We start from the raw sequence: 60,963 nt of genomic DNA on the forward strand, positions 1-60,963 counted from the left end.
ACCACTGCCACCACCTCCTCTTGTGTGACCGAGTCGTCGAGGTCGGTCACCTCAAGAATCACACATTTGACGGCTCTCACGACCTTAGCCGTATCCGAGATAGCCTCTCGGAGCTTCGTCGCGAAGAGGTCCGCCTTGGTGCCGCGTTGGGCCCCCGAGAACTCGAAGATTCGGGCCCCTGTTTGGGTTTTCCGACACGTGACCCTGCCAGCTCCGAGTTCCGCAGGGTCGACGTTTGTACGAGCCCGCCGCAGCACGGACTCATAAGTCTCCCCTCGTTCCGCTGCCTCTGGGGTCAATGTCACTAACACGGCTGCAGTTCTTGGAGGAGGAGCGAGCTTCGACTTGCTATATTCCAATCCTGTGTCGTGGCTACTTTGCAGAGGAATCACGGAATGGGGAATTTAGCGGACCGAACCTGCAGTGGTCGCCCAACTGTTTTGACTGCTGCCCAAAAGCGCTATATTGGATTGCAGCCCGTGATCCAACAATCAATGCCACTAAAATAAAAGCTGAAGTCCCTGACTTCAGCTTCTGGGCTTGAAGTTAGCAGGCAGACCGTTCACAATTGCTTGCACCAGGCTGGATTACGAGCACGGAGGTCTTGGCGAGCTCCGCTCAATTTCCGGCAACGTCAACAACGAAGATTGCAGTGGGCTAGACTTCGGCAAAATGAAGAAGGTGAGGACGAAAACATTAGGCAAAACTGTCTGTTCGTTAACAAATCCCGAATCAGCACTCATCCAGATAACCGACGTGTCCGTTATCTGGAGAAGACCAGGCAACCGTGAAATACAAAGACCTGCCACTGGAACAGTTCAGCAAGGCGGAAAATCGGTGTACTTTTGGGGTGGCATTATGACTGGAGCTAGAACGCCTTTGATCCCTTATCGGGGCTTCATGACAGCAGACATGTACAAAGCAGTTGCTATTGATGATATCGTCAGACCATTCCGAGTAAACCATGGACACCAATTTGTACTGGTCGATGATAATGCGCCCGCACATCGAGCTCAACGAGCTGGGATGTTCTAACGAGCAGTATGGAACCGTGAGACACGTCCCCAGACAGTTCCAGAGCTCAGGGCAGCCGCTGTTAAAGAATGGGATAGGTTACCCCAGGAAATTCTGGATAACTTGATCCTCAGCTCCTCAGCATGCCCATGAGGATCTTCGCATGTGTTCAAGCCAGGGGCGGAGTTATTTTAAGTATATTGAATTTACACCTTTTAATAATAAATTGTTGTTTAAGTTTAATTAAACAGTCTTTTTCTTACTTTGAAATTTCTGTCACAATTACATTATGATTAATGGCTCAATTTTTAAAATAAATAATAAAAAATAGTTTTATATTTTAATTTCTAACACGGTATTCCTATTTAAAGAAAGCATACAACATAGACTTTTTCTTGATAAAGTCAAAGAAGATGGATCAAAATTGCCCCACGTCCTATAACAATGTGACGTATCTCAAAAATAGGATAAAAATGTTTAAAAAAATATGGCATACTCTCTAATTTCTTTTTTTCACACCTTCATACGAAAAAATTGCTTTAAAGATTGTTCAGGCGCTGTTATGAATACATCGTTCATGGGACTATTTATGGACTATTTTATTAAATTATTTTTTTGTTTGATAGGGTATACCTCACAGGTGGTCCCATAATCATCAGGTCAGGATCTGATGATGGAAACCCTGAGAAATTCAGGGCAACTTTTGAAAGTTGTAGGCATGCGCAGGATAAAAACTTGACTATAAGGTGTATGTCTTATAACAATATGTATAATAACAAGGTGTATGTCTCTTGACTCAATGACATTTATTTTATTTTGATTTATTATTTAATTATTATTTTTTAATGTTTTTACATTATTGACAAGATACATTCTTTGTATTAATTTTCTGTTTTGGATTTTAGTAAATAATACTACTTAGCGGGAACTGATAATTTAATCTTGATATTGAGTTGTGTAGCAGTGAGTACGTCATGCTCCCTTAGACGGCACTGCTTGCGGTAGCGTCGGCGGTCGGGTTGCCTCCCTCCCTCAAAAATGTGCGAGGGGGGCGATGGCTGATCCTCGCGTTATGCTCGTGAACGGGTGCTGCTTGTGGTGCCAGGTCGTCTTACTGACTATCTATTAGTTTTTTTGTTTTTATTTGTAAACTCTTTTTATTTTACATATGTTCTGGCTGAGCGGTCTAATTTACTAGTTTACAAAAGAATAGCACATGTAGGTGGGCACTCCCTGATATTCTATTAAGTGTAAATATTTGGAGGCTATAATTTTCTGTTCATCAAACATATTCAATGCTTGAGTTAGTTAAGGTATGTAGGGTGAGTGCTAGCTAGCATGTGGTGTATACATTATTTTTACTGTATTGTCCTCTTTTGTAATATACAAATTAAATTGTATACAAATGTACATATCAAACAATGTTTAAGGTTCTTCTAACCGAACAGACAGACATGTGTTGCTGGGGAGTTTGTTGCGCCACTTCTTCTTCCCAGCAAAAACACATAGGAAGTGGTGAAGGGTGGGCGTTTTGGGGGCTGTCTTTTGTAAATTTTTTTTTTGACGTTCGAAAAGTGCTGTTTTGCAGCCAAGTTTGAATAAATGACTTTTGATTTTGATTTTTTGATTTTGAAACACTATGCAACAGTGAAGGTTTGGAGCTGACCTGATGATGGAGACGAAAGAAGGTCGAGGGAACTCGACAACCGAATATGTAAACAACCTCGTGTTTAGGCTTATATTATTTGTATTGCATAGACCTGTGCAACAGTGAAGGTTTGAAGCTGACTTGATCATGGAGACCAGAGAAGTGCGAGGGAAATCGACAGCTGAATATGTGAAAAAGCCAAAAAAAAAAAAACAATAAAAAAATAGGTGCATCGGCCTAGAAGTCGGTGTCTAATGGATGTCCCTATTTTGCCACCGACTTCTAGGCCGATGCACCTAAAATTGTTTTTTTTTTTGGCTTTTTAGTGTTTTTTGAAGTCGGTTTTATTTTTTTGTAAAAAGTTTTCTTATTTTCAGCTTTTCAGTGATATGAATGTAGTTACTATCTGCATAACTGGAAAGTTCTCATCAATACAAATAATATAAGCCCAAACACAAGGTAGTTTACATATTCGGTTGTCGAGTTCCCTCGACCTTCTCTGGTCTCCATCATCAGGTCAGCTCCAAACCTTCACTATTGTAAAGGTCTCATCAATACGAATAATATTAGTCCAAACACGAGAAAGTTTACATATTCAGTTGTCGAGTTCCCTCGACCTTCCCTGGTATCCATCATCAGGTCAGCTCAAAACCTTCACTGTTGAATAGTGCTATTCAGCACTACACTTGAGTGTCAAGTTTTCACCCTATGTATTCCTACAACTTTCGAAAGTTGACCTCGATTTCTCAGGGTTTCATCATCAGATCCTGACCTGATAATGGACTACCTCGGAAGAATATACGCTATCAAACAAAAAAAGAATCATCAAAATCGATCAATTAATGGCTGAGTAATGGCGTTACAAACATACAAAAAAAAAATACGGTCGAATTGAGAACCTCCGCTTTTTGGGAAGTTGGTTAAAAATCTAAAAAAAAAGTAATTAGGTATATACCTGGAGCTAAAAAAAACAAAACACAATAGCAAATTATTTAAAGAATATTTACGAAATGAGAATATTTACACAGACACGATATTTAGTATATTATCATCATCTCCCGAGCCTTTTCCGAACTACGTTGGGGTCGGCTAACAGTCTCACCGGATGCAGCTGACTACAAGGAGCCTATATACCAAGGGGAATCGGGTTGCCCGGGTAACTGGGTTGAAGAGGTCAGAAAGGCAGTCGCTCCCCGTAGAATACGGGAAGCCGACCCCCACATAGTTAGGTAAAGGCTAGATGAGTTATTTTTTACGGAAGATAAAAAATAAGGTCGGGCATTATCGTCAGTCATCTTTTCGTGTCTGAGCAAACGAAAATAACTAACTTACTTTCCGAAGAAGAAGGTTTAGTTTCATTTCCAGCATCAGAATCTGAAATGACATACAATAAATCCAATCATTTTTTTTTAAGAATACTTTATAATCTCTCTATATATAACTAGGCCGATGCACCTAAAAATAGTTTTTTTTTTTTGCTTTTTAGTGTTTTGGGAAGTCGGTTTAATTTTTTTGTAAAAAAGTTTTTTATTTAAAGCTTTTCAGTGATACGAATAGTTGTCACTATCCATACAAGTGAGAAGTTCTCATCAATACAAAGAATATAAGTCCAAATACGAGGTATTTTACATATTCAGTTGTCGAGTTCCCTCGACTTACTTTCTCTGGTCTCCATCATCAGGTCAGCTCCAAACCTTCACTGTTGCAAAGGTCTTGTCAATACAAATAATTTAAGCCCAAACACGAGGTAGTTTACATATTCAGTTGTCGAGTTCCCTCGACCCTCTCTGGTTTCCATCATCAGATCAGCTCCAAATCTTCACAGTTGAATAATGCTTTTAGGCGTACACCTGAGTGTCAAGTTTTTACCCTGTGTATGCCTACAACTTTCGAAGGTTGCCCTCGATTTCTCAGGGTTTCCATCATCAGATCCTGACCTGATGACTATGGGACCAACTGGCAGCTATTCCGAGTCGAACAAAAAAAGAATCACGTAAATCGGTCTATAAACCTCGGAGTAATCGATGTACATACATAGAAAAAAAAAAAAAAAACATACCGACCGAATTGATAACCTCCTCCTTTTTGGGAAGTCGGTTAAAAATGAATTGCTGTTCGTTAGTCTCGCTAAAACTCGAGAACGGCTGGGCCGATTGAGCTGATTTTGGTTTTAAAATGTTTGTAGAGGTCCAGGGAAGGTTTAAAAGGTGAGAAAAATTCTAATAATTGCCGGGAAAATCTTCAAAACAGCATTTTTCTATTTCCCATACAAACGTTTTCTGAATAAAATGGAGAGTCAATTTGTAATTTATTACCGCTGCATAAAGTTCAAATTCGCGTGCGCGTTGGAGGATCTAATATCGCGTTCTGAAACTCAACAAACGTGACAAAATTGCATAGTCTCAAAATACATAGTACATAAATAGTGGTCGGCTTCGAGAAACTCAATTTTAACTAACTTCAGTTGTTAATCTGTCCGATAATTTTTTTAATAAGACTATATAGAAATCGAAAGATAAATCTTAAGTATTGTCAGAAATTAAATTATAAATCTTAAGTTAAATTTCTGAACGCAATCATAATATTTGACATTAGATTTGACAACCAACTAATATGTCAATCCATCCTGTCGCATCATTTCAGAGCACGTGTTACGAGTTACGATATCTATGAGTGCATCCTTCTATCTTTGTGGCTACGTGCGCGAGAACTTTCTTTACTTTGGTGATCCTTTGTGATAGTGACATTCCATAGGCTATATAAAATTCTATATTGCCCACGCAGACGAAGTCGCGGGCAACAGCTAGTATATTATAATAACATATTTACAATAAATAAATAAACTATCCTAATAAGAAAAAAATACTAAGACTAAAAGGCATCAAAACATTCATCCCGCTCGCTGTCGGCTGGGAGCGTGCCCAAGAGGCTGGCAGCATTACCTCGTTGGATCGCCATACTGATCCTTTGTCCGAGGTATTAGCCAGCCTTTTGATCACGAGAAGCGCCAACAACATAGGCATGTATATGTATACTAGCTGAACCGGCAAACATTGTATTAAAAAACCGGCCAAGTGCGAGTCCGACTCGCGCACGAAGGGTTTCAAACCAGCAAAAATCGCGTTTGTTGTATGAGAGCCCCCCAAAATATTTATTTTATTCCAGTTTTCAGTATTCGTTGTTATAGAAAGCAGCAGAAATACATCAACTGTGAAAATTTTAACTCTCTAACTATCACGGTTCATGAGATACAGCCTGGTAACAGACGGACGGACGGACAGAGGAGCGAAAACAATAGGGTCCCGTTTTACCCTTTTAGGTACGGAACCCAAAAAATTTGTTAAAATCAGTAAAACCGTTTCGGGGCAGTAAAGTAACTTACACTGTGTCACGAGAATATCATTACATATCCTACTAATATCCTAATATTATACATATTTATATACTAGCTTCTGCCCGCGACTTCGTACGCGGATCCTGTCCCTTATGCCAGCGACTATGGGGTCGCAAATCAAAGATCTGAATAGTCGCAATAGACGTGACCATAGGGATAAAAGTAGTGATTCTAATTAGTCCGTATTTAAGATGTGTGTGGCAAAAATATTACACGTATTATTACGTAAAAAAACATTAAATAGATGACAAAGTCGTGGTGACTTAGTGGAATTCGTGGTGGTTTAGTGGGTAGAGAACCAATCTCTCAAGTATGAGCGTGCGTCTTTGATTCCAGGTCTGGCAAGTGCCTGCCAATGCAACTTTTCTAAGTTCGTATGTACTTTCTACGTATATTTTGGATACCAATGACCGTTATTTGGAGGGGATGTTAAACTGTAGGTTTCAACTGTCATTGAACATTCTTGGCAGTCGTTATGGGTAGTCAGAAGCTAGTAAGTCTTACCAAGGGGTGTTGGGTTGAGCGGGTAACCGGGTTGTGGAGGTCAGATAGGCAGTCGCTCCTTGTAAAATACTGGTACTCAGTTGCATCGTGACTGGAAGTCGACCCTAACATAATTGGGACAAAGGCTCTTGAGATAATAACGACAATAATAATGAGATATAGGCACCGCAGGACATCTGAGGCTGATGACGGGGAGTAGCGACCCCGCGGGGCTATATATACTGAGTTCTCCAGGGAGAGTATACTGCCCCCATCTCCGGCCGGTCGGAGTGAACCATGACGGGGGTAGGTCTCACGCCTCTGGTTTGGCTTGGCCGTCCAGAGTGGAGTCGCTAGAGCACTATTAGTAGCCCTGCTCGGAGGGTGGGTGCCTCATGGTAAGCACAGGGAGCGCGTAATCTGCGTTTAAAGTCCGCCGAGGTATCCTCACCCTTCAGCCGCTCATGTCCCTGTTGCCCTCTTGTTGCTATTCAGTGACTGGTTCCCGGGGGCCCAGTAAGTGAGGTGGCGAGTCTCCACCTGCTGTTTTTACATGTACCTAATACATTGTCATCCACTAACATCTCATCACAATAGCCCAAGTAGTTTTCCTCCATAATTAGCAATAGTTTAGCACAGAACCGGGGATTGTCTTTTTTTTAACGACATCCACCGGGGAGTGTCCTTGGGTTCATTTCTATAGTGTATACAGGGATAATCGTCGGTTTTGTGTCACCATTTCATTAAAGTTGTCTTAAAAGGGCTTCAGCGTGTTGACTTCGGCCTCACGTTTGCCTCCCAAAAATTCGGAACCTTGTAGTCCCGAGGTCTGGAAGAGACATACAAAATAATAATGAGATATAACGCAACAAAGTTAGAGAGTGGGGGCTCGTGACGCCACGTCTAGGTATCTAAAATTTGTACTAAGCAGTGACTTAACACAAAATTCAAGCGTTGTTGTATCTTCGTTATTATTTGTATGTGAGAGAGAGAAAAGAAAAATGCGTGTCCATAATTTTAGGGTTATCTAAAAGACGGACTAATTACTTTTTTTGATTCACCATACCTATTTCATAACATTCATTTCTATACATTTCAAGTGTAGTATTGCTCTTGAAGTTCCACATCAGGTGTTCCAGATATAGTATGTTTATACGTCAATAGAGAGTGCTTATCAGATTGAACCACTTTTGCTAAAACGTCATATCTTCATTATGCTTCATATAGTCTAGCAGGGCTCCTGGAGTTCCACATCAGGTGTTTTACATCTTCAATTTTTATAAGTCAACAGAGAGTGCTTATCAGATTGAACAACTTTTGCTAAAACGTCATACCTCTATATGCTATAGTCTAGCTGGGCCCCTGGAGTTCCACATCAGGTGTTTTAGATCTTCAATTTGTATAAGTCAATAGAAAGTGCTTATCAAATTGAACAACTTTTGCTAAAACGGCATACCTGTATATGATACAGAGAAGCTGGGCTCTTGGGGTTCCACATCAGGTGTTCCAGATCTTAAAATTTATTATCTCAACTGAAAATGCTCATCAAATGAAACAATTTTTGCCACGGCACCATATTTGTATCTCTTATAGTTTTATTGGTCTGTTGGAGTTCTGCATCAGGTCTTCAAGTTTCGAAGATAAATTATAGCCTATATGTTGACCAGGCCTAATACTGATACAACAAAGAAAAAAACATTGAAATCCGTTCAGTAGTTCGGAAGATTAGCGTGTACAAACAAACAGACATACAGACAGAATTTTTTTTTTGGATTTGTGCTCCATTACTGTTTCTAAACCCCACCCAATTATTATCTATACATATAATAAATCTGTAAAAAAACTGTGTCTGTACATTGAATATATTAAAAAAATAATAATTGGGTGGGGTTTAGAAACAGTAATGGAGCACAAATCCAAAAAAAAATTCTGTCTGTATGTCTGTATGTCTGTATGTCTGTTTGTTTGTACACGCTAATCTTCGGAACTACTGGACGGATTTCAATGATTTTTTGTTTGTTGTATCGGTATAAAATCTGGACAACACATAGGCTATAATTTATCTTCGAAACTTGAAGACCTGATGCAGAACTGCAACAGACCAACAAAACGATAAGAGATACAAAAATGGTGCCATGGCAAAAATTGTTCCACGTGATGAGCATTTTCTGCTGAGATAATAAATTTGAAGATCTGGAACACCTTATGTGAAACCCCAAGAGCCCAGCTACTCTGTACCATATAAAGGTACGACGTTTGAGCAAAAGTTGTTCAATCTGATAAGCACTTTCTATTGAATTATAAAAATTGAAGATCTAAAACACCTGATGTGGAACTTCAGGAGCCCAGCTAGACTATAGCATATAAAGGTATGACGTCTTAGCAAAAGTTGTTCAATCTGATAAGCACTCTCTAATGACTTATAAAAATTGAAGATCTAAAACACCTGATGTGGAACTCCAGGAGCCCAGGTAGACAATAGCATATAATGGTATGACGTTTTAGCAAAAAGCGTTCAATCTGATAAGCACACTCTATTGACGTATAAAAATCGAAGATCTGGAACACCTGATGTAGAACTTCAAGAGCCCTACTACACTTGAAATGTATAGAAATGAATGTTACAAAATAGGTATGGTGAATCAAAAAAGTAATTAGTCCGTCTTTGGTTTAAAAAAAATACGCGTCCATTATTTTAGGGTTATCTAACCCTAAAATAATGGACGCGTATTTTTTTTTCTCTCTCTCACAAACAAATAATAACGAAGATATAACACGCTTGAATTTTGTGTTAAGTCACTGCTTAGTACAAATTTTACATACCTAGACGTGGTGTCACGAGCATCCACTCTCCGACTTTGTTGCGTTATATCTCATTATTATTTTGTATGTCTCTTTCAGACCTCGGGACTACAGCGTCCCGAATTTTTGGGGGGAAACGTGGGGCCGAAGCCAACATGCTGAAGCCCTTTTGAGACAACTTTAATGAAATGGTACACAAAACCGACGATTATCCCTTTACACACTATAGAAATGAACCCAAGGACAATCCCCGGTGGACGTCGTTAAAAAAAAAGATAATCAACGGTTCTGTGCTAAACTATTGTTAACTATGGAGGAAAACTACTTGGGCTATTGTGATGGGATGTAAGTGGATTAGGACATAGGGAACTATGACATTTCCCGGTGACAATGTATTAGATACATGTAAAAATGGCAGGTGGATACTCGCCACCTCACTTACTGGCCCCCCGGAAATCAGTCGGAGTCAGAGCGGCTGAAGAGCGAGGATACCTCGACGGACTTTAAACGCAGATCACGCGCTCCCTGTGGATCCCAGCATCACCGGCCCAGTCGCCACTTACCACGAGGCACCTGCCCTCCGAGAAGGGCTACTAACCCTGCTCTAGCAACTCCACTCTGGACGGCCAATGAAGGCAAGGCAGAGGCGTGAGCCCTACCCCCGTCATGGTTCACTCCAGCCGGCCGGAGACGGGGGACAGTATACTCTCCCTGGAGCACTCGGTATATATAGCCCCGCGGGGTCGCTACTCCCCGTCATCAGCCTCAGATGTCCTGCGGAGCTTATATCCCATTATTATTGTCGTTATTATCTCAAGAGCCTTTGTCCCAATTATGTTAGGGTCGGCGTCCAGTCACGATGCAACTGAGTACCAGTGTTTTACAAGGAGCGACTGCCTATCTGACCTCCACAACTCGGTTACCCGCGCAACCCAACACCCCTTGGTAAAACTGGTCAGACTTACTGGCTTCCGACTACCCATAACTGTCAAGAATGTTCAATGACCACCGGAACCTACAGTTTAACGTCCCCTCCAAATAACCGTCATTGGTATCCGAAATATACATAGAAAGTACATACGAACTTAAAAAAGTTGCATTGGCTTGCCAGACCTGGAATCAAAGTCACACGCTCACACTGGAGAGATTGGTTCTCTACCCACTAAACAACCACTACTTCCACTTGGTCACCACGACTTTGTTTTTTTTACGTGCAATATTTTTGCCACACACAGCTTAATATGGTCATACCTATTGCGCTTCAGTTCTCAGCGTTTAGTTTAGTCTTCTGTGCTTTTGTCGTTGACGTACAAAAATTAAATATATGGAACGTTTCTAATGGTTATGCGTATTCCGTTGTCTTCCCGTCAACGGTCTTTGAAGGGGGATCTTTGATTTTGCTGACCCCGTAGTCGCTGGCATAAGGGACAGGATCCGCGTACGAAGTCGCGGGCAGAAGCTAGTTTTTTAAATATATTCAATGTACAGACACAGTTTTTTTACGGATTTATTATATGTATAATTTTTTATATATTCAATGTACAGACACAATTTTTTTACAGATTTATTATATGTATATAGATATAGATAATACTAGCTTTCCGCCCGCGATTTCACCCGCGTCCCGAGATAACTGCTTCCCGTAGCCGGATGGTGACAAAAACTATCCTATGTCCTTCTCCTGGCTCTTTCAGCTACATCGGTTCAGCCGTTCTTGAGTTATAAGTGGAGTAACTAACACGACTTTCTTTTATATATATAGATTATATAGATTATAAAGATTATAATATAATGCATATACCGACTAAAGTCGAGAAGATCAAAACTACCAAATAAGATATTGTTATATAGCTGCCAGTGGTTACATAAAGGGCAGCAGAGACGAGCGACTATCGACACCCCACCATTCAGTCGTGTATCTCTGCTTGGAGGATTCCATTTTCGAACGTCATTGTGACAAGACGTGTTATAGTTTGACGGGAATACGATTTTGCCGCGCTTTTGAATACTTTTGTTCAATCATAGTTGATTTTCATGTTAAAACTATTTCTTGTTATTTCCTTGTTAAATAAACCTGCTTCTGGTTCTTAAAAATATATATATTAACATTCATATACATACTCCAAACTAGCAGCCATACATTCATCAATCATACTCAGCAAAGTATTAGGCATAGATATAATATTACTAAACAAGATTGCGCACGCTCAAAATATATATTTACGAAAATGAACTCTATTCTAACGCAATAAGGTACTAAATTGGTTGCATAATACACAGAGGCAAATCCGAGCCGAGAGGGATAGTTCGAACGGAGGCTGTTTGTCTCTTTCTAACACCTTGCCAGCATAAAAAAATGTTGTGATCAAAAGTTTTGTCTTCCCAAAAACAATTGAATCACTTATATTTTTATCTTATTTTAACACTTGTAAGTCAACAAATTAATAACAATCGCATTAATTTATTCGTATTTATTATTAAAACATAAACAACATAAATTTTTATTTTGCTTTTTTTTATTTTCTAGCGGTAACCCTGAACATTCTTGGCGCGTAATCAGCATTTAAAATTTTGTTTATATTTTTTTGTATTAAAGCAATTTAAACTATTAAAATGGTGAAAAAGTGTTGCGTTTCTACTTGCAAAAGTGAATCCTATGGTGGTTGCAATATATCGTTCCACAGGTTAGCTACTAATAACATTTTCGTAAACCAAACAACTAGGGTGCCCATGAATTCTTGTAACGAGTCAAAATATGGGTGATGGATTTTAAAACTGTTGTACTATTGTTATAGCTTCCCAAAAAATGAAGAAAGGCGACATAAATGGCTCAGCAGTCTATATATGAAGTAGAAATACAAAAAAAACAGTCTTCACTTCGAATCTTCCTGCTTTTATACTGCTAATTTCCGCTAATTATTAAAAGCCTTTATTAGTATCTTAAGGTCACAAACTGCGTAAGTTAAAACTTCAATACTAATCTGTGTTTAATAATCTTAGCAAATTCGGATTTGTCTCACATAGCTTAATCTCATAGTCACCCTATTAGAAAGGGACAGACAGCCTCCGTACTAACTGTTTCACTCGGCTCGTTTTTTGGGTTTATATGCGCAGTCCTGTTTACTAATATTATGTCTATGGTATTAGGAGACACAGTTTTCGTATGAACAGTAGAAGAACAACACTCACACACTGACACACAAACACCAGACGCTCAGAACACGCATCCATCACCAAGCACGCAAGCGGGACCAGCCATCCAGGAACAGAACACACAGCAATCATCAAACATCGAACATTCGTCATCATCACAACCTAGAAGAGGAAGAAGGATAAGGACAACGTAAACAAACACATCAACTACATAATACATACACATTATATAATAAATAATACATACAAAATACTTATATAAAATCTAAATAAAGAGACTAGGGGGGACATAGGTCTGTATCCTTTTTCCGCGTGCTGCGGAATGGGATACCTATTATATATTATACTAGCTGGTGCCCGCGACTTCGTCTGCGCAGGTTTAGTATTTCGAACAATATGTTTACAAATTGTAGCCTATGTGTTATTCTGATGTATAAGCTATATTATTGTAAAGTTTCATTAAAATCCATTCAGTAGTTTTTGCGTGAAAGAGTAACAAACATCCATACATCCATACATACAAACTTTCGCGTTTATAATACTAGCTGTTGCCCGCAACTTCGTCTGCGTGGGCAATATAGAATCGTCAAAATACTACTTATCCCGTAGGTGCATTCTTTCACGTGACAGTATAATTAGGATTAGCACTTAGCAGTCGCATAGATTCATTGATCAAGGTTGTGTTGTGGATGTGACCATTTATCTAAATAAAAGAAGTAAAGTTTGTGACGTTGTTCAGCCAATTCGGAAAATTATTACGTACTAGCTTCCGCCAGCGGCTTCGCCCGCGTGGTGTGTTGATAAAAAGTAGCCTATGTGTTAATCCAGGGTATCACCTATCTACATACCAAATTTCAATCAAATCGGTCCAGCCGTTTTTGCGTGATTGAATAACAAACATACATCCATACATTCTCACAAACTTTCACATTTATAAAATAAATTTCTTAAAATAAATAATAAAAAATAGTTTTATATTTTAATTTCTAACACGGTATTCCTATTTAAAGAAAGCATACAACATAGAATTTTTCTTGATAAAGTCAAAGAAGATGGATCAAAATTGCCCCACGTCCTATAACAATGTGACGTATCTCAAAAATAGGATAAAAATGTTTAAAAAAATATGGCATACTCTCTAATTTCTTTTTTTCACACCTTCATACGAAAAAATTGCTTTAAAGATTGTTCAGGCGCTGTTATGAATACATCGTTCATGGGACTATTTATGGACTATTTTATTAAATTATTTTTTTGTTTGATAGGGTATACCTCACAGGTGGTCCCATAATCATCAGGTCAGGATCTGATGATGGAAACCCTGAGAAATGCATGCGCAGGATAAAAACTTGACTATAAGGTGTATGTCTTATAACACTATGCAACAGTGAAGGTTTGGAGCTGACCTGATGATGGAGACAATACAAATAATATAAGCCCAAACACAAGGTAGTTTACATATTCGGTTGTCGAGTTCCCTCGACCTTCTCTGGTCTCCATCATCAGGTCAGCTCCAAACCTTCACTATTGTAAAGGTCTCATCAATACGAATAATATTAGTCCAAACACGAGAAAGTTTACATATTCAGTTGTCGAGTTCCCTCGACCTTCCCTGGTATCCATCATCAGGTCAGCTCAAAACCTTCACTGTTGAATAGTGCTATTCAGCACTACACTTGAGTGTCAAGTTTTCACCCTATGTATTCCTACAACTTTCGAAAGTTGACCTCGATTTCTCAGGGTTTCCATCATCAGATCCTGACCTGATAATGGACTACCTCGGAAGAATATACGCTATCAAACAAAAAAAGAATCATCAAAATCGATCAATTAATGGCTGAGTAATGGCGTTACAAACATACAAAAAAAAATACGGTCGAATTGAGAACCTCCGCTTTTTGGGAAGTTGGTTAAAAATCTAAAAAAAAAGTAATTAGGTATATACCTGGAGCTAAAAAAAACAAAACACAATAGCAAATTATTTAAAGAATATTTACGAAATGAGAATATTTACACAGACACGATATTTAGTATATTATCATCATCTCCCGAGCCTTTTCCGAACTACGTTGGGGTCGGCTAACAGTCTCACCGGATGCAGCTGACTACAAGGAGCCTATATACCAAGGGGAATCGGGTTGCCCGGGTAACTGGGTTGAAGAGGTCAGAAAGGCAGTCGCTCCCCGTAGAATACGGGAAGCCGACCCCCACATAGTTAGGTAAAGGCTAGATGAGTTATTTTTTACGGAAGATAAAAAATAAGGTCGGGCATTATCGTCAGTCATCTTTTCGTGTCTGAGCAAACGAAAATAACTAACTTACTTTCCGAAGAAGAAGGTTTAGTTTCATTTCCAGCATCAGAATCTGAAATGACATACAATAAATCCAATCAGTTTTTTTTTTTAAGAATACTTTATAATCTCTATATATATAAAAATGAATTGCTGTTCGTTAGTCTCGCTAAAACTCGAGAACGGCTGGGCCGATTGAGCTGATTTTGGTTTTAAAATGTTTGTAGAGGTCCAGGGAAGGTTTAAAAGGTGAGAAAAATTCTAATAATTGCCGGGAAAATCTTCAAAACAGCATTTTTCTATTTCCCATACAAACGTTTTCTGAATAAAATGGAGAGTCAATTTGTAATTTATTACCGCTGCATAAAGTTCAAATTCGCGTGCGCGTTGGAGGATCTAATATCGCGTTCTGAAACTCAACAAACGTGACAAAATTGCATAGTCTCAAAATACATAGTACATAAATAGTGGTCGGCTTCGAGAAACTCAATTTTAACTAACTTCAGTTGTTAATCTGTCCGATAATTTTTTTAATAAGACTATATAGAAATCGAAAGATAAATCTTAAGTATTGTCAGAAATTAAATTATAAATCTTAAGTTAAATTTCTGAACGCAATCATAATATTTGACATTAGATTTGACAACCAACTAATATGTCAATCCATCCTGTCGCATCATTTCAGAGCACGTGTTACGAGTTACGATATCTATGAGTGCATCCTTCTATCTTTGTGGCTACGTGCGCGAGAACTTTCTTTACTTTGGTGATCCTTTGTGATAGTGACATTCCATAGGCTATATAAAATTCTATATTGCCCACGCAGACGAAGTCGCGGGCAACAGCTAGTATATTATAATAACATATTTACAATAAATAAATAAACTATCCTAATAAGAAAAAAATACTAAGACTAAAAGGCATCAAAACATTCATCCCGCTCGCTGTCGGCTGGGAGCGTGCCCAAGAGGCTGGCAGCATTACCTCGTTGGATCGCCATACTGATCCTTTGTCCGAGGTATTAGCCAGCCTTTTGATCACGAGAAGCGCCAACAACATAGGCATGTATATGTATACTAGCTGAACCGGCAAACATTGTATTAAAAAACCGGCCAAGTGCGAGTCCGACTCGCGCACGAAGGGTTTCAAACCAGCAAAAATCGCGTTTGTTGTATGAGAGCCCCCCAAAATATTCATTTTATTCCAGTTTTCAGTATTCGTTGTTATAGAAAGCAGCAGAAATACATCAACTGTGAAAATTTTAACTCTCTAACTATCACGGTTCATGAGATACAGCCTGGTAACAGACGGACGGACGGACAGAGGAGCGAAAACAATAGGGTCCCGTTTTACCCTTTTAGGTACGGAACCCAAAAAATTTGTTAAAATCAGTAAAACCGTTTCGGGGCAGTAAAGTAACTTACACTGTGTCACGAGAATATCATTACATATCCTACTAATATCCTAATATTATACATATTTATATACTAGCTTCTGCCCGCGACTTCGTACGCGGATCCTGTCCCTTATGCCAGCGACTATGGGGTCGCAAATCAAAGATCTGAATAGTCGCAATAGACGTGACCATAGGGATAAAAGTAGTGATTCTAATTAGTCCGTATTTAAGATGTGTGTGGCAAAAATATTACACGTATTATTACGTAAAAAAACATTAAATAGATGACAAAGTCGTGGTGACTTAGTGGAATTCGTGGTGGTTTAGTGGGTAGAGAACCAATCTCTCAAGTATGAGCGTGCGTCTTTGATTCCAGGTCTGGCAAGTGCCTGCCAATGCAACTTTTCTAAGTTCGTATGTACTTTCTACGTATATTTTGGATACCAATGACCGTTATTTGGAGGGGATGTTAAACTGTAGGTTTCAACTGTCATTGAACATTCTTGGCAGTCGTTATGGGTAGTCAGAAGCTAGTAAGTCTTACCAAGGGGTGTTGGGTTGAGCGGGTAACCGGGTTGTGGAGGTCAGATAGGCAGTCGCTCCTTGTAAAATACTGGTACTCAGTTGCATCGTGACTGAAAGTCGACCCTAACATAATTGGGACAAAGGCTCTTGAGATAATAACGACAATAATAATGAGATATAGGCACCGCAGGACATCTGAGGCTGAAAAAAACATTAAATAGATGACAAAGTCGTGGTGACTTAGTGGAATTCGTGGTGGTTTAGTGGGTAGAGAACCAATCTCTCAAGTATGAGCGTGCGTCTTTGATTCCAGGTCTGGCAAGTGCCTGCCAATGCAACTTTTCTAAGTTCGTATGTACTTTCTACGTATATTTTGGATACCAATGACCGTTATTTGGAGGGGATGTTAAACTGTAGGTTTCAACTGTCATTGAACATTCTTGGCAGTCGTTATGGGTAGTCAGAAGCTAGTAAGTCTTACCAAGGGGTGTTGGGTTGAGCGGGTAACCGGGTTGTGGAGGTCAGATAGGCAGTCGCTCCTTGTAAAATACTGGTACTCAGTTGCATCGTGACTGAAAGTCGACCCTAACATAATTGGGACAAAGGCTCTTGAGATAATAACGACAATAATAATGAGATATAGGCACCGCAGGACATCTGAGGCTGAAAAAAACATTAAATAGATGACAAAGTCGTGGTGACTTAGTGGAATTCGTGGTGGTTTAGTGGGTAGAGAACCAATCTCTCAAGTATGAGCGTGCGTCTTTGATTCCAGGTCTGGCAAGTGCCTGCCAATGCAACTTTTCTAAGTTCGTATGTACTTTCTACGTATATTTTGGATACCAATGACCGTTATTTGGAGGGGATGTTAAACTGTAGGTTTCAACTGTCATTGAACATTCTTGACAGTTATGGGTAGTCGGAAGCCAGTAAGTCTGACCAGTTTTACCAAGGGGTGTTGGGTTGCGCGGGTAACCGAGTTGTGGAGGTCAGATAGGCAGTCGCTCCTTGTAAAATACTGGTACTCAGTTGCATCGTGACTGAAAGTCGACCCTAACATAATTGGGACAAAGGCTCTTGAGATAATAACGACAATAATAATGAGATATAGGCACCGCAGGACATCTGAGGCTGATGACGGGGAGTAGCGACCCCGCGGGGCTATATGTACTCAGTTCTCCAGGGAGAGTATACTGCCCCCATCTCCGGCCGGTCGGAGTGAACCATGACGGGGGTAGGTCTCACGCCTCTGGTTTGGCTTGGCCGTCCAGAGTGGAGTCGCTAGAGCACTATTAGTAGCCCTGCTCGGAGGGTGGGTGCCTCATGGTAAGCACAGGGAGCGCGTAATCTGCGTTTAAAGTCCGCCGAGGTATCCTCACCCTTCAGCCGCTCATGTCCCTGTTGCCCTCTTGTTGCTATTCAGTGACTGGTTCCCGGGGGCCCAGTAAGTGAGGTGGCGAGTCTCCACCTGCTGTTTTTACATGTACCTAATACATTGTCATCCACTAACATCTCATCACAATAGCCCAAGTAGTTTTCCTCCATAATTAGCAATAGTTTAGCACAGAACCGGGGATTGTCTTTTTTTTAACGATATCCACCGGGGATTGTCCTTGGGTTCATTTCTATAGTGTATACAGGGATAATCGTCGGTTTTGTGTCACCATTTCATTAAAGTTGTCTTAAAAGGGCTTCAGCGTGTTGACTTCGGCCTCACGTTTGCCTCCCAAAAATTCGGAACCTTGTAGTCCCGAGGTCTGGAAGAGACATACAAAATAATAATGAGATATAACGCAACAAAGTTAGAGAGTGGGGGCTCGTGACGCCACGTCTAGGTATCTAAAATTTGTACTAAACAGTGACTTAACACAAAATTCAAGCGTTGTTGTATCTTCGTTATTATTTGTATGTGAGAGAGAGAAAAGAAAAATGCGTGTCCATAATTTTAGGGTTATCTAAAAGACGGACTAATTACTTTTTTGATTCACCATACCTATTTCATAACAAGCTCTTGAAGTTCCACATCAGGTGTTCCAGATATAGTCCGTCTTACCACAAAAACTTTTAAACGTCAGTTTATGCCTTGTCTAAAAAAATGTCAAATTATGACGTTGACATATGGTTCATTTTGCAGCCAAAATTTTATTAGACAAGTGTAAAACAGGGTTTAAAGTTTTTGTAGTAAGGCCCAATATGTTTATACGTCAATAGAGAGTGCTTATCAGATTGAACCACTTTTGCTAAAACGTCATATCTTCATTATGCTTCATATAGTCTAGCAGGGCTCCTGGAGTTCCACATCAGGTGTTTTACATCTTCAATTTTTATAAGTCAACAGAGAGTGCTTATCAGATTGAACAACTTTTGCTAAAACGTCATACCTCTATATGCTATAGTCTAGCTGGGCCCCTGGAGTTCCACATCAGGTGTTTTAGATCTTCAATTTGTATAAGTCAATAGAAAGTGCTTATCAAATTGAACAACTTTTGCTAAAACGGCATACCTGTATATGATACAGAGAAGCTGGGCTCTTGGGGTTCCACATCAGGTGTTCCAGATCTTAAAATTTATTATCTCAACTGAAAATGCTCATCAAATGAAACAATTTTTGCCACGGCACCATATTTGTATCTCTTATAGTTTTATTGGTCTGTTGGAGTTCTGCATCAGGTCTTCAAGTTTCGAAGATAAATTATAGCCTATATGTTGACCAGGCCTAATACTGATACAACAAAGAAAAAAACATTGAAATCCGTTCAGTAGTTCGGAAGATTAGCGTGTACAAACAAACAGACATACAGACAGAATTTTTTTTTTGGATTTGTGCTCCATTACTGTTTCTAAACCCCACCCAATTATTATTTTTTAAATATATTCAATGTACAGACACAGTTTTTTTACGGATTTATTATATGTATAATTTTTTATATATTCAATGTACAGACACAATTTTTTTACAGATTTATTATATGTATATAGATATAGATAATACTAGCTTTCCGCCCGCGATTTCACCCGCGTCCCGAGATAACTGCTTCCCGTAGCCGGATGGTGACAAAAACTATCCTATGTCCTTCTCCTGGCTCTTTCAGCTACATCGGTTCAGCCGTTCTTGAGTTATAAGTGGAGTAACTAACACGACTTTCTTTTATATATATAGATTATATAGATTATAAAGATTATAATATAATGCATATACCGACTAAAGTCGAGAAGATCAAAACTACCAAATAAGATATTGTTATATAGCTGCCAGTGGTTACATAAAGGGCAGCAGAGACGAGCGACTATCGACACCCCACCATTCAGTCGTGTATCTCTGCTTGGAGGATTCCATTTTCGAACGTCATTGTGACAAGACGTGTTATAGTTTGGCGGGAATACGATTTTGCCGCGCTTTTGAATACTTTTGTTCAATCATAGTTGATTTTCATGTTAAAACTATTTCTTGTTATTTCCTTGTTAAATAAACCTGCTTCTGGTTCTTAAAAATATATATATTAATATTCATATACATACTCCAAACTAGCAGCCATACATTCATCAATCATACTCAGCAAAGTATTAGGCATAGATATAATATTACTAAACAAGATTGCGCACGCTCAAAATATATATTTACGAAAATGAACTCTATTCTAACGCAATAAGGTACTAAATTGGTTGCATAATACACAGAGGCAAATCCGAGCCGAGAGGGATAGTTCGAACGGAGGCTGTTTGTCTCTTTCTAACACCTTGCCAGCATAAAAAAATGTTGTGATCAAAAGTTTTGTCTTCCCAAAAACAATTGAATCACTTATATTTTTATCTTATTTTAACACTTGTAAGTCAACAAATTAATAACAATCGCATTAATTTATTCGTATTTATTATTAAACATAAACAACATAAATTTTTATTTTGCTTTTTTTTATTTTCTAGCGGTAACCCTGAACATTCTTGGCGCGTAATCTAAAATAAGTAGGATAAGAAGGATATATACATTTATGTTTATAGGTTGGTAGGTTTGACCTTCTCGACTCTGTCGGTTTTAATAAGTATCCCGTTACAAAAGTTATACTACACTCGCGAGCAAAAAAATGGAATCACCCCCTTGCGCTATACAAATACAACGATTGCCAATGATACAATATCTACAGTCAAATGTTTATGGTCTCGTTTGAAAGCCTATACTTTTAGCTTTAATAAGGGTAGAAACAAAAAAATCATTTGAGCTGAAAATGGCGCTGGTAGAGGAATGGGAGGGAATACCCCAAAAAACAGTTAAAAACTCATCAAGTCCATGAGAAGCCGTAAAATGCAGCAATAAGGGCTAGAGGAGGAAATACAAAATGCTGAAACAATAACCTATGCTTGATTTTGTTCGAAATGTTCAATTTTTCAGCAAAGCTCAATTTTATTTTTCGCCCGATTTTCGTTGCAGAGTTAAATAAAGATGATTAGCTCCTAAAATACGGAAATGTTTTTTGTTTCTACCCTCGATTTAAAGCTAAAAGTATAGGCTTTCAAACGAGACCATAAGGCGATTTTCACACTACCCCGCATGATGCAGCGTAGCGCGTGGATGCGTGTTCTTCCGTTGCTTGTAAGTATCTCCGATTGTATGGAAAACACGCACAGTCCAACACACAGAAAATGCATCCACGCGCGTTCATGCGGATCACGCGCATACACGCGGAGAAACATGCACCCCCGCGCGTGGGTGCGGGGCGAGTCGCAAGGTGTGGCACACCGAATCCCGCAGTCCTTTGAATGGGCGTGACGTGAGTGTTTGAAAATGAATCTCGAATGAGAGCCGCCGTGCGTGAATCTACAAAACGCACCTACGCGCGTGAGTGCGCAAAAAACCCGCACGATGATGTAGATCTTCACTCCCGTAGGAGCGCGCGTAGGTGCGTCGACACGCAATATGCAGCATGATGCGGGGCAGTGTGAAGATCGCCTAACATTTAACTGTAAATATTGTATCATTGTAATTGTATAGCGCAAGGAGGCGATTCCATTTTTTTGCTCGGGAGTGTATTATAACATACATATTATTATTTGACTTGTTTTGTATAAATTCTGGTTCTTCCAACCTAACAGACAGACATGTGTTGCTGGGGAGTTTGTTCCACCACTTCTTCCCAGCAATAACACATATGAAGTGGTGAAGGGCGGGCGTTTGGAGGCTGTCTTTTGTTTTTGACGTTCGAAAAGTGCTGATTTATCAGCCTAATTTGAATAAAAGTTTTTGAGTTTTGAAGGGAAGACTGCTAGTAGAACAGAAAATTACCTGCCGAGAGACCCCCTCCATCAGCGTGATATGGGTACCTGCACACCAAATATAAATTAGCAAAAAAACACGCTTTTTATAGATGACCGTAAAAGTCGTCACAAGACTTATCTAACAACTCCAAACACTGCTATGATACATTGTTCCATCATGAAGTTCCAGTTCATATCTTGCGATTCCATCATCAGATCAGTTCTCTAATACCATATTATTGTCATCAGAACTACATACAGCCGTCGTGTCGGATTGTCGTCGTCGTCCTATCGCGCTATGAGAGTGGAGGAATAGTTATTGCACCTGTGTCCAAGCAAGATTTTGCACTATAATATGTCCTGCGCAGCTGGCTGATCTCCTTAAATGAGTACGGCCGCCGTGGCCGAAATCGGCTTTGGACGTATTATAACACAGATGACCCCGACACAGTTGGGGAAAGGTTAGACAGATGTGTCAAGATGACATATTTACCCGATTTCCAACAGGTTCTTTGTAATATTTTCCCCTTCAAGGGAGAATGTAGCCTGGTAGAGTCCAACGAAGGGCATGCTGAATTCCGTAACCCTCACTGCTATAGTATTGTCTTCAGCCTAAAATACAGATTTAAAAAAGTTTCAGTAAACAAACAAATAAATTAATAGCTTTAAAAACATCATCATCATCATCATCATCATCAGCCTATCGCAGTCCACTGCTGGACATAGGCATCTCCAAGTGCACGCCACTGAGATCGATTTTCGGCTGCTGGTTAAAATCATTACAAAATTCTAACAAGTCCAAAAAGTTACATATCCCATTATCATAATACTCGGGATCTATCAAAACTAGTTGACACTAGTTTCGTAGCTGGTAGTAATTAGGTAGCAACTCTCTATATGTGTTTCGAGTGGATCGGTGAGGCTGCGGGATTGTTAGAAAGAGTTACCGCGGCCCTGGTACATCAAAGGGCTACGAAGGAACACGATGGATTTTTAGTAGTAAAAGTCTGACACTCCCTCACCGCTGCTAACCCACAGTGGGAGGGGTCATTTGATGATTTTTGCCACATTGTGGTCGGTGAGGAGTGACAGCGATTCTCACGGTAAGAAAATTCTGCATTGTCCATTGGAACTTACAGCATAAAATCCTGTTGATCCAGCCCCACTCCTACGTGTAGTTGACGGCGGCGGCACCAGAGGTACGCCGTTGACAGTAATCTAAGAACAACATTAACTTCCGATACAGATCGCGCCAAAAACCTTTGCAACTTTAAGAACATACGGTAAATTACAAACTTATTTGAGAAATTATTTTGTACAATGTTTCAAATACAGTTGAACCAGTCAATTTCTGAATAATTTTCCTAGAAAGTTTTCATAACATTTGAGAGATTTTTTGTCATATTTTTTAAACTTATGGCTCAACAGTTAGAGGAGGGGGAGGGGACAATTTTCAACTTTCGGAGCATTTATCGTTTACAGCCTTTTTATCGTTCCACTGCTGGGCTGCGGCCTCCTCTCACACGGAGAAGGATTGAGCATTAATCACCACGCTTGCTCAATGCGGGTTGGTGATTTCAGACTATATAGTCCAGTCATTTATATCAAAAAAAATTGGAATGATCAAATAATGGTTTACGGAACCTGGTAAATTATCGACGACACAGTGTTTAAACAGTAGTTATGATAAAATTAAGATTTGTTCAGCTACTTTCGATGCTGCCTGTGCCCTGAAAACTATAGTATACCTTATCAACTTTGCAGTCTCCTGAGCATTCGTAAGTGACCTTGTGCTCAAACTGTTCTCCCATTTGCGGCAGCCCGAATAGAGGGGCCTTCGGTACTTTTATAGCTAAAACACAAAGGAAGATGAAAGCAAAGATATTAAACTCTTAACTAAAGGTAAGCATGATGATATTCTCTTAACCGATTATATTATCCAGCCACGGCGGCGGTTCTCATATAAGGAGAACAGCCAGCTGCGCAGGACATATTATAGTGCACGAGCATTTGCTTGGACTGCGGTGCACTCACTATTCCTTCACTCTCATGGCGCGATGGGACGACAATCCGACACCACCGGAGAGAGATCACAAGCAGGACTGACATGCTCGTGCTCTTCGATGCCCGGTTGTACTGAGCACCAACTTCCAGGCTCTGGTTTTGTGAAAACTAAAACCCATAAAGCGATTTCGGGATATTTTGTGTATAAAGACTAGTGTAACACGAATACTTACATGGTGCTGAAAAGTGGGATACATAAAATTAATTGACAATCCGTACTTACTAACATTCGAACGCCCAAGATAACCGACACATAAACTTCTATTACAGCCTTTGTCTCGTCCCACTGCTGGGCTGCGGCCTCCTCTCACACGGAGAAGGATTGAGCGTTAATCACCACGCTTGCTCAATGCGGGTTGCTGATTTCAAACTTGATAGTCCAGATTTCCTCAAGATGTTTTCCTTCACCTTTTTATCAGCTAATGATGTTCAAGATATACTTAGAATACAAACTTAGAAAAGTTGCACTGGTACTTGCCTGAACTGGAATCGAACCCACACCCTCATACTCGAGAGGTTAGTTCTTTATACCCACTAGGCTACCACGACTTTTACATAAACTTCAATTATCTTAAAACAACTGTTTACCTTGAAATTCAAACCGTCAAAATTAAAAAGTAAAAATGAAAAAAAAAGTCTATAAATTGGAAACTTAGATTTTTGGTTGTTTTATGTCCAACATAAGCGTACCTAACCTGTAACTAGATTGGTTTTTAATATAAGAGAAAAAAATATACTTACAGCTGTCTGTGAAAAGAAATGAAATTAGTTTATATCTGTGTTAAGTAGTAATTTGAACATCTTTGGCCGAAGCTAGAAAGTGTGACAACCACTCAACTAAGAGTTATCTGGTCTCCCGGATAACTCGATTGGGGAGGTCAAATAGGCAGTCGCTCCAAGTGGCGCAAGGGCACAAGGGCTCCGAAACTACTGAACCGATTTCGAAAAATATTGCACAGTTGGGAAGCTACATTCTTCCCGAGTAACATTTGGTATATTTTATCCCGGTACGTGTAGTAGTTCCCACGGGACGCGGGTGAAACCGCGGGAAGTAGCCAGTGTTCGTGATAGTTTATAGTTTACTTACTTTCAAGAATGACCAGAGATTTCCCATAAACTGTATCACCGGCTTTGAAGATCCCCATATATACACAGGACATACTATCCTCGAAGCTGAAACATTAAATAAATATATAATTGTATAAATGTCCGGAGTCTGGAAGTTGGTGATTGACACACACGTGCAACGGAGAGCGCGTCAATATCGGTCCTGCTTGTGATCTCTCTCCGGTCGTGTCTGATTACCGTCCCATCGGGCTATGAGAGTGAAGGAATAGTGAGTGCACCTGTGTCTATGCAAACGCTTGTGCACTATATCTTCTGCGCAGTTGGCTGATCACCTTAATGAGACAAGCCGCCGTGGCTGATAATCGGCCTGGAGGACATCATCATCATCATTACTCTGACAAAAATGTATATAGCCGCTTCCTCCTAGTATTATGTATGTTTTGTCTTACCAATGCAACTTTTCTAAGTTTGTATGTATATCTTAGACACCATTGACTGTGTTTCGGATGGCACGTTAAAATGTAGGTCCCGGCTGTCATTGAACATCGTAAGAAGCCAGTAAGTCTGACACCAGTCTAACCAAGGGGTATTGGGTTGCCCGGGTAACTGGGTTGAGGAGGTCAGATCCTTGTAAATCACTGGTAGTTAGCTGCATCCAGTTAGACTGAAAGCCGACCCCAACATAGTTGGAAAAATGTTTGGGAGATGATGATATCGAACTTAACTTACCCAACGAACCGAACAGACACTTCTTTCGAAGTGGGTATGATGGTGAACCGTCCTTGGTTGAGAACACTCTCGCCTCGGCAGAGTATCTCAGTGAGCTCACAGTCGTCACAGGTATACTTCACGTTCAAATCGTGCTGCTCTCCAATGGCCGCGGCCAAGACTTTACGGTCTACCTTGATCTCTGGTTGATAGAAACAATGTGTCATCATCATCATCATCTCAGCCATAGGACGTCCACTGCTGAACATAGGCCTCCCCCTTAGATCTCCACAGATACCTGTTGGAGGCGACCTGCATCCAGCGTCTTCCAGCGACCTTTATAAGGTCGTCTGTCCACCTCGTTGGTGGACGTCCTACGCTGCGCTTGCTAGTCCGTGATCTCCACTCCAGCACTGTGTGGTAAGGAAAGATGAGCGGAGATGCCATAATGCAAGTAGGTCAGGCGGCATCTTTTAAGTCAAATTCGTACAGTATGCATGACCAAAACGATCAATTAGAACCGGAGGTCATGAAGCGATCGGGTTATATCGGGTCCTGACGCAGACGATATCTGTCAACGATTTTTGGTATTACAAAGAATATTCGGATCCAAAGAAGTCACATAAGGGCCGAAATTCTCGTCCCTCGTCGCCGCATTTCGCAATTTTCCGTTATGGCACCTCCGCTAGTCATTTTGTTCTCCATGGGTTTATCAGACTTCTATACAAAAAAACTACAAATCCCATTGGTAGAAAACCCAGTCAAATGAAAGTCAGACTCAATTATGTATCAAATCAAGCTGGTTGTATCAATTTGGTTTGTCCCATATGGGATAAACATACGACGGACGACGTTTACAGTAGGTGTATTGTATACTATTTATGAACTTACTGTTCTCTGAAAAAATAATATTAATGATAAATTAAAAAAATAAAATATTTGTCAATTAGGTAGGTAACTTATTAGAACATTTTAATTATTTTTAATAAGGAACATGATGGGTTTAAATAAGTAAGAGTGTGATATTCCTTCACGCTGCTCACCCACAGCGAGAGGAGTCATTTGATGACTTGCCATAAAAAAAGAGGTATCAACATCATCCACTAGAAAAATAATAAAAAACCTTGCATTGAAACTTACCCGGATCTAAAAGTAAAAAAAAATGTTTAGTATTGAAATCAACAGTAATATTCATTCTTTTGATTATTTCATCAAATAGTTTTGCCACGTCTGATAAATAATCGGTGACTGACTGTTGTCAAAAATCACAGTTTACATACATCGATTATCTAATGTTATAAAGAGGAAAACTCTGTTTGTTTGTTTGTAATGGATAAACTCAAAAAGTACTGGGCCGATTTTAAATATTCTTTCACCATTAGAAAGCTATATTATCTGCGAGTAACATAGGCTATATTTTATCCCGGTGCGAGCAGTAGCTCCCACGGGACGCGGGTGAAACCGCGGGAAAATGGCTACTGTAAGTTACTGGTGGTTTAAAATAAAAATAAAATTACCAGATGCTGTAAAACAGATATTAACATTAATAAAACAAATTAAGAAAGGGCAAAAATTACTGAACTGATTTCGTTTAACCTTTTTATAATGTAGTTTATTTTGAACTTACTTCTAACTAATAATAGAATAAACAGTAATATTTTAAAGCGGCGTAACTACTGTACCGACCTGAAAATTTATTTCACCGTTGGAAAGCTACACTCTTTCCGAACGGGTAGTAAAGAAGCCAATAAGTCTGACACCAGTCTAACCAAGGGGCATCGTGTTGCACGGGAAACTGGGTTGAGGTCAGATAGGCAGTCGCTCCTTGTGGTACACTGGTACTCAGCTGCATCCGGTTAGACTGGAAGCCGACCCCAACATAGTTGGGAAAAGGCTCAGGAAATGATGACTCTTTCTGAGTAACATTGGCTATATTTTATCCCTGCAGAAACGGGTGAAACCGCGGCAAAACGGTTAGTACCTATGCTAATAATATTGTATACCTAGCTAAAAATTGTTTGAACGCTCTAATCTCAAAAAGTACTGAACCAATTTGCGAAATTCTAGCAGAGGTAGAAAGCCCATCTGTCGAGGAAGTCTGTAGGCTTCGGCGTCTTTTTTTCTATATGCTGGAAGAAGTTACCACTCCAGCAGGTAAAAACGCTATCGCAAACTAGCCTGAATCCCTTCTAATATTATAAATGCGAAAGTAACTCTGTCTGTCTGTTACGCTTTAACGTCTAAACCACTGAACTGATTTAATAAAATTTGGTACAGAGATAGAGTTGACCTTGAAAAAGAACACACTATAGTTTTTATCCCGGACTTTTGAAGAATTCTCTTGAAAACGCGATATAACCGAACCGACCGCGGGCGAAGCCGCGTGCGGAAGCTAGTAATTGCATAGATATGTAATTGCTTTACTTACAAGCCTCTGAAAAAATAAAACAATAAAATATTAAAATAGGAAGATTATTTCAATGTTAACGAAAAATCTAATTTATAGAGCTACAGATAATATGTAGATATTCAACAGACAGTTCGTATATTGCTATCCTCGGAATAGTTGAGATAGCTTAACTGTCATTTCTGATATTCTGATCTATCTGCTGTTTAGATCAGATATTGAATTTTGACATAAAGCCCATACAAGTAACGTCAAATCCTATCTTTCGTAAGCAAATCAACAACATAGAGGTAGGATTATGACATTTATAATTGAGTCGTGATTGAATCTAAGTTGGATATCAATCATAATGTCATGTCGCATTAGTAAAATTAAGCCCCTGTTTTGTTTGTTTGTTTTCTGTTATGAGCCAGTTGTTAAAAGAATGGGCTGCGGGTTGTTCGAAAGAGTTACCGCGGCGCTGGTACATAAAAGGCCTATGACGGAACACGACGGTTTTTAGTCAGCAAGAGTCTGACACTCCCTCACCGCTGCTAACCCACAGCGGGAGGGGTCATTCGATGATTTTTGACGTCGTTAAAAAAGCCCCTGTTTTTTTGCCCATTGAAAATAAAATAAGAACTTACGAATCACAGTCAGGGCTCGGACTTTTTCCTCACTGCCGTCTTCATTCTGTATCATCAGAAAATAGTCTCCGAAGAACTTCGGCTGCACCTCATCAAAATCTATTTCTATAATCGATTGCCTGGACAGAAACAAGCCATTAGAATCATCTGCATAGCCTTTTTCCACTGACAACGTAAACGTCAGTTTTTACGGTTCCGTACCCAAAGGGTAAAACGGGACCCTATTGTTTTCGCTCCTCTGTCCGTCCGTCCGTCTGACACCAGGCTGTATCTCATGAACCGTGATAGTTAGAGAGCTGAAATTTTCACAGATGATGTATTTCTGTTGCCGCTATAACAACAAATACTGAAAACTAGAATAAAATAAATATTTCGGGGGGCTCCCATACAACAAACGTGATTTTTGCTCATTTTCTAAATAATAGTACGGAGGAGGAGTCCGACTCGCACTTGGCCGGTTTTTTTAAAACAATATGAATTTTTACATTCAATTTTCAAAGTAAACAGAGGACCTACTGGGAGTTTTGAAAGTTATGTTTCTCGATGCGTAAATAATATCATTAGACTTAATTAAAATAAAAAAGTCGTGGTGGCCTACTGGGTACAAAACCAACCTCTCAAGTATGAGGGCGCGGATTCTATACCAGGTCAGGCAAGTACCAATGCAACTTTTCTAAGTTTGTATGTACTTTCTAAGTATATCTTAGACACCAATGACTGTGTTTCGGATGGCACGTTAAACTGTAGGCCCGGCTGTCATTGAACATCCTTGGCAGTCGTTACGGGTAGTCAGAAGCCAGTAAGTCCAGTCTAACCAAGGGGTATCGGGTAACTGGGTTGAGATGGTCAGATAGGCAGTCGCTCCTCAGCTGAATCCGGTTAGACTGGAAGCAGACCCCAACATAGTTGGGAAAAGGCTCGGGAGATGATGATCCGGGAAAATAAATGAAGGTGTATTCAGTTCATGTGATGTAGCATACGACTCTTCATTTCAGTTGAGTTACTATTACGTATCGAGAGCGGAATCAGCATTCTAGATTATAAAGTAGAGCAAGCGTGGTGATTAACGCTCAATTCTTCTCCGTGTGAGAGGAGGCCGCAGCCCAGCAGTGGGACGATGCAAAGGCTGATGATGATAAAGTTAGAAGAATGGTTATATAATAATTTGAATAGGATACTCAACTCTACTCCTTTGCTGCAAGAAAAAGGAAGAATGACAAATATTTTGTGTACAAAGCTCATATTTTACGTGTAAAGTGTTACTAGCAACTATTAGCGGGCACCACAAATATACCTAAAATGTTTTATATTCTACACCTCATCGTTGCATTCACCTTAACAGCCCTTTCACACAGGTGGATTTACTGATCGTTTTTTTTTTTCTCAAAATCAAAATCAACTTTACTTTGTAATTTTTATTTCTTACTAGCTTTCGCTCGCGGCTTCGCCCGCGTGGTGTGTTGATAAAAAGTAGCCTATGTGTTAATCCAAGGTATCACCTATCTAGTACATACCAAATTTAAACCAAATCGGTCCAGCCGTTTTTGCGTGAAAGAATAACATCCATACATTCTCACAAACTTTCACATTTATAATATTAGTAGGATAGTAGGAAGTAGGATTTTAAAGTATAGATCTCTTCTGAGCCTTACCAAGGAATGCCCTCGGGAACTGGGTTGAGAAGGTCAGACAGGCAGTCGCTACTTACGGCACTCTGGTAGTTGGGAAAAGGCTCGGGAGATGATGGATATCCTCTGGATAAAAAGTTATCATCAAAATCTTCTAAAAGAATCTTACTCGTCATTATACTTGCGGACTCTATACTGAGCACCATCCAAGTTGCTGACGGAATCGTCATCCCCTCTCACCATTACGCCCGTCACGGTACACTTATCACAAGTAAACGAAATAGACGTAGTATTCAATTTCTGTCCTGGCAACACGTGCAGAACCTGAGGATTCATGTGGGTACGCCCGAAATCTAGGAAAAGAGAAAAAAAAACGACTTCAAAAAAAGGAGTTTCAAGGTTCGGTGTCTTTACAAAAAAAATGATTCCAAAAAAAAAAATTCGCAGACTTAAAAAAAAAAGATTTCTTTAACCAACTTCAAAAAGTTCTCAATTGAGTGTCGTAATTTGAAAAAAGTCTTCAATAACATACTTAAAATCTTCGCTTTAGTCTGACAAAATATAATGCCGAAAAGCGTGTCTAAAATCGGCTCTTCCAAACGTGGGGTAATTGCATACATACCTACTTAGAAGAATACAAGGTGTTGATTTGCATCTGTGCAATATTTCAGGAAGTCGACATAAAATACGTGAACAATCGATTGGAATTGCAGTTGACGGGAAATAGCTAACATGCGCTGTTTTATCTGTCATTTTAATTTCATAGTATTTCAGAATTAACCCAATTTTATGAATGTTTATGAATGATCGTTGCGTATGTTCTGTGTGCGGCGGCGGTTTTTAAGGCCAGTAACACACGCGCCGAGCTTTAATACTCGTAGGCGAAACTGACGTATTTCCTTAATAAATAAAAAAAATACGCACCAAGTTTTTTTTGTTGATTTGGGTCGACAATCATTACGTCCTTGAATTTTGCGCGGATGCAAATCAACAGCTTGTATAATAAAAAGGAAACATTTGTTGCTTGTTTATTTCTACCCTAAAAGCTCTGTAAACACTGAGCCGATTTGAAAAAATCTTTTACTGTTGGAAAGCTACACTCTTCCCAAATAACATAAGCTATATTTTATCCCATTACGGTTCCCACACGAATCGGGTAAAACCGCGGGAAAACGGCTAGTGTATTAAATACTTACTGATTGTAACCAACGGTATGTAGAATTTCTTTTCCTTGTGTGGTCTCTCTTTATGGGCCATCCTTGCGTAGTACGTTCTAGCATCCGACATTTTTAGCGGATTAAACTTAATCTTGATTTTAACACTATTATTTCCAACAACTTCGTTGACAACAAGAATATGTGGCATCTGGAAATAGATTAGACCTGCTAATTAAATAATGTGTCAATTGGATATAAATTGAATATCAATAGCAGTTTCAACCTTAACGGGCATTCTGCTATTAAATTAAGACCAATGGCAAACCAAAATAAAGTCATTGGTCTGCCATTGTGTTGAATTTGTTTTTTTAAGAACTTACCAGCATTTCCTGAAATTATCAATGATTAAAGTATTTTATTAACACGCTTATACATATTAGCTTCACTCGTAAATGTATGTTTCTATACTTCCCGGTATTCGATTAGGATGTTTGCAAACGCTTTGAGTTCTAATGACAATACATGACTAGCTAAGAAACGAGACAAATCCAATATGGCGGTGTCCCCGAGAATACGAAATGGATGTTTGAAATCCATGACGACCATATAAACGGCCTAAGAAGAAACGTTATGGGTCAGTAAGAGTCTGACACTCCCTCTCGCCGCACGCACAGCGGGGGAGGCTTAATGGGAGGAAAATACTTGAAAAGTTCTTTCACTTTTGGAAAGCTACACACTTCAGTAACTACGGCTATATTTTATGCCGGTACTTCGAACTTGACGGCTATTTTAGTAAGTTAATTTAATACTTACTGTGCCTAAACTGACGCGTTTCTGAAATTCAAATAAATAAAGAATATATTCATTGACGTCTCCTATTTAAATAAATAGCGACGCTTCGCGTGTCCAGTTGGCCTTTTTGGTAAAAAATCAGCATTGCGTTGCAACGTGGCAAGGCGGCTAGTCTTCTGAGCACTTACCCTATGAAAGCGATGTGGAAGAATACTATGACCTTTTTGATGATGTTTTGTATACTTATTACAGTTATGTTTTTTATACTGCCCTACTAAACGCAAAAGCGGTATCTCAAAAAAGAAACTAACAATCAAAAATCGGCCACGGCGGCTGTTCACATGTAAGGAGATCTGCAGCCAACTGCGCAGGCATATTATAGTGCAGGCACATTTGCTTGGACACAGGTGCACTAACTATTCCTTCACTCTCATAGCGCGATGGGACGACAATCCGACACCACCGGAGAGAGATCAGACGATAAGTAATTAGAGTAAGACTTAGGAATACGAACCTTGCCAGTCGATTCCCATCTGCCGACCCCCTCATAGTTATATCCGTCGGGGATGACAACTTTTCTAGCGCTCGTCTCATACGCCTGAGCTGGGAGCCAGGTCTCGTTCCTATCGTCCTCTGAAAGAGAGTATCTACTTATATTTATCCTAAAACTAGCGACCCACCCCGGCTTCGCACGGGTGCAATGCTTGCAAGCAATGCATATAAACCTTCCTCTTCGATCACTCTAAAAATAACCGCATCAAAATCTCTTGAATAGTTTTAAAGATTATTTATCACACATATAGGGACAGAGAAAGCGACTTCGTTTTTATACTATGTACTTAGTTATATAAGGAGGAAAGATTTTATTGTTTGTGTGTATCCGGAACTAGACTCCGGAACCGACTTGAAAAACGATTTCACGACTAGAAAGCTTCTCTCTTCCTGAGTAACATAGGCTATAATAGGCATGATGACAGTAATCAAAAATCATTAAAATAATATATTTATTAAATTAAACTTGAAGCTTGGAATATAAAACGCGCATTGTTTTCTTTATTAATAATGTGATTAATATGTATTTTTATAAAATAAAATTACGAAATAAGGCAATCCGCCATGATATCTTGAACACCAATCAGAGCTCGTGACGTCATTTCTCAAAACAACTCGCGCGAAAGCGCGCGAACGTCACATTTCGTTATTGTGAACTTCCACTGCGATCTTTGTTTTTAATTAATTAATTGTTTATAACACGAGTTATGAAGCCCGGATTTATCAAGGCAAACAGCGCTAATTTGCCTAGAATTGATATCATAATGCTGGGAAAGCTTTTGGCATCAAATAAAGATTTTTGTTCAGCTGAATTTAGAAATGTTAAAACTTCCATGTAAGTATACTAGTTTAATTAAAAAACAATGAGAGATGAAACCTAACCTCGAAATAGTTATTTACATTATAAACTATGCTAGAATCTAGAGAACTATGTAATAACTTACATCAAAGTGATCTTCACAAAAATAAAGTTGTACCCTGGGCAATATTGCTTTTGAATCTCGCCTTGCAAGTTTAAGCCACTTGTTTCGTATTTTTTTATTGTGAGGAACGTACACAAATAACTTATCAGGAGTTGTTTTGGATGTGTTCTTACAGTGGGGGACCCCACAACACCTCTGCCCTTTCGAATTCATATTTAATAACACAAAAAACTTAATTTTTGCACGAGCGTTGTTTACTTGCGTCTTGTAATTTCAGTCGTGACGTCACAAGTGACGACATGACACTGACAAGCGTTTTCGCGCCCGATTCAAAGTGGACAGAGAAAAATGCAATTATTTGATAAAAAAACTTCGCATTTTCTTAAAATTAATAATTTTTCATATAAAATAGACGTATACCTACATCATACAAAGGAATTTAAAAATTTGTCATCATGCCTATTATTTTATTCCGCTAACGGCAGTAGTTCCCACAGGACGCGGGTGAAACCGCGGGAAAACGGGTAGTTTTTTTATAAAAAATACGAAATGGTTTACCAGGTATAGCTAGAAATAAAAAAGTTTTTATTAAAAAATACTACTTTTATTTTACATAAAGTAATTTGTCATAATTAAGTACTCACGAGGTATAATTTCTGTAAATAATTAGAAAAAATAAATTAATTAATCAACAATATATCTACTCGTTCCAATTAACAAAAAATATTTATAAAAACATACCTTCCCCTAAAATCACAAAAAATATATATATTTAAAAAGGCTTATAACTTAAAATAACGTTAAAATATTTTACTATAAATAAAAGCTTTTTCCTTACTTGCCATTTCTGTGAAACAGATAAAACATGAATCGTCAAAGTATTATTAATTTTTGCTATCTATAGTACTATAATAAAGAAGATTTTTTTATTTCTTTGTATCCTAAAGGCTCTGGAACTAAAGTACTGAACTATTTTGAAAAATTCTCCCTGCATTGTAGGAAAGCTACACTCTTCCCGAGTAACATAGGCTATATTTTATCCCGGTACGGGCAGTCGCGGGTGAAACCGCGGGAATAATATACTTAACACATTACATAAAAAATAAAGAAATATTTTACCCTCATCAGAGTCTGAAAATTCAAAGATATGCTATTAAGTACTTATTCATAACTTTAATATTCTAACAGCCAGTTTCTTCATCAAAAGTTAAAGCCAAAGTAAAAGTCAAAGTAATGTCTAAAGTAAAAGTAACGGTCAAATTCAATTTTTCTATTAGCTTTGCTGTCACTTTAGCCTTGAAAAAACGTATTTGACCGTTACTTTTACTTTAGACATTACTTTGACTTTTACTTTTGATGAAGAAACTGGCCGTAAGTCAAAGTCAAAAACGATTTTTAAAGATAAAAAGTAACAAAGTAGACACATTTTGTATGTACATACCATGTACTGTAAAACATTAAATATTGTAATTAGTTTTTATGTAGGTATTTAATCCCCCCCCCCCTTTATATTTTTGTAAATATGTATCTTAAATGTAAATATAATTTAGAAAATAATTTTGTGTAAAATTAAATAATAATTGTTTTAATTAAATTAAATACTATAAAGCTAAAGATTTTCTTTGAAAAATTCTTCCACTGTTGTGTAGATTAGCTATTTATCAAAAGTATTGAAAAGGGCGATGAAACTTAGGCGGACATTTTATGGGGCGCCCTATGCCTAGAAAGTGAGAATTTTATGACAAAGAAACATTTTTCTCAGAAAAAAAAGGAACTCACCGTATTCGCCTGAAAATAGAACAAATTACATTTAAATCATTTTTCAAAAGTCGAGATCAAACGCCAAATAATACTTATTTAGAACTTTTTGATCATATCATTGTTTTCATGCCACTGAAAATGATTACCTGTTGATTACCTACCGGTATAAAGGTTTTTTGAAAAAATAAATTTTTGTAAATCTTTTGTTTAATTCCTCGATTTGGTCCGGCTTTTTGTAAAGCTTATTTTTTCACAAGCGTAATAATTATGGTATCTACATCAGGCATACATTTCTACGTCACTTTCAGGGAGGTATGATTTTTTGAGAGAGTCTGTGGGCACTTGGGCCCCATGGTCCTATGGTTTCAACCCCAAAATGATTCAAACTTAACATGCTATTGAGTTTAATCTTGGTGAAACCAGTGTTCATCTTTTTGGGTCTACAAATGTAATAAGTAAAAATCGTGACACTTACTTATAGCTATAAAAAATTATAAAAATGAATATCTCATGAATTATCTAAGTAAGGCAGTCAGCTTGGATGGGTGACCATCTTGTCATGACGAGTTCTGCCTTGTTTCGGATCACACGTTGAATTGGTGGATCTTGGCTATCATATAAACATGTTTGACAGTCGTTACGGGTAGTCAGAAGCCAGTAACTTTGACAACCAATCTTATCAAGGGGTGTTGGGTTGACAAAGTAAGGTTGAGGAGATCATATAGGCAGTCGCTCCTTGTGGTATACTGGTACTCAGCTGCATCCGTTTAGACTGGAAGCCGACCCCAAAATAGTAGGGAAAAGGATCGGGAGATGACGATTTTGAATACTTACGCCATAGTTCGGTGGCCAGGGTAGCCTGGTCAGGCCCCGGCAGGCTGAAGATATATCCAATCTGACAAGGATTCCAGTGCTCACACACCTCTCTGTCCGGGTCTAACTCCGACACAAACTTGTATGTCTGAAAGAAACGGTGGAATTGAGGTCCTCTTTTTGAGAACTCGGCTGAATAGAAGAGTTGTGTGTCCTCCGACACCACAAAATTTAGTTTAGTCTGACATGCTTTAGTAGCTACGTATGTAGTGTTAAAAGTTATTTTTTGCTTTTTATAGGGTTCAGCGTTTTTAATCTTTTGTCATAATAATTGCGTACTTTTTTGGGTCTGGGGTTTTTTTAAATTTTGCTAGAAGAACTTGCTCACCTATCCAAACCAAATGCTTTGGGTTTGTTCAGTCTATTTAGTAAATGGTTTATGTAATGTTTGCACAAACTCAGTCGATGTAAATGTGATAAATGCAGAACCGCTGTTCTTTATTTATAATCACATTTTTGTAACAAAATACTGGAATTTATACATAACAGTAACAATAACGTATGCCGAGTCACTGGTATGTCATATAAATAAGACCCAGAGTACTGTAGACTGCACATCAGTGGTAACTGTCAAGCACCTTAACTCAATAGTAATAAGTACGATTTTCCTATAAAACTGTTACCACTGACGTGAAGTTGACTGTACAGTAAATATAATGTCAAAATTGTATCTAATAATCGCAAATCAACAGAAACATTATAGCAACCCAACCACCACAACTCACCCTATCCAGATAATACCGGTAATGTACCACCACGTCGTCAGTGTCTTCTAGCGCGCACTTCATGCTGGTGTAGTTGAGTGAAGTTCGCTCGCAAGGCGCGCAGCCGATCACTGCGGTGCCGTTGCGAGGCGGGTCGGGACCAACAGATATATTATAGCAATCCACCCCTCTACAACTCACCCTATCCGGATAATACCGGTAATGCACCACCACGTCGTCAGTGTCTTCTAGCGCGCACTTCATGCTGGTGTAGTTGAGTGAAGTTCGCTCGCAAGGCGCGCAGCCGATCACTGCGGTGCCGTTGCGAGGCGGGTCGGGACCTTCGATCTTATGTCCTGTGTTGTGGGAGAGGGGTTAAATAAAAGAAATAATTTCGTATACCTTGTCAAAGTCAAAGTGAAAGCTCTCTATTCTGTGTCATAAGTTACACAAGAGTAAAGTACATAATCTTAGAATCCCTACCCTTTGCCCTGCTCGTAAAGCGTACAGAAAATTATATTATGATTGCCTCCTAGCCGATTATCGGCCACAGCAGCTGTTCTCATATATGGAGATCAACCAACTACGCAGAACATATTATAGTGCACAAAAATTTGAGCAGACCCCGGTGCACTCACTGGAGAGGCCTATGTCCAGCAGTGGACACTGCGATAGGCTGATGATGATGATGAGGTGCACTCACTATTTCTTCACTCTCGTAGCCCGATGGGACGACAATCCGACACGACCGAAGAGAGATCACAAGCATGACTAATATTAACGTGCTCTCCGATGCACGGGTGTATGAATCACCAACTTCCAGGCTCCAGGCTGCTTTGTGAAAGTTTCTAAAACCCACAAAGCGATTTTGGCCCAACCCTCGTGCTCAACAGCCGCGCTTGTATCAGCTAGACCATCATCATCATCATCATCATCATCATCAGCCTATCGCAGTCCACTGCTGGACATAGGCCTCTCTAAGTGCACGCCACTGAGATCTATTTTCGGCTTCTCGCATCCAGCTCCTGCCAGCTAGACCAACGAGGCAGTTATTCTAAGAGCTCTGCCACATTGAGACGCCATGGCGACGTCGCCAGCGGCGGAGGCCTGGCTACTTCTGGCATCCAATGGTCGCCAAGTCGAGTGGCCATGGCGCTGACTGGCGACCAAACTGGCGACTGAGTGAGGGAGGTGCACTTTACCGCGTACCTACATTATTTGTGGCCACGCTTCCAATTTTGCGACGTCGCCAAACTGTCGCCAAGTGAGTTAGGCTCCATACATTTCAATATTAACTGCTTGGAAACGTAGCCGGCGACGTCGTCATGGCGTCTTAGTGAGGCAGGGCTCTAACTGCTTGGATACGTAGCCGGCGACGTCGACATTTGCGTCCTAATGAGGCAGAGCTCTAAAATACTTACGATTACAAAAGAAGTATCTATTCTCAGCGACATAGAGTTCCTTGTCCTCCGCCGATAGACAGGAGTCGTACATGATAGGCCGGGGGTCTATGTCGTCTTCGCACATGATGACCCCAGATCCGTCGGGCTCTTTGGGGGCCCGGTTCGTGGGACAACGGTACATTAAGCCTAGAAAAAATGGGAAAAAAATGATTTATTGGTTACAGGGGCGAATCTGACCATTAAAATATGTTGTGGGCATATCCATTCGTTATATCATATTCTTTAAATTAAGGTGCAAGGAAGTATATAAGAAAGTAAGTAGGGGGTAGAACATAAGGGATTCCGGAATATGTAGAGAAAGTACATAAAGGAGTTGATGACTTATTCTAATTTAATTCTTCAATCCAAAAACGGTTTCATGTAAATACATGCAAAACCAGTATAATCATCGGCGCAAATCTTGAGCGCTGACCTACACCTGAACAAAAGTGATTTATTAGCAAAGAACGAATCCCGAGTGACGGCTATGACGCGATGCGCTGCGGGCCAATCACCGCTTTAGCCCACCCCCGCGCCTCACTTCGTACCACAAAAGGGACCCAATAAATCATTTCTGCGCAGTTGAAGGTCAGCGCTCAAGATTCGTGCCGATAATTATAGTGCAGCTGTGGCTTCATGCAGTCGCATTCAAAACGTACCTTTAAATAACACAAAACCTTTTCGTAAAGTTATTATAAAATCGGTTCAACCAAAACCGACATGCATATAACGGGACCCTATTGTTTTCGCTCCTCTGTCCGTCCGTCCGTCTGTCACCAGGCTGTAACTCATGAACCGTCATAGTTAGAGAGTTGAAATTTTCACAGATGATGTATTTCTGTTCCACTATAACAACAAATACATTAAATGAAAACTAGAATTAAATAAATATTTTGGGGAGCTCTCATACAACAAACACGATTTTTTTACTCATTTTGGAACCCTGGTACGGAACCCTTTTTTAAATAAAGCTAACCTTTCCTTATTATAGCGGGTGGTTTATTCCTAATCTCAGCGATAGTGACTCCCTTCTCTCCATTCTGTATGGCGGTCATCACCCTCTTGTACAACGTGGTGCGTCTCTCTTGTTCAGCTATGATGTACGGGAGCAGTTCCTCTGAGAGCACATCTACCTTCTTCTTGGCTTCGGCGTTCATCTGGTAGGAGTTTGAGGTAGATTAATGACGAAAAATCGAGAGTTCTCATATAAGGAGATTAGTCAGCTGCGCAGGACATATTATAGTGCACGCAGATTTGCTCGGACACAGGTGCACTCACTATTCCTTCACTCTCATAACGCGATGGGACGGCAATCCGACACCACCGGAGAGCAATCCGAATCTAAACTAATTTTATAAGCTGGACAGTTTGTTTGCACTAGTGCAATTTGAAAAATTATTGGTGTGTTGAATAGGTAATTTATCCGGAAAGGTACAAATAAACTAGAAGTAGTGATAGACTACCTTTTATTCGGGACGCTTGTTGGTGAAACTGCTGGCGAAAGCCAGTTACTTCATATACCTACCTTTGGCGAAGCCGGGCGGGCCTCTGCTGGTTTTTTTAGATAGGTATTTAATTGCACTTACCCGGTCAGCGTCTTTGTTGAACTTTATACCCGTTCCGTCCTAAATAAAAATACACATTTCAATATCTAAGTATTTCGATAAAAAAAGGTATCTAGCAAAAAGAAACGTTGTCATCTTTGGATAGAATGAGCTCATTCTTCCCGCCTTATAGTTTAACATATTGGCTCATTATGTGAACGGAAAAACCGAGCGACATCGCTCAATTAGTACGGGTTGTGTCGTGCGAAAAATCCACCAGTGTGAAAAGGCTGTAGTCGCTTATAAAAAGCCGTGAGCAGTACGCATAGACAATATCACTGTGTGTGTAACGGGGACACTTTTCAGACACATAAGGTACATCTACGAGTTAAATCTCTTTTAATTATTATCATATCTGTAGAAACATAAACCCATGCTTCCGTAAAAATTATGCAAGTTACTTCCGTAACTTCCGTAAGTTGTAAGAAATCCTAAGAATTTTAAGCCACTTACCATGGGGTTTTGCATTTGTTAACTTATCTTAAGTTATTGTGAGAAAAACTTATAACAAACATAGAAGTAAAAACATATGTCTATACTTGTAGTGTTCGCCCTACCTGTGTCTCTGTAATTACCATCCGATAATTAGGATATCGGCTCGCTTGCCCACATAACGTCTTACTCCCGTGCCACACACTCTCCCGGTTTCCCGCCAACTGGCCATAGAGTATAGTGTGCACTCTCCGCGTCTATGCGACAACGAGACGACAGATATCGGTGATAATACAGTACACTACATCCCTTCCTTTGTTTAGTAAAAACAAATTAAACTCCGTCACTTTGCCGACATCAATAACCAGTCTGGTGATCAGTCGATGGACACCGATATCCCGCCTGTTAGTCCATGTGGAATCAAACAGTCTCAAATATTGCTGCACGTTCAGCCAACGAGCACTCATCTTGCACTAGCGGCAAAATCAAAATGAATATAAAAATAGATAAAACCAAACTGTACCTGCCTATTAATGGAATATAATAAATCTTCATACTCCCAGTGGTTTCCTCACATTTTACTCTAGCTACCTACTCCTTTCCCTTTTCCTTCAAATGACCAAGTATTGCCTTTGCCCTTGTCGGGCTTTGACTGAATAATTTTACTTCACTTACTTGTAAAACAGTTTCAGAATGCATTGTCCCAATGTAAGAATTTTATTTCTAGCTTCAGAGTTGAAACAATAATGATGAAATGAAGTTTTTCCTGACGCTTCGTACTTGCGATTAAAGCCCCGTAATGACTTTTACGTGCATTTTACTAGCGTAGCGTTTGCTAGTGTTTTATAAACAACCGGACAACTTTGAAATGTCACTACAGTCGAATCGTTTTACACTGACGATTTATGGAAATTATTACCTTTACCTTTTACTCACACATTACCTTACCATTACCACTTTCAATAACCTTACCAACAAGTTACCGCCGCGCCGTTTAAAGCAACCTTTGAGTGTTACTCAAGGACTCCACGACAGTGGAACGTGACTTTTAAGTCCATGCCAGGCCCTGCCATTTTATACTTGCACACAACATATACGAATCCTCGCGAACCTTGCTGTTCACACCTCGTAAAGCTGTACAAGACTTGCACACAACATATACGAATCCTCGTGAACCTTGCTGTTCGCACCTCGTAAAGCTGTACAAGACTTGCACACAACATATACGAATCCTCGCGAACCTTGCTGTTCGCACCTCGTAAAGCTGTACAAGACTTGCACACAACATATACGAATCCTCGCGAACCTTGCTGTTCACACCTCGTAAAGCTGTACAAGACTTGCACACAACATATACGAATCCTCGCGAACCTTGCTGGTCGCACCTCGTAAAGCTGTACAAGTTCTCGCCTCTCAGGCATATAGGTACATATGATAGTTTTACTATCTAATACTTTCGCGCAACCTTACGATTTCTCACGGACCTTACTGTTAGCAACAGTGGAACGTGCCTCGCAAAGCTTTACGAATATAAATATAATAGTTCTACTATTTAATACTTTCGCGCAACTTTACGATTTCTCACGGACCTTACTGTTAGCAACAGTGGAACGTGCCTCGCAAAGCTTTACGAATATAAATATAATAGTTCTACTATTTAATACTTTCGCGCAACTTTACGATTTCTCACGGACCTTACTGTTAGCAACAGTGGAACGTGCCTCGCAAAGCTTTACGAATACAAATATAATAGTTCTACTATTTAGTACTGCCGTACGATCTCTAGTTTTTCAAACATGTACATAAATACATAGTAATTATGATCACACAAACGTACGTACCCGGTTGACTTCCGCAGTGGGCCCGTGAACTAGCAGATTTCTGCCAGTACCTACACATACATAATGACTAAAAGTAGAATTATAGTTCAGAAGTTTTTTTTTATTGATAACAACATAACACAATAATTTATACGGTTGTACCTAAGTGGTAAATTGTGTCTACAAATGAAATACCTTTGTATTTCCAATCTGCTTTTCAACGTGTCTAGGTGCCAGTATACCTATTATACCTACAATGTTTAAAACTTAAACGGTCGAAACGCAGCTCTCCTGACGGAAAAGATATCTCGTTTACTCATGTTGTATCGTTAACTATTCTAAAAATTGTACTACTAGGGGAATTACATTTAATCTCGATGACAACAGAGCACTAACAGTTTAGTGCACTACTAATGTGTTAAGGTAGGTATTCCTATCAGACTCGGAACCAACCTACCTAGCAATCATGTTTACATAGTTACAGATCGCTTAGACCAGCCACCGTTCACATCTAATTTGACACCCCATTGCAAAATTATTTAAATTATTACAAATGAAATTAATAGCAAATGCTTAAAGCATAATATGAATCAAACTCAACTAATTTTGGTAACAGTTTCCTTTTATTAATTGAGAGTGGAATATTTCAAAGCTTTATTCCTTATCTCAGCATTGCAACAAGTAATCTGGTTTTCAACCGTATGGATCAGCGCTGGCACTTGCATGCTTCTGCAGATACACTCTCTAAAAGAATTCTGATATACCTAAGCTTCGAGCGTTCATGAGTGTCCAGGGGCGCAATTCTACAAATTTAACTTTAGTGCTATGTGTACGTTACGATTATAACGTAGGCACCTATAAAGCCGTTGCTTTATAGTTACGTTCAACTTATCAGATTTTAGGATTTTAGTTAACAACTACGTCGTGCAACGAAACGCGCTTTGACAGGTGTCATCAGCTTTGTAATCTGTAGCTGTGACATTCAGTGAAACGACAAAACACAAACAAACACCTTAACATAGAATAGAATCCATCAATAGAGACTCTCAACTACTGTTCCTCCTCCTTTCATCAAAGTGAACAGCAACTCACAAACAGCGCTCCCGTCGATGCACAATTCCCCCTGTAGAAACGATCGCCGACCCCTCTACAACGTCCGTCCACCTATAGATTGGCCGCAGGATTCCCAATTCATGCGCCCACCAACGCCGAATAGAAACCTAGAACCTATGAAGTAGGTACCTACTTAGCGAACAACCAAGCGCCGCAGATAAAATGCAGGCGCCACAGGACCCAGGCAGCCCGGTGCCGCTGCTTTGAAAATTTCAAGAAACTGTTCGGTCAGCAGGCATCTCCAGGTTTCACAAGTGGGTGGCAAAGCAACAACAACAATCAGTATGCCAAGAACATTTGTAGCCAACAACTGAGAAGGCTACACATTGTACCTACTTCAAAAGACAGATGCATTAATCTCAAATCAATAAATGGATTCTATTTCATGTCTTGGTTATGTTATTCTCCCAACAACTTTCTATGTAAGTTTATTTAGTTTACACTTATAATTCTTGTTGGGCACTGCAATACTGTAAAGTATAATTTACAAATAAATAGCAATATTACAATGAGGGCTACTCTGTTAAACTGCACCAATGTCAGTCAACTGTGATACCAATTAAAATCCACTCGAGCCTGAATCTTGAAGGTTATATTTTAGAAGCACAAGCAATCACCAAATTATGAAATCTAAATCATTAGACAGTACCCAGAGTAAGTATCTATATTGAAACTCCTTCCATGTTTCATTCTTATAAGATTTTGTCACAGATGTGAAACCCCAGTTAGGTAAATAAAGCAGCATTGTCCCAACAAATCTTAATGGGAATTAATTAAAGTACAAAAATGCTCCATTGCTTAGTTCCTTAAACTTTTGGTCTAAGAGTTTCATATTCACCTAAAATACTCAAATTAGGATTATGAGTTAGGATGTTTACCAAAGATTCTATCTATTGAATACTAAAAGTTTTGATCCACATTTTCCATCTAATATTGCTGTTTGGTACTGTTTTCCTGTTCTGCATCTTCTGAGATATCTCTGTTGTAACATAACAACCTCTTTAATACTGCAAAACAAACTAAATTAAAAGGATTAGAATTATATTCAGGGTGACTGAGCAACCGTTATAATTAACATTAACTAGATAGGCAACCCACTGGAAGCGTTGACGGGTTGGAATGTTGTACATATGTGCATACATACCAGTACAACTGGGTAAGTACTTCAACATGCATAGTCCAACTTACAATGGTCCTTCAATGTGCTATTTGTTTAACTAAATACCTAGCACATGTTTGTCATTTATAGAACAGTTGACTAAAGGTACAAAACCACCAGTTTGTTCTTGTAATATCCACTATATTGTAAGCAAGTCTCTTGAAGTAAGTTGGTACCAGAACAATGTAGCAAGTAAGTAGTTAACTAGACTCTGGGAGGGAAGCTAGGTTTGGAAGCTTATATTATCCAAACCACCAGCACAGAAAATCTGAAATTAATCAAGATTTAAAGAAGGTACTCGTCCAGATCAACTTTCAAATACTTAAAATTACTCAATTCAAAACAGATTATTTAGTAGAAATAACTACTTAATTATTGTAGTAGGGAGTCGCTTACAAACTCAAGGTACTTATAATATTATGCACTCAGTTCACCAAATATTTCACTATATTACAAGTTACAAATTAATTTGAAACTTTCAGTCATAATTGCATTCCCAGTTATTATTTCTTTTGCTTTATATAACTTGGTTTGTTTAATTTATTAACTTCTTAAAATAGTTTGTATAATAATTTTCTCTTATAACTTCCTAGTTCAACTTGCATTGTATAACTTTCTCAAAGTCAACCCAAAAAATATTGTAAACATTTCTTTTTCATGTTATTATCGTATGTATCAATACATACAAATTGTAACACCTATTATGTTTTTAAAAAGAGTAACCATGGAGTTTCTTGCCTGTTCTTCTCCATAGGAAGCTACTTTTGGAATGGGCAACTAGAAGCAACTTATTTATAATTTTGATGTTCGTAAGTGCTTGTAAAGGCCTACATGAAATAAATGATTTGATTACTTTTCACACTTTTATAGTCAATGGGAACCAAAGATTATTTACTTTATGATAGGAACTAGGAACACAATGTAATTTATCTTTCATAAAGGAAATTACTCCCACGACAGATGTTTGGCTGTATGCTGTAATCATAGCCATCATGTAGCATCACAGCATTAAAACGATTTACTGATTCGCACCAATCTTAAAACAAATGAATGTTCTATGTTCAATTGGTGAAAAATACATGAATTTCATACGCAATGTGATATTATGATACAGGCTTTCTGGAAAACCCTTATGTGATGAATATACAGTACAATTACTAACGTACAACTTACTTATATGCTTCAAAGAACACACAATTAAACTTTCCAAGTAAAACCTAGACATGAGCACTGGTGTGAGATTCTTTAAAGTCTCATACAATAATTTATAGTCGAGTCGGTGACTGGATACCATACTAGCATCCTTACTAGAAACTTTAACTTGCACGTTCTTTGGACAGACGGCCAATTTGTTCAGATTTCGGCTGTTTAGGGGGACTTCTAAAGTTCTAATCCGCAAACTGAACTTACCATACCTGCCCCTTCCTTTCTTTTCAATTCAAAAGAAATAATGTTCGCTACTTACAGACACGCCGCCAATATCATATTTTCACTCGTCGCCAAATGTAGTGTTCGCCCTACCTGTGTCTCTGTAATTACCATCCGATAATTAGGATATCGGCTCGCTTGCCCACATAACGTCTTACTCCCGTGCCACACACTCTCCCGGTTTCCCGCCAACTGGCCATAGAGTATAGTGTGCACTCTCCGCGTCTATGCGACAACGAGACGACAGATATCGGTGATAATACAGTACACTACAATACTTACGACAGCCTGCCTTCTGACAATGTTGGCTAGATACCTCCCTCTTCTGGAAGCCGGAAGAAGCACGCTTCCTGCTTGCACCTCGTCTCCTATCTATAGGAAGAATAAAAACATCATGTTAAATTGCGTCCTTAAGGCCGTGGCATCTTACAATAAAGTTGAAGACTTTTTGCTTCAAAAGAATGTCAAAATTGAATAGAAATTGAATCGCAATAGCAGTTTTAACCATATCGGGCATTCTGTTACTAATATAAGACCAATCGTTTTCCAACGACATTCGATTGGTTAGCGATTGGTCTGCTATTTTGGTGATTTTGGTCTATACGGTAATTTGCTCTACAATCATATTGCAATCGTAAATCATTTGCAGACAAGATGATTCATTTTATTGAATGACCGAAAAGGATAAAAACGTTTATTTCAAAGAAAAAATAGCGGAATGCCACATACGCTTCAGTCGAAATTGAGTCGTGATTGGATCTCAGTCAAATGTGAATCGTATGTCGCTTAAGTAAAATTAGGAGAATCGGGCCCCAGATACTTATATAAAAGTATCATATGCTAGATACTTAGGTACCTAATTATTTTAGCCTAACAATGAATGGTTCTTTTATTCTCACCGGCGGATATCCACATAGTCCAAAACAGAAAAGATGAAATATAAATAAAAAAATAAACATGTGTGTGTGACACATGCTCGCCGCATGCAAGTTATTTTCACAATACACTGAATAACGAACGAATTAACGAAGTTATTTTAGGAGCAATTAGCAAACCAATCAATTTGGTTATTTTATTGTTCAAATTAATTGGATCAATTTTTTTTTTCACTTAAAATTAGAACTGTTAATCTTTTTTTTACTTTTAAGGGCTCCGATTTTTTTTTAATCGAGTAAAGAACCACGTATCTACCTATGTTCTATGAAGGTTCTATGCCCCCTAAAATGTTTAGGTATTATGAAAGACCCAAATATATTTTTTAATACAACTTCAAAGAGTATTATTGAAGACCTGAGAAATAGAACATAACTAGCCGCAATCATCATTTTTGTTTTTTTTTCATAAGACAAATGGCTTTATTGAGATGTTTTCAAGCGAGCAGAATTTAGAGAAGATACAATTTTGAAAAAGTATTTATTCATTATCATTATGACCTAAAACAAAATATTACTAACCGTAATTATTAAACAAATGGAATACGGGCATGGTCGTTTGCCATTTTTAGTAGTTAGGTAGGCCCCGATTCTCCTAATTTTACTTAAGCGTCATACGATTCACGTTCGGCTCGATTCGACTGATATCCGATCCCGACTCGATTACGATTGAAGCGTATGTGGCATTCCGCTATTTTTTCTTTGAAATAAACGTTTTTATCCTTTTCTGTCATTCAATAATGAATCATTTTGTCTGCAAATGATTTACGATTGCAAAATGATTGTACAGCAAACTTCCGTATAGACCAAAGTTTTAAAAAAAGCAGACCAATCGCACACCAATCAAATGTCAATCGAATACGATTGGTCTTTTATTAGTAGCAGAATGCCCGATATGGTTAAAACTGCTATTGCGATCATATTGCGATTCAATTTCTACTCGATTTTGACATTATTAACTTAGGAGAATCGGGCCCCTGAATAAGCGAGATTTTATGGGTCAAAGTAGGTACCTACCTAATTCCTAATTTTAGCTTTTACAGTTTGTAGAAAAGTCATTAAAATTAAACTACCTCTGCAACCAAGATAAGTTTTATCAGTTTTTCATTTCTAATCTTCTAAAATTCTCTTATGGCTAGCCACATCGTGTGAAAAAAACAAAGCTAGGTATTTATATTTTAAAGAAAAATAACATGAATAAAAAGAAAACCCTAATAGCATCTTCATAGGTAATTTAAAAAGATTTCGGTCAGTTATTTTATTTAGATTTTCAATAATACTCTTTGAAGTTACTACAAAATTATTTGGGTCTCAAAAACTTACTTAGCTGTTTGAAATTTTTTTTTTGTCATGGGGGTTTCATTTCAGCATTAGGAAGAGGTAGGAAGGTAGGCCTACCACGTATCAGATCAGACCCATCTTCTATACGGATGTTTCAAGATAGAGCAAACAAAAATTGCTATCAAAAGCTAATAACTTCGGCTGAGACGATTTTGAAGAAACATCCAACGGACATCATCGTTCATCGTCAAAAAACCGAATCCAAATCGGTTCCGCCGTTTAAGAGCTACAGTGCCACAAACAGACACACTAACAGCGGTCGAATTTATTACACCCCTCTTTTTGCGTCAGGTTCAAAAGAAACAAATAAATCTTAACATATTCAGTTTATTAATTTATTTACATTAATAAAAGTAAAATAACATAGCTCCTACTTACATAATGTATACTTTTTAAATTTATTTGAGTGTCCCAAAATAAATTATGGAATATTTTTAGCAATACATAATTTTTACACATGGACCAAAACTAAAGTAAATATTTTGTTCTTAAGATAGGCTTAGAATGGTAGGGTATTCAAAACTAGTCATATTAAAATTTATGCTATTTAAACATCATAATGCAATTATAAATTTTATATTTGCATTTTCCGGCTACCAGTTGTAGCATTCACCTTTACATTTTGTAAAATAATAACTACACAGTGGTTCAAAAAGTATATCTTTACTTCCCGTGCCCTGATAAAAAAGTAAAAGTAGAGTTACACATCATCATTATCATCTGCCTAGCCTTTCTCGACTATGTTGGGGTCGGCTTCCAGTCTAACCAGATGCAGCTGAGTACTAGTGTTATACAAGGCGCGACTGCCTATCTGACCTGCTTAACCCTAGAAGCCTAATCTACGCCTGCGAAACGTACACGCATTCGAATATCGTTTGTTTTTTTTCTAACGGTTGAAGCTAGAGCGTGGTGCTCTTCTGTTATCTTCGTGGCCGACGGGAGCTAGAGGATGGTGCCCCTATCGTTGAGGTAAGTCCCGCCATTTTTGATTTATCGAAGTGTTGCACGCCTGTGAGACGTATATTTAGGCTTTGTGTAACTTTTAACTGAGATTGAATGATTTTACTATTGCTTGTTTTTCGTATATTTTATATCTTTTTTCGGCGTTGTTTCAGGTATAAATATGTCACGGTCTAATGTATTAGATGAAGACGATATTTTTGCAATTTTGAACGAGGAAGACAATCCTTTTCAGGAAGATTCAGATTCCGAAGTTGAGGATAACCAGATTATCGAAAACGTTCAAAGCGAGGACGAAAATAATGAAGTATCTGAGTACGTTTCGTCTTTACAAGAATCTGGGCCTCTGAAGAAACCGACCCTACCCTTGTTGCAGAAGCTGGTCCATCATCTGGCGCAGACCGTGTTTTACCACCTACCAACTCGGAGCGGATTTATCGTGTTCGTAATCGTACTCAGAATGGACATATTTGGTCAACTGTTAAAGCTCAAATCTGATTAGTTGTAATGTTTGCTCTAAGAATAGGTATTAGCGTAAAAAAAAATATTTGGTATTCAAAAAAATATATATTTTTTAGCTGATTTTGAAGAAGTTAATTTTTTTTGTTCCAATTTATGCATATTGTTTTTTTGTTGTAATAAATAACTGTAATTATAGTTATAATTAATAACAGTGTTGTTTTATATTTAGTTTATATTCCAAATTAAAATTTCTGCTCAATAATAAAAATAATAATTAAATAATTTACCTAAAATTGGGGCTTTTATATGTGTACGCCTCTGAGACGTATGTTAAGGCTTTGTGTACGTTCGAAATAGATTAGGCTTCTAGGGTTAACTCAGTTACACCTAGGTAAGACTGGTTACCAGACTTACTGGCTTCTGACTACCTGTGGGACCTACAGTTTTAAGTACCCTCAGACAGCCATTGGTGTCCAAGATATACTTAGAAAGTACAAACTGTTGAGTACAATTAGTCTATCAATCTTCAAATTGACTGCTTACTTCTGACAAAGCCAGATCCGCCTTCTTCTTCCTCTTAGGAGCTGGTTTATCCAGGTTACTAAGTGCTTCTGCCAACATACCTTGAAAATTCTTAGTCTTTGCCTTATAATATTTATTTTTCATAGGCTCCAATACTTTATCTAGACTGGCATTCCCCAATAAATGAGCCAACGGATTTGTATTCACCAATTTTGTACCGTCCGGTAACTTTATTGTTCTCAGTTTGCTTGGACGTTCAGTTGGGTCAACTTTTTCACTATCCGCTATATTTAAGACGTCATTAACTTTAACTATTTTGTAAAAAGGTGCTTCCGGGAGTAAGTGAGCGATTCTTAAGTCTTTGTATTCAGTAGGTAGTTTAGGAATGACAATTTTGTGAGGTATGTTAGTCTGTCTCGGTGTTTCTTCTGTTCCTTCGAGCATAACCTCCTCGGCGACTTCTGGTATTGAGTCATTTCTCTCCATATCATCATCATCATTGTAGGTATGGTCCGGGCTCGGACTGTCTTCATACAAAGACACAGGTTGTACCAATCTGATGCTAGCAGGAGTTTTATCCACGTTACTAGCTTTGAACTTCACCGGCATGGCTAGTTTGAACCCTGTAGCAACCGGTTTCGTTTCATACTTAGTCATTTTAATTGACGATTCTTTTGTGACACCAGTAACAACTTTGACAGTTATTGAATGTTCCACAGAGGGTGGGTCTGGTTTAGTCTCTAATTCTGGTGTAAAATTCTCTATAAATTTCTGAACGGACAGTCCGTTGTCAACTAGCTTTATGTTTGCGGTTGAATAAGTTAAGTCTACTTCGGAAATGTTTGCTTTTTTGATGGTACGTCTAAATTTCTCTGACATTGGTAAGCTGTCAGTGTAGCTTTCGCCTTTTTTACGTTTTTCCAGCATAGTTTTTAAAGTATCTGTAAGTTTTGATGAAGAATGATCATTTGCGATGTGGTTGTTCAACTTTTCCTTGCTTCGGAATACTTTTGAGCACTTAATGCATTTCTTATAGTCTTTCTTAGAATGCAAACTAATGTGATGGTTGTAATTTTGATATGTATAACAATATTTGTTACAGATGTTACAAGTAAATCTCTTTTTGTTCAATGTAGTAAGTTTTTGTTTCCTAGAGGCTTTGCCAATGACTTTAGGCACTGATTTCTGAACTCTTTTCCTTACAACTAACAAGGATTCTTCCTCATCTGAAGACTCAAGGTTAATAGTTTCTTCTTCCTTCTTACGGGCTTTCTGTACTCTCTTACGTTTTAGACTTGCTTTAGGTTTTTCAACTTCCGTCTGGTTTCCTTCTGTTTCTGTTACACTCATTTCAGAGTTCAACATATTCATGTCACCAGCATTTTCAGTTACTTCATTTGTCTCCTCTTCATTAGCATATATACTTTTAGGAATAAAAGGATTCTCTGATTTTTTATCAGTGAAGAACACATGGTAGTTCTCATCAAATTCAACAAAACCATTGGATGAATGCTGCATTTTAATGTGTAAAGTAAACCGTTTGCGTAAACGAAACTTTTTTGAGCATATCTTGCAGGTGTACGGTTCTAAATCCTTGTGCTTAGTGAAGAAATGACCAAAGAGCTTTTGTGGATGCTTGTACGATGTTTTACAGTAAACGCACATGTATTTGTATAAGTGAAAGTCCCCTTTGTGGCTTCGGTCGATATGTTTCTGTAACCCAACGCTTCCAACGCATTGTTTCCAACAAAACGTACAAGTTTTCAACTCTACAGACAGCGGGTGCTCTTTTGACTGATGTTCAGACAATTCGTACATCGATTTATAACGCGTTCCGCAAGTGTAACACTTGATAACTTTACACATTCGCTTATGTTGTTTAAACGTACAGTTATTGAATTCAAGATTACAGTCTGGACATTGAATCTTACGGCTCGACACATTATCACACGGTTTCAACAAATGCCGTTTCAAGGTAGACTTTTTCTTGTAAACGTTTGAGCATCTACTGCAGACACTAGCCTTACATTGTTTTTTATTTTTAATAGAATGCTTTATAAACTGGTCAATATCTGCAGTAGAAAAATTGCAATAAACGCAGACATAGACTGTATCTGTTCGCAAAGAGACTAGAACGTTCTCTGCTTTGATTTTTAAAATGGCTGAGAGGTATGGTAACAAAGGTTGTATCATAATTCCATCTTCCTGGTTGTTGTGTTCATTTACATCGTGTTTCCTCAAGTCCCGGAGCGACCTGAAGTCCTCATTACACTGTGCACAGCAAAACATAGCTTTATAACCTCTTTTATGCTTCTTTTCGTGAAATCTTTGCTCATCATCATCCTTGTAAGCGCGTAAACAATGTGAACAGTAAAATAAGCTTGTCAGATGATTATCTCTGAAATGTTCAGCGTAACTTATTAAATCCGTATACTTTTGCATACAGATCTGACATAGCTTTGCTTGTGAGAGCGATATTTTATGTATTTGTTGTAAATGTATGGCTAAATCATCCGGGTCTAAGAATTCCGCCTGACATATAGTACATGTTGTGTCCACATCAGTATTGTAGTCGTGAATGTATTCATCCTCCAACACTTCCACTAACTCCTCATGAGGCTCTTCCGACGACATTTTTCGTGAATAATAGCGTTGTTTTATTTCATTTTTTGAGAATTTTACTTCAAAAACGACAATGACTGACAGACAACAGCAATTAAATCATAGACAACGAAAATAGACTTTAGTGATTCTACACGGAATGTCAAAAATTATGATATAGACCAAAGAGTAAAGTAATATATAGGGAAAAGAGAGCCCACTCACGTGTTATTCTTGCAACCCAATTTGACAATGCGCCATCTTTCTCTAAATTGGCCCCGAACTACCTACATAGCTATAGCTATAAAAATATTATAATTATGCATCATATTCATAACATAACTATACTATACTATACTATACTATTCGCATCATAAATAACATTTTCTATTAGGGTAAGTAGCACCATATAACTATAACATTGGTTATCGTTATAGTTACATGGTGCTACTTACCCTAATAGAAAATGTCATCGTTAATATAGTAAAAGGTCGAAGGAAAACAAATAATTATTATATATTACTTTTTATTTACGCGTGTATGCGGAATGCAAAAAACCGCCATATTGATATTATTATGATCGGTTTTGTTAAGTTACTTGGAATACTGACACCAGGTCTTTTTAGATGAAATTTGATATTTGTGCTTTTTTTAAACCGTATTTAATTTATTCGCCTATTATATCTTTTTTTAAAGTGTCTAATATTTTCCTCATACTTTTCTCTAATTAATATTGCATAAATAATTTTATATTAACAAACAAAATCGATTATAGTGTAGTGCCATCTGTTGGTAATTTAAGGTATCTTTTAGATAGTAAATAGTTTCCGGGCCAAATAAAAGGTGGCGACTCTTCGTTTACTTAGCTGTCAAAATGTACGGAGTGTCCTCCCCCTGATATAGACATATAGACTACTTAGTCTAGTTCTGTCATAGACATAATATTAGTAAACAGGACTGCGCACCTTTACCCAAAAAACGAGCCTAGTGAAACAGTTAGTACCGAGGCCGTCTGTCCCTTTCTAATAGGGTGACTATGAGATTAAGCTATGTCAGACAAATCCGAATTTGCTAAGATTATCAAACACAGATTGGTATTGAAGTTTTAACTTACGCAGTTTGTGACCTTAAGATACTTATAAAGGCTTTTAATAATAAGCGGGAATTAGCAGTATAAAAGCAGGAAGATTCGAAGTGAAGACTGTTTTTTTTTGTATTTCTACTTCATAATATAGACTGCTGAGCCATTTATGTCGCCTTTCTTCATTTTTTGGGAAGCTATAACAATAGTACAACAGTTTTAAAATCCATCACCCATATTTTCACTCATTACAAGAATTCATGGGCACCCTAGTTGTTTGGTTTACGAAAATGTTATTATTAGCTAACCTGTGGAACGATATATTGCAACCACCATAGGATTCACTTTTACAAGTATAAACGCAACACTTTTTCACCATTTTAATAGTTTAAATTGATTTAATACTAAAAATATAAACATTTTAAATGCTGATTACGCGCCAAGAATGTTCAGGGTTACCGCTAGAAAAAAAAAAAAAAATATGTTGTTTATGTTTGAAGAATAATAATTTATATAAATAATTTATTCGTATAATAAATTAATGCGATTTTTATTAATTTGTTGACTTACAATTGTTAAAATAAGATAAAAATATAGGGTATAATTTAGGCGATCACCAAAAATATTTTTAAGACTCTAAGCTGAGGCACCAAATAAAATAAACAACTCCAAAAAAAATAAATTAACTTTATTAAAAGGGCACTAAAGTATATAATATTATGATCCAAAAAAAATAAAATAACATCAGAAAAATCGCAAATCTCGCACAAATATTATTTTTGGTTCCCAAAATGGATTAATGGTCACCAAATTCTATCCAACTAAAAGATTAATATTACTACCAAAATCAAAGTTAGTGACGAAAACGAATCGCTGCAAAACCGACTCCACGTAGTCTTGTCTGCCCTACCCCTAGAGTGCAATTCAAAACCGCGTAGGCGCAGAGGGGCGAGCGGCCTGCGAGCAGAGGCTGCGGTGGTGAGCGTGAAAACCATCTGCGACGATAACCTCGCATGGGACCGCCGGAGCCCCGCAGTGCCGGAGCCGTGACAGAAGCCATGCTTGCTGCATGTTTCGTGCTTACATTTTACTACTGAGTTACACACAAATTCATATAACAATAAATAAGCGACGTACGTTTGGGAACCCCAGTATATTAATTGGTATTTGGGAAATATTCTAGCGATCGTTAGCTTTTTTAGTCTAACAAAAATGACCAAATTAGGAGTCATGGTATTACATAATTGGTAACATCTAAGTAGTGACAATATATAATATTTGGTCTAAAGTGTATTTTAAAGGCGTCCATATATTTTTTTAGTAGTCAATAATACGAAAAAATGGTTTTACCTAATAATATTTTTGGAAACGTTATTTGGTGACCATTTATCCATTTTGGTAACCGTTTAGAATTTTTTTGGTAGTAAAATAGGTACTTTTTTGGGTGGTGTTTAAACACAAGCCAAACATTTTGATGATCACATCATTTTTTTATGCTGGCAAAATGTTAGAAAGAGACAAACGGCCTCCGTTCTAACTATCCCTCTCGGCTCGGATTTGCCTCTGTGTATTATGCAACAAATGTAGTACCTTATTGCGTTGGAATAGAGTTCATTTTCGTAAATATATATTTCGAGCGTGCGCAATCTTGTTTATTATATTACATCTATGGATATAGACTACTTAGTCTAGTTCTGTATAATTGGAATCAACTAAAAAAAAAAATACAATTTGAAGTAGTTTTTAATCACACTGTATTAAAAGATACATAACTCTGGGAAACTGAACAATTCTATCGATTAATTCAGCGAGGTATGAATAACTACAGGTAATCATAGCGCAGTCTTTAATATTAACGCTCCACAATAAAAATGCACAATACATATAAAACGCAATGTAATTGCTCGTAGGAGCGCCTAACACACGTAGTCATTTAAGCGTGGACCCTGTAGGAAAGTAATATAGGTCTACGCCATTTGGGGTTCGAGATAATTTTCTGATACGATAAATAATTATACCATTAACGTTTATTTAAAGTGCAATAAAATAACGATTACGGCATCCAGGGACTGCAGATAGCTTATCTGATAAAAGAATTCTAGAATACCAACATCAAAGTTCTATTTATATGCTTATCCGATGTTAATATCAATCAATGAGTTGTAAAGATAGAATGAAAATGAATATTCACTGTAACTATATTTTACTAAATGCAGCTGTCATACAGCTTCCGACCGCGGTTTCACTTGCAGCGCGAGGGAAAAGTAAAATTGACTTTTTACTTCAAAACTCAGTTTATCAATATCAACACACAGACAACTTATTCTATTGAATAATTATTTTATGCAGTTGTTTATTCGCTTAATATGTATTTATGTACAAAGTCTTATCAAGATTATTTACCTACAATACCATATATTGTTACAAATAAATGTTTTCTTTCTTTCTTCTTTCTACCTCTAGTTAAGTGCCTACTCAATTAAAGGAGGTGTTTAACTACCCAGTCTAGTTATAGTCAGTTAGTCTGTTTACAAACTATAATAGTGACCTACTTCACTTTGCGAAGAAAGTGATCTTGTATCATATCAAGGTCACAGTCATCTGCTCGCAAATTGTTTTCTTGACCAATTTCACGGATTGTTTTGTGATTAAAATAATGAGAATAAAAAATAAGTTTCTTTGGAGAAATTGTTTGTAATCATGAGTAGAATCACGTATTCAAGTATCAGTCACTAATTATTACTGAGTAAATAGCAACTAACATAAATAGGTATACAAAAGCATAGGTATCATCGCCCAAAGACTTCAAATACCATGAAAAAGTAAACAACCTCATTGCTGCACATCTGTTAAATTAACCCCTCTGCTCGACAAGATTTTGACATATGACTATACCGTTGATTCGGCGGGATATTTTGAATCGCGACATGGAAGTCAAAAATTTGTACTAACTTTCAACACATGAATTCTAAGTCCGTAATGCCTGATTAGAAGTATTTTACCTATAACTTTAGAGCTCACTTATTTGACAACAACGTGCAAAGGTCAAATGGGGTCAGTTAATTCAGAAAAATATAATAATTACGGTGTTTTTAAGTCTATCGAAAAGTTAGGCATTTCAAATTTGGTGAAAACTTACCAATAAATAATCGCATCACTTTCTCAAACACAACACAAACGTCATATTTATAACATTTTCAATCCATTGCAATACATTTCGTGCACTTATTTATGTTCAATAACTAAAAAATCAGCACATAAAATACACAATAAAAATGAACAATATTTACAAGATCAAAGTCACAGACAAGTAGAGTTTGGAATAGAGTTTTATTTTTTTTTCAATCATCGGTGTGCATTCGATACCTAAATCGGATATTTATTATAAATAATCGAATACCAATTTTATATATTTTTTTTAATAGCAACTTATTTTAATTTTATTTATTAATTTTAAATTATAGGTTCAATTTGTTTTTGTTGTTAAGAAAAAAGATATTTAAGTTTTATGAAAGTTTTTAGCATTAAATTTTTATATGTATTATTTATTTTGGTGTTGCGTCATTCGTAATAATTTTTAACTTTAATTGAATTTTTATTACCTATTACGGAATTTTAATTTATTCTTATATTATTTCTCAACAATTCTAAGATTTTTGTTTCCGCGGAGGGTAAGCCTGCTCATAGAGGTATTTAGCCTACTTCAATCGATCTCAGTGGCGTGCACTTGGAGAGGCCTATGTCCAGCAGTGGACTGCGATAGGCTGATGATGATGATGATGATGAAGAGGGTAAGCCTGTTGTTCTGAAATATAATGCGATTTGTAACTACCAAAGTAATGTACTTATTTGGTGATGAGAAACAATAATAATAATTGATTGATTTTAAAGTCACCAAATATTTTTAACCGAATCCCAAAAAGGAGGTGGTTCTCAATTTGGATGTTTGTTTTTGGTCGAAAGGGTATATTCCCCATATTTGTTATTAGGTCCAGGATCTGATGATGGAAACCTTGAGAAATCGAGGGCAACTCTCGAAAATTGTAAGCATAGATAAGGTTATAACTTGACACTCAGATGTATGTCTGATAACACTATGAAACAGTAAAGGTTTGGAGCTGACCTGATGATGGAGACCAGAGAAGGGCGAGGGATCTCGACAACCGAACTTCTCTCGTCTCCATCTCCTTCACTGTTGCAGAGGCCTCGTAAATACGAATAATATAAGCACAAACACGAGAAAGTTTAAATATTCAGTTGTCGAGTTCCCTCGAACTTCACTGGTCTCCATCATCAGTTCAGCTCAAAACCTTCACTGTTGAATAGTGCTACCAGGCAAACACCTGAGTGATAAGATTTCAACCTATGTATTTCTGCAACTTTCGAAAGTCGCCCTCGATTTCTCAAGGTTCCATCATCAGATCCTGACCTGATGATAACGGGACCACCTCGGAAGTATACGCTATCAAACAAAAAAAGAATCATTAAAATCGATAAATAAATGGCTGAGTAATCGCGTAACAAACATACAAAAAAAAACGGTCGAATTGAGAACCTCCGCTTTTTGGGAAGTCGGTTAAAAATAAGTCGGCGGCGGCCATCTTTCCATCTTGGACCAGCTTTCGATGAACAGCGAACTATTTGCCCTTTCAAACAATGAAATCGTCATAAAATTTTGCGATAACTACACCTAACTACGGCTCTCGTCAAATAGCTTTGCCGCTCAGTTAAAAAGTTGGAAGTAACGAATCGCCATTAAGTTTGGCAGGTCTACAGGAATCCTGCACATAAAACACCCGAAGAAATAAATAAGTCTTCATTTGCCGTCTTCAGAAACCCTAAAAACCGAAGATTTTTTTTATTCCGGCTACAACGTATTTTCTACCACTGATTTTCTAGCATTTTTTTCAAAATAAATTAAGTCATTTTACTTTTCCTAATTTATTTTCAGATTATGGTAAGTACCTATACAAAAGTGCAATTTAGTAATATTATAATATAAAATTATTAAATCGATTCTTTATTTTAACGAATCGGATCATTCGATGCAAAACTTCTATCACCGTCGCCATCTTGTCTATGCGTCTTCAAATTTAAAAAAAACAACTAATGTAAACAAACATGGCGAGTTCGATCAGAATTCCCGGTAATTACGATTGGATTTTAAAAAGGTATATTTCTAACGGGATGCTAAATATGAAAGGTTTGAATGCGTAAAAATAATTTAAATTTATTTAGTTATTTTATTTAGTACTCACAAATGTGGTTTGATTGGAAAGAAAATAAATATGAGCGTAAATAATTAGGAAAGTGTATGACTGATTCGCAGACCCCAATTGGGGTCTAAACCGAGCTTACGGTGACATTGATGTTTAGACCCCGATTGGGGTCCGCTACGGATTTGACGGTTAACGAATCGGATCATTCGATGCAAAACTTCTATCACCGTCGCCATCTTGTCTATGCGTCTTCAAATTTAAAAAAACAACTAATGTAAACAAACATGGCGAGTTCGATCAGGATTCCCGGTAATTACGATTGGATTTTAAAAAGGTATATTTCTAACGGGATGCTAAATATGAAAGGTTTGAATGCGTAAAAATAATTTAAATTTATTTCGTTATTTTATTTAGTACTCACAAATGTGGTTTGATTGGAAAGAAAATAAATATGAGCGTAAATAATTAGGAAAGTGTATGACTGATTCGCAGACCCCAATTGGGGTCTAAACCGAGCTTACGGTGACATTGATGTTCAGACCCCGATTGGGGTCCGCTACGGATTTGACGGTTAAATGAGTCATCAGCATCGGTCATCAGTAAATTAATACATTATGGCAAGGTTATTAGTAATTATGAACGGCGCGGCTAATTTCTGACGTAAATAGTTGTTGTGATTATTTTTCTTATTGTTTACTTCTGCTTACACGTAGCTAAAAGTGACGCAGTGCGTATAATCTGTGGTAAGATATTGTGGGGAGATTTCGTTTTGAGGATGGTAATTTTGTGGGAAATTTGAAGAGGTAATTGCTGCGTGAGTTATTACGTCTTTCTTTTGATAAAGTTGTTGTGGTTTCAACAAAAATAAATTAATTCTGTAAATTGAATTAGGTAGGTAACTAATTAACATTAGTGCAAAAATATACCCAGTTTTTGTTTGTCACCAAATTATGTACGAAATATTTTGTTAGGATCAGTAAAAAAAAAATTGAAATATTGTAATATAAAGAATACAAGTTATTGTTGTTGTGTATTGTGAGCCAAATCATTCATACGCCAGCAGGGGCGCTATTATATTAATTTTAATCAAGCCATACCTATACGATTCACATCCAACTGAGATCCAATCATTACGATTGAAGCGTATGTGGCATTCCGCTATTTTTTCTTTCAAATAAACGTTTTTATCTTTTTATGCGATTCAATAATTACCTAATCATATTGTCTGCAAATTATTTACGATCGCAATATGATTGTAGAGCAAACTATCGTATAGAACAAATGGCAGACCAATCGCAAACCAATCGAATGTCATTGAAATACGATTGGTCTTTTATTAGTAGCAGAATGCCCGATATGGTTAAAACTGCTATTGCGATTCAATTCTATTCAATTTTGACATTATTAACTCAGGAGAATCGGGCCCCTAGGCATCCTACCTATATCTGTAAAATTTTATCAATAGAACATTAACCTTAAAAAAAATTCAGTCGATTTTCAGAGTTATCACAATAGTGGAAAACTCTGAGAATCGACTGAAAAAATTTTGATCGATGCTCTGTGGTCTGTACCTAGTCGTTATTTTACATGCACATATCACTTTTTAAATTGTTTTACACAATAGTACA

The 60,963-nt window shown here is 38.0% G+C and overlaps 2 protein-coding genes across 2 annotated transcripts; both read right to left on the reverse strand.

Moving 5' to 3' along the window:
• Positions 1–3,290: 3,290 nt before the first annotated feature.
• LOC124644390 lies at positions 3,291–47,423 on the reverse strand. The gene is made up of 22 exons (XM_047183703.1): positions 47,117–47,423; positions 46,500–46,589; positions 40,248–40,286; positions 39,638–39,818; positions 38,641–38,808; positions 37,421–37,575; positions 36,477–36,603; positions 32,921–33,039; positions 31,654–31,822; positions 30,627–30,810; positions 30,013–30,024; positions 28,786–28,948; positions 26,937–26,942; positions 25,818–26,083; positions 25,108–25,193; positions 24,762–24,767; positions 23,705–23,808; positions 23,094–23,174; positions 22,450–22,568; positions 21,985–22,022; positions 14,817–14,858; positions 3,291–4,036 (listed from the first exon to the last, which is right to left on the reverse strand). The coding sequence occupies exons 1-22, from the start codon at positions 47,189–47,191 to the stop codon at positions 3,954–3,956; spliced, it is 2,313 nt and encodes a 770-aa protein (XP_047039659.1). The 5' UTR covers positions 47,192–47,423; the 3' UTR covers positions 3,291–3,953.
• Positions 47,424–48,801: 1,378 nt separating this feature from the next.
• LOC124644588 (zinc finger protein 91-like) lies at positions 48,802–53,153 on the reverse strand. The gene has a single exon (XM_047184064.1). The coding sequence runs from the start codon at positions 53,066–53,068 to the stop codon at positions 50,432–50,434; it is 2,637 nt and encodes an 878-aa protein (XP_047040020.1). The 5' UTR covers positions 53,069–53,153; the 3' UTR covers positions 48,802–50,431.
• Positions 53,154–60,963: the final 7,810 nt, after the last annotated feature.

The sequence above is a fragment of the Helicoverpa zea genome, chromosome 30 (genome assembly GCF_022581195.2).
Source record: "Helicoverpa zea isolate HzStark_Cry1AcR chromosome 30, ilHelZeax1.1, whole genome shotgun sequence".
NCBI lineage: Eukaryota > Metazoa > Arthropoda > Insecta > Lepidoptera > Noctuidae > Helicoverpa > Helicoverpa zea.

Coding starts and splice junctions, on each gene's coding strand:
- LOC124644390 (XM_047183703.1), bottom strand. CDS start 47,191: ATGTGTCACACACACATGTTTATTTTTTTATTTATATTTCATCTTTTC. Junction 30,811..31,653: donor CATACCGTTGGTTACAATCA/GTAAGTATTTAA, acceptor CTCTTTTCCTAG/ATTTCGGGCGTACCCACATG. Junction 23,175..23,704: donor GAGACTGCAAAGTTGATAAG/GTATACTATAGT, acceptor TGTTGTTCTTAG/ATTACTGTCAACGGCGTACC.
- LOC124644588 (XM_047184064.1), bottom strand. CDS start 53,068: ATGTCGTCGGAAGAGCCTCATGAGGAGTTAGTGGAAGTGTTGGAGGAT.